We start from the raw sequence: 72,089 nt of genomic DNA on the forward strand, positions 1-72,089 counted from the left end.
TAGAATTACGTAAGAGAAAGAGAACAAATGTGAAAAGCTAGCAAAAGTGGGTGGGAAGTTTTAGACCATAGCACTTAAAGTGTTGCAAAAATTAGTTTATAAAAGACTTGTATTAAGAGTTAAAAAAATGAACTTATATTCTTCATTCATCAACTTACAATTTATAGTGTTTACGTAAAATAAACTAACATAATTTTTAACTAGCAAATCTCCATAAAAACCTCAACAAAAATACTTGCTAACAAATTAACATAATGTTCCATTTATAAAATCTTAGCAAAAATATTTGTTAACAATTTAATATGATCTTTTATTAACAAATATCCTAACTATATTTATTCACTAATTAGCTAAATTATTTGCATACCAAAAGAAATCTAGAAAAGAACTACAAAAAAGTTGCATAATCCAAGACTCCTCCTTGCTACTTTTGGTGCAAAATTTGAATTATCTTCTCAAATCTTTAGACCATGTTTTGGACGAGCTTTTGTAAGAAGCTCTACAACTGAAGATTGGTCTTACGATGAACTTCTTCTTTTGGTTTTCGAGTTGAAGATCGGCCTTGCAACATACTGCTTCTTTTGGTTTCTTGCACCAAACTCCATTTCTTTGGGTTTCTTGCACCAAACTTCAACTAAAAGATGGGTTCTTTGATGTATTCAATAATCTTCTTGTAAGTTCAAAGTGAAACATCCTTCTACGATATTTGATCCTATACAAAAAAAATGTATATGTAACACATAAAATGCTTGTTATGAGATATATAAAACAAGCTCTAAAACATTTGTATAGTTCTTCACAAATTTTGTCATCACCACCATCCTTGGATTTTTCATGAATCATCATAGTACAGGTTCTTTCAATCTGCTTATCAATGGTCTCTTCTTGAATTTTATCAGTTCCTAGTAGCATAGAGAGTAAGACAAATCTGCAAAAAAGCTGCATATTCCAATAGAGAGTAAGACTGAAAAAGGGCATGATAAGAAATCTGTTGCTAGTAGCACAACTCTTTCCAACTATAAAGCAAACTCCAGTGCTAAGCCACATCTTAGAGAGAAACCATCTAGGAAGAAGAAAGTGGATATTTCTGAACAAGGTAATCAAGTGTATTCTCACGCAGGAGAAAGTTAAAATGAAGGAAGGAAGGAGAAAGAAAGTCTTGTGCTCTTCTGACTCGTTGTTCTAAAACTCTCGGTTTGGTGATGGCAATGGAAAAGGTGATAGGAAATGGAAGAGTTATTGAAAAGGCAAATTTTTAATATAGTTTCGCATACTACAGCAAACCATGATAATTTCATAGTTTTTTGTGTGATGATCTGTGATAACTGAGGTCCATCTCAGAAGTATCAACTGAAAAAAAAAAAAAAAAGGAATCATGATAATTAATGGAAAAATGGTGTTCATTTTTTTAGGGTGTTTTTGGAATTTCAAGAAAAATTATTCTCATAGAAAAATAATTGCAAGAAAATAACCCCACCTCGTCCATCTATGAGATTGTAAAATACCAAGGGCTATCTTTTTTATTTTCATAGACAAAAGTGCTTGCTATACTTTTTCAAGATGAATAATCTAGCTTATACATTTGATTTAGTTTCCCTAATCTTTTTTTCTCATTCAGGTTTTCTAGATTTCCTTCACAATTCTTAGAATTACTTTTTCCATGTTCAACTTTACACTTAATTATCACAACACCCCTTTTGATAATCCAAATGTATCTGATGCTCTTACACTTAATTATCACATAGGTTTTTGTTATATGCCTACCTCATCATTTGAAACAATAATAAGCATGTGTCTACAACACACCAAGTCCTAAATCAGCTCAACAACTTTTGAGCATTACTTATGAACTTAAAATATTCAAAACAAGTTATAAATTATCTATTACCCTAGATATTATCTATCAATCAATACTTTCATATTTTTTTTTGATGTGTGAAATGAGCGTGACAACGCTACTGTTTATTAAATTAAGATTTAACTATTTTTTAGAGGTAATTAAGACAAACTACCTACATTTAATACCTACTGTATATGTGTATGGCGCATCAAATATCCAAATGCTATTGGAGCAAGAAACCAAAATTGGTAAAGAAATTAATTGATTTTGAAGTTTGTAAGGTAAAAGATAAAGTATGGTTTGGTCTAACAATGATGCTTTTAAGGTATAGAATGTGCATAAAATTTTGACATAAACTAGAAAATACATTTATATAGGGGAATTTGGCCCTTCAGGGATTTAGGCTTCCATACCTTCCTCAACTTGCTGCCAATATATATATACATAAAAACATTCTTTACATAAGCGAATTTTGATGTTCGACATAAACACCAATAGTTACTAACAAATAGCACATATAAAATAAGTTTTTAGAACATATTTTTTTAGTCATTCTATTGATCTATTTTGATTAGGATGACACAGTCACCATCAGTAGTGGGCATTTCTACCATTTCTCAAAAAATTTCCTCCAGGCACATTTAGCAGACTAACAGATGAAGCATCAAAAATGTTCTATGTGAAATATCAATTCAATGACCAGATGTTTTGAAATTTAGACAATTGTCACAAAGATCATAATCAGAAAAAGGATATGTTTTTTTTTTTGACAAACGATAACATTTTTATAGATCTTAACACTTGATAATACAAGAGCTAATTGCAAAAAGGGGTAACTACCCCCATATCTTTTCTAACTAAACTTGCTACCCAATTTGGGAATGAACCATCCCATTCAAAATTTCTAGTAGACTTGACTGCAAATTGGGCCAGTGCATGGCTGCAGCTATTAGCAGTTCTAGGAACAAAAGAGAAACTGTAATGTTCAAAGCATTTCTTCAGGACATCAATGTCTTCCAGGATAGTTTGTAGCCTACTTTCCTGAATATTGTCCGTATTGATAAGGCTCACAACATACTTGCAGTCAGATTGGACGTTTATATTTGTCCATCCTGCACATTGAGCCATTTCTAGCGTACCTCTAATTGCTAGAGTTTCCTCTGTGGCTGCTTCCCCTTTCCTTCCCTCGGTGATTCCCCTCGCTTTCACTATCTCCCCACGCCAGTTTCTTGCTATAATCTCCATTCCTGATCTGACCATTTTAGCTGAAATTGCAGCATCCGTGTTGATCAACATTATACTTTCTTTAGGAGGCTCCCATCGCTGCTGGGCCTATCCTTCCATTTCTAGTGATGAATTTGCTCGTGAGTCTAATTCATTCGCTGCCTCATACTTGATCCATTCCTGTTGTGCTTTATCTACTACTAACTTTGCATCCACAATCTCACTCTGAAATGTTAACTTGTTCCTAGCTTTCCAGACTTGCCACATGACATTCACCGTGAGCCTAATTCTGTCTTCTCCTTGTGTCTTCCTTGCTGATTGCATCACAGCTTCCCACCATCTCCACAAGTTACCTTGCAATGCAACTAAACCTTCCCACCTCACAGGAGCTAACTTCCATACTACCTTAGCTTTTGGGCAACAGACGAAAATATGTTCAATGGTTTCAGTTTCCTCCCCACAGCAGTGGCATAGCTTGTTGCCTTTCCCAAATCTTTTGTAGATGGCTTCGTTAGTGGCCAGACCATTCTGCAGACACCTCCATAGAAAATGTTTCAGTTTCATCTTCATGTTTAGGCTCCACAATTTTTTCCAAACTATATGCTTTCTAATTTCCCAGTTGGTTTCTGGATCAGGTTCTAGGCTTCGGTTCATGCTTTCACAATGTCCCTTTGCAAAAACATAACCTGTCTTCACAGTGTAAATCCCAGACTTACTATAATTCCAGAACAATCTGTCTTTCCTTTCATATAAACTAAAAGGGATATTAGTTATATGATCCACATCATCTTCATGAAACCAGAGCTGTAACAGATCTTTCTTCCACCTTCCACCCTCTATTAGTTCATTAACAAATTCGAGCTTGCAACCTGATGGTTTTACAGTTGATACTCTTCCATTAACCGTGCCAGGTATCCACCTATCATGCCAAATATTCACAGACCTTCCATCTCCTACTCTCTTCCATAGCCCCTGTTGAAGTAGTTCTCCCCTTTGTGAATACTTTTCCAGCACCAAGAAAAAGGATATGTTTTGAAAATAGGAAAAATGGAACAAAGAAAATAGAGTTGCTCCTTCCAATCACCAAGCGGATAGGCTAAATTCTTCTGTGAATTTTGTGTACTTGGAGCTGGATTATATCTCAATTGGTCTCAGTGCTATCTATTACTCCTATAAATTGACGAAACTACACCAAAACATATCGAGAACATAGAAATAAGCAGCATTTATGAAATTCATTTATTTATTCTTCACATAACAAAGAATGGAGCAGGAAAATGTGTATCGCTCATATACAAACCAGCAATATTACGAAGTTGGAAGAATTTTCTATGACTACAAAGAATCCAAAAAATCAATACAATAAAGAACAAGATAAAGTGTACAAATTGTTACGACAACTAAGGAAGGAATTATTTCATTGGTAAGTGGGGAAAGGACATCTAGAATCGGGACTGTATCTGATCAAAATTATATTCCCATCAACTTGGACGACCTTTGCAAGAGGATCGGTTGGGATAGCTGGTTTAGAATCAAAAACAGCATTTGCAATTGTGATAACAACTAGATTTTGGTTGCCCAGACCTACTATGGCAACAGAATTACTGTTAGCATATTAAATCAAGACTCAAAAATAGAAATTTTTCATATTATTATTTAGCTGCATTTTTGTAAGTTAAAATTTTAGTAATACTATTGAATTCATTGTTAGGAAATTGGCTTAATTTCTTTTTAGGTAGGATTCCTATTTAGTGTGGGAAGTAACTAGTTTCTTAATTGGATTTAGTTACTTGAAATAGTAGTCAAGTAAAGTCCTATTTAGTTAGATACTATTTTCTACTCTATATGAGTTTAGGAAATAGTATTGGTTTCCAATTGTTATTTGGTTTTTTTGGCAGTAATGCTCTCTATAAATAGGTGGGTTGGCATACTACACACAGGACGCACAAGGGACACAAGAGGCATCATGTAGCCTTATACATGGGGTGTGAGAGAGGGTTCTTGGGAGATGAGAGATGGTATACAAGGGTTGGGCTTGGGTTCAAGTTGTATTCTTGTATAGGGTTTTCCTCTCATAATAAAGAACAGGTTTCTCTCCGTGGATGTAGGCTCAATGGTGGAGCCGAACCACGTTAAATATTGTGTGTCGTTTATCTTTCATGCTCGTGACTTGTTTCCTCAATAAATTGTTGTGCACTTGATATCTCAATAGTTGTTTATTCCGCGCCTGGATCCCAACAAGTGGTATCAGAGCTTGGTTGTGAGACTGGGCTGCTCAAGGTTCATAGTTGGATCCTAATTAACTATTGAGATCAAGTGGATTGGTAGTTGTCACCAATTGAACAATTTAATGGGTGGTATCCTTGTTTCAATGGCTTGGGAAAAATCATTGATGGTGAAGGATGGGAAGTCGAAAAGCATGGAAATGCTTGACAGTGAATCTAAGCAAGTGATTCAAGGGTCAAGGAAAAGGTGGAGTCCAATGTTGATTTTGGACGTGAATCGGTGGAGACTTTCTCACACCTCCAACGGTTGATTCTTCATCCCGGTAGATTTTAGATTTTGGTTATGTTTTTTGGGTGGTGTGGCACGTGTCCCAAAGAAATAAGGAAATCTAATTTCTATGCGCCAGAAGACTCTGACAGGTACGAGTTTTTCATTTTAGGTGGAGTCTTGGAAACCACATGTTGCGAGGCAGTCCTGAGGATGGGAAGAAGTATGGTGACTTTACCACTTGATTGCCTCAATGGTTAGGGTTAGAGCTCACAGAAGGGAATCCCAGATTGCAAGTGGTGGTGAGAAGAAATCCTGCAAAGGGAGATGGTGAATTGAGGCACCTTCTCACGAGTTAACTGGAGGTTGGACTCGGGGTAACTACACATGTTCATTTGCCGATTGAATCAATTTGGTGTCAGGACTGTATTGATTCGGGTGTGTATTTTGGTACCATATTATTTGGTAGTTGAAGGCAAATGGTTGCTAAAAGAAATTTTCGCCAAAGTGGAGATTTGTTAGGAAATTGGCTTAATTTCTTTTTAGGTAGGATTCCTATTTAGTGTGGGAAGTAACTAGTTTCCTAATTGGATTTAGTTACTTGAAGTAGTAGTCAAGTAAAGTCCTATTTAGTTAGATACTATTTTCTACTCTATATAAGTTTAGGAAATAGTATTGGTTTCCAATTGTTATTTGATTTTTTTGGCAGTAATACTCTCTATAAATAGGTGGGTTGGCATACTACACACAGGACGCACAAGGGACACAAGGGGCATCATGTAACCTTATACATGGGGTGTGAGAGAGGGTTCTTGGGAGATGAGAGATGGTATACAAGGGTTGAGCTTGGGTTCAAGTTGTATTCTGTATAGGGTTTTCCTCTCATAATAAAGAACAGGTTTCTCTCCGTGGATGTAGGCTCAATGGTGGAGCCGAACCACGTTAAATATTGTGTGTCGTTTATCTTTCATGCTCGTGACTTGTTTCCTCAATAAATTGTTGTGCACTTGATGTCTCAATAGTTGTTTATTCCGCGCCTGGATCCCAACATTCATGTTATGGTATTTTTATTATTTAGGAATTAGTATTTTGTTAGAAATTTTCTTATGGTTGTAAGATTTATTTACCAAGTGATCTAGTTTATAAATAGAGAGTCTTATTGTTATTGTCAGTCGAGAAGAGTGAAATTTGATAGCTTGTTATTGTAATGTGTGATTAATATATGGTTTTATGAAATTTATCTCTTATAGTTTTTTGTTAGAAGTTTTTGGATTCTACATATGATATCAGAACCCTAGGTTCAATAAATTGATCCTAGGGTGCCTATGAATATTGAGAATTCTCCCGATTACAAAATTAGTCATGGACGTTGCAGCTGTCAGAGAGTTGGAGCACAAAGTTTGCCCAAAAGAAATCAGTCGATTCAGTTATTAGACCACAAGGTTGATCATGTATTATTCAATTGATGAAGATTGGACCATAAATTTAGTTTAGAGATTGTAAGATTGATTGCGGGGTTGAGACAGAGATTAAAGAAAAATCCTACTAGTTAAATTATGATTATCCTGTTAGTTGAAAAATCCTGTTAGTTGAATTATGATTAAAAATTACAAAGTGAATTATTAATCAATTGATATTGAATTGTGCAACAATAACATTCTATGCAGGTGCGTCGATTATTGCAATGAAAAAAGTGTTTGAAGATGAAGAACTAGTACAAAGTAATGTTGATGTAATTTGCAAGGAAGATTATTGATCATGATAGTGATGAACCTGATCCAAGATAAAGCTTCATTTAAGGGAGGCAATATTCGCATATTAAATCAAGACTCAAAAATAGAAACTTTTCATATTATTATTTAGATGTGTTTTAGTCAATTTAAGATTTTCATATTTCTATTGCAGTCAAATTATGGTATTTTTATTATTTAGAAATTAGTGGCTCCGTTTGGATTACCTGTTTTTGGGGTTGTTTTTCAAAAACAGCACTGTAGCATTTCGTTTTTGAAATACAAGTCCGTTTGGGTTAGTTGTTTTTGAGATTGTTTTTCAAAAACTATATGAAAAACTTTTACTGTAGATGTTTTTTGGATTATTTTTAGAGATATTTTTAAAACATATTTTGGGTATTTTTATAATTTATAATTTATATAATTTTATTTTTATATACATTTATGCATTTATAATACATTTATAAATATTTATAAATAAATATATTTATATATTCGCTAAAAAATATATAAATGTATTATAAATGTATTATATTATATATAATACATAATATAAATATATTTATAAATGTATAAGTGTATATTATTATAAATGTATAAATTATAAATGAATATTGTATAAATGTATAAATTATAAGTTATAATTTTTATATTTTTATATAAATATACATTTATGCATTTATAAATAAATATATTTATATATTTATATAAAAATATATTATAAATTTATTGTATTATATATAATACATAATATAAATATATTTATAAATGTATAAGTGTATATTATTGTAAATTTATAAATTATAAATGAATATTATATAAATGTATAAATGTATAATTTATAATTTATAATTTTTATATTTTTATATAAATATACATTTATGCATTTATAATAGATTTATAAATACTTATAAATAAATATATTTATTTATTTCTATAAAAGTATATAAATGTATTATATTACATATAATACATAATATAAATATATTTATAAATGTATAAGTGTATATTCTTGTAAATTTATAAATTATAAAGGAATATTACATAAATGTATAAATGTATAAATTATAAATTATATATTTTTATATAAATATACATTTATAAATATTTATAAATAAATATATTTATGTATTTATATAAAAATATATAAATGTATTATATTACATATAATACATATTATAAATATATTTATAAATGTAAAATTACATATTATTATAAATGTATAAATTACAAATGAATATTATATAAATGTATAAATTATAATTTTATTAATATATATTAATATTATGTATAAATGTATTAATATAATTAATATAAATGTACAAATGTATTAATATTATGTATAAATGTAAAATTAATATTATGTATATTAATATAAATGTATTATATTTTGTATAATACATAATATAAATGTATATTATAAATATACATTAATATATATATATTATGTATAAATGTACATTTATATAAATGTAAAATATATATTATATTATATATAATTTATATAATATATAATATTCATATAAATATGTAAAAATATGTAAAAATATTTTTTAAGTAAAATAAAATATTTATAATATGTAAAAATAAATATATAAATATATAAATATTTAATATATATATATAATATACATTAATATTAATTATAAATATTATAATATTATAAATATGGTGTTTATATAATATTTCAATTTTTAATATTTATTTTATATTTCATTATATAAATATTCATATAATATATAATATATAATTTTCAATTTGTATAATATACATAATATTATATATATATATAATATAATATATTATACATAATATACATTGTTACATTATTACATATTATGTATATTATATATTATACCTAACATTATTAGACATTATTATACACAATAATGTACATAATAATATTATACATTAATAATGTATATATTATAATATAATGTACATAATATATTATGTATAAATATTTACACATTTATGTATACAATATTACATATTATGTATATTATATTATGTATATTATAATATTAATGTATAATATTAATGTATATAAATATTTATATAATATATAATATATATAATTTTCAATTTGTATATTTCAATTTATATTAATATAATATATATATATAATATACATAATTGAAATATACATATGTAGTTGTTTTTGATATAATGTTTGGATATGGTGTTTTTGGAGTTGTTTTAGAAATACACATTTACTGTAGCATTTGGGATGTGAAAAACAGTTTTTCAAAAACAGCTCCAAAAACAAGGATCCAAACACACCTAGTATTTTATTAGAAAATTTCTTCTGATTGTAAAACTTATTTATAAGTCATCTAGTCTATAAATAGAATGTCTTATATTACTATTCTTATCGGTCGAGAAAAGTGAAATTTGATAGCCTTGTTATTGTAACGTGTGATTAATCTATTATTGTTGATATTATTCCTTTTGTGCCACACATATAAATTGCCTCTCCATCATATTGGTCTTATGAAATTTGTCTCATATACTTTTTTATTAGAATTTTTTTGGATTCGCTAAAGATGGGTGAGACCTTTTGGAAATACAAACACATCCCCCTACTACAAGAAATTTGGCCTTTTGTGACAACATTCTCTGCGACAAGATAGAAAGTTGTCACAATTGAAAACTTTAGTGACGACTTTTAATGTCGTCATACTTGATCGTGGGTTCACCCATCAACAGTGACAACACGGGATAAGTTGTCACAATATGGATGGCGTGCAACTATCCAGTGTGGCGGGAGATCACCATTGTAACGACTGGAAAACATGTTGTCATTGAAACTTGTCCTACAGTGACAACTTAAAATATCGTCACAATATGGTTACCAGTTCTAAATTAGTGACAACAACTAGTCATCACTGTCCAAAGCATTTATTCTCATCTCACTTTCACTAATTCTACTATGTCACCCTAATATTTTCAATATGGCCCATATGTTGTAAATAAGTTTTATTAATTCTACTATGACACCCTAACTTTTACATTTTGACCCCATATACTATCTTAATTTTTTCAATATGACCTATTTGTTGTAAATAAATTTTATTAGTTTTGCTATGACACCCTAACTTTTACATTTTAACCCCATATACCACCTTAATTTTTTCAATATGGCCCGTGTGTTGTAAATAAATTTTATTAATTCTACTATGACACCCTAACTTATATATTTTAACCCCATATACCACCCTAATTTTTTCTATATGGCCCATACGCTACAAGTAAATTTAATTAATTATGTTATGACACCCGAACTTTTACACTTTAGCCCCGTATTTGGTAAACTAATCTCATTAACTCTACCATGACACCTTATCTTTTGCAATTTAGCCTCGTATGTGATAAAGAAAAGTTAATTCTATTATGGCACCCTATGCTTTTACACTTTAGGTTGTGTTTATCATTAGCAAAATGAGGAATGTATTGTAAAAAACAATGTTTACCTATTTTTTAATTATTCCAAACATAGCTAATACCTTGTTATAAAGTTAAAAAATATCATGAATTCTTTATTTAGTTCTCTTGACAACATATGAAAAATTACTGATTAACATAGTGTGAAAATAATGGAAGAGAATAATAAAATTTAATATGAAATTAAGTAAAAATCTTGACAATTCCATGACTGGAGTTTGTTATGTATTACAATTTACAATAATCAAATTGTTTATGGTTTATGAATTAGTACATATATCAAATAGATTTAGTGTTTCATGCATGTATTAGTAAACTATTTTGGTTATTTGATCAACTAAACAAATTGTTTGGTCTTGTCAGACGACAATTCGCGCATAATTGATAAAATTATTAAATTGATACAAAAAATATTTGCATTAAAATATCTTTTTTTGAATCATAAACATTTTTAAAGTGCTTGTTCCTAACTCACTTTCATTATTTCTACTATGCCACCCTAATTTTTTCAATGTGGCTTATATGTGATAAATAAATTTTATTAATCTTATTATGACACCCTAAATTTTACATTTTAGCCCCATATGTAATAAACTAATTCCATTAACTCAATCATGACATCTTATCTTTTACAATTTAGCCTCGTATGTGAAACCGATTTCATTAATTCTATTATGACACCCTATCCTTTACACTTTAGTTGATGTTTTTCATTAGCAAAATGAGAAGGATATTTTAATAAAATATATATACATATTTTTATAATTGTTCCAAACTTAGCTAATAACTTGTTCCGAACTTAGCTAAGGTTAAAAAATATCATGGATTCCCTATCTAATTATCTTGACAACACATGGAAAATTATTGACTAGCATAGTGTGAAAATAATGGCAAAGAACAATAAAATTCAACATGAAATTAAGTAAAATCTTGACAATCGCATGGCTGGAGTTTATTATTAATTACAATAGTCACATTATTTATGGTTTATAAATCGATATTTGTACTAAATACATTTAGTGTTTTATGCATGTATTAGCAAACTATTTTGGTTAATTGATCAACTAAACAGCTTGTTTGGTCTTGTCAGACCACAATTTCGTACATAATTAATACCAAAGATATTTGCATTAAAAGATTTTTTTTTATCATAAACATATTATTAATAAGACACTAAATATTCCAAAAACACTAATTTTCAAAAACACTAAATTAATCCCAAAAACACTAAATTTTCCAAAAATTATCCAAAAACACTAAATTTTCAAAGTTTTAATGTAACAAATAAAGTTCCAAATACAACTTGTGAAGTAAATAAGCTCAAAATAATAACTTTATTGTTGCTATTTTTTTTCGAACAATAATTTGATCAATTAGCCGTACAAAAGAGTATGAAAGTGTTATTTTTTGGTCTTAGCTAAAATGGAAGCGGGAAGCTGAAAATTGAAGAAGTGTATGTGGGTGAACAAAAGAAGCAGAAACGACATCGTTTTTGGTCTTTTCTCATATTTTCCCTCCACTCTGCCTGCCTTCTTCACTCACCGACTCCCAGTCCCCTCACTCTCTCACTCCACTCTCTTTCTTCTCTCTCTAGGGTTTTTCCGATTACCGAAGCGAGAGAAATCGAGCAACCGCTATGGCGTCGACCGCTGGGGTTTTCGGAAACCACTGCAGAGCACTCATGGCAGCCGCTAAGACCTCCGTCGCCTTCACCACTTCTGGATCCGCCGCTGCCAAAACTTCTGGCCGCAGAAATGGCATCCTGAAGAAGCAGCCTGTCTCCCCTGCTCTCCGCTAGTTCGATAAAGGGCCAATCTTTGCCGCAGTTTTGTTGGGATGGCTTGGGTCGAAGCCGAAGCATCTGAGGAGGTATGGTGCCATTCTTGACAATTTACAAAGTAGGCCAGATTTATTTGAGAAAATCAAGGGAATTATTGTTGATTCAGGAGGTGACGCTAATATAGATCCCAAGGTCTGGGCTGCTGGATTTACTGTAGCCCTGCTAAAGAAATACAGTTCATCATCTTATCCATCAGTTGAAACCGTAGGAAGAAATCAATTGGAAAGTGGAGTTGATACCTCAAAGTTGCGAGAAAAGGAGCCCCTGTTCGTTGAGATAATTTTGGCCTAATGTTACTCAAAAACTGCAAACTCTTGTTTCTGAATATTTCCATTGAGATATGGTATTTCATTTTTGTCCAATGGTAGCTGTTGGTACTCTTGGTTCTATAATTTAGCAATGAGGCACGTATCATTCTCAATAAGCTTTCCCATCATCTTTGTTATATATATATAAAAAAAAACCTACCCAAACTGATAGGGCAGCTTTGGTAGAGTAGCAGATAGCAAATATCCCTAAATTGAGCCAGTACCATGAATTTTGGGAAAAAGCCAGAATTTGAAAACTGAATCAGAAGGAAAACAAGACCTAAGGTTGTCACGGCATAATTTGAGGTAAATAATCTCAATATTTTCCATTTATTTTCAAACATTTCTGTCTAATTGCTGTTTGTTAATGTCTTATGCCCATTATGTGTTGGCTTATTACAATCTTTGCTTGGATTTGAGTTTAGTGTTGGGTGCTGTAAATATCTGTTGTTTGTGTAATGAAGGGATTTTCCGAAGAGTTTTTATTCTGTAATTTTAGATTTGATATTGGTTGGTTCCTGTTTAAAAGGAAAATGAAGAACCCGTTTCTTGACTCGATATTTCTATTCCTATAATGAGTTGGACAACAGTGGGTTGAGGCTGATTTTTCTGTTGAACATTTGAACCGACTGATTTAATTCAAGGACTTCTTCCCCATTGCCCCAACTATAATGGTGGGTAGTGATAAGAGAAAGAGTTTTTCATAAGAGGACATATGCAATAGACATTTCTGATGATCATTACAGTTTATGTCTTCGGAAATAGGCAAAAAATGCAATATAGTTATCCAAAATAGTGAATTTATCCAAAAACAGAATGAATTTGTTTGATCAGGCACATGTGTACTATGAAGCTTCAAACGACTGTGCAGCCTTTCTTGCTAACTATGACAGGAAAGTAGATGCCAACGTCGTCACATTCAAGGGGAATTCATATTTCCTTCCTGCTTGGTCTGTGAGCATTCTTGCAGACTGCAAAAATGTTGTTTTCAACACAGCAAAGGTAACTTAGAGAACACTTGCATTAAGTTAGTTATATGCAGGATAGACACAGCGAAGGGCCAAGTTTTAAATCACAGCCTCGCTTAAGTTTAGAAAGTTTTGCAACTCTTTCAAGATTTACTTATTTTGAATAGAGATTGTCCTAGTGTTGTATCTTCTTCTCATCCACTCTGCCAAAGAGAGAAAATCTGTTTAGCTACGATGACAGCCTGCTTGTGAATGAATGGAGCTTCTTTTTCAGTTTTAGAATTTCTTGTCAACAACTACTACTGACTATTCTGCCAAGCAAACAGAGTTCTCTAATTGGTTTTGATGTGCTTTATATAGGATTGCACTTAACCTGTAAAGTGTCCATATATGGTTCTACTGATTTAGATAAAAGCATTTAATGCCAAAGATAAAGTAAAAACATGGTACTGACAGAAGTTTTATGGTACTGAATCATCAATGAGGTTATCGTTCTTTCACAAGTCAACCACAGGAATGTAGTTAAACTACTGGGTTGTTGCTTAGAGACAGAAGTTCCACTATTGGTCTATGAATTTATCCCTAATGGCACCCTCTCCAGCCTCATTCATAATCAGATAGATGATTCATTCTCCTTTACTTGGAACTTCAGACTAAGAATAGCAAGTGAAGTAGCAGGAGCATTGACATATTTACACTCGGCAGCCGCAATTCCCATCTATCATGGAGACATCAAGTCCAACAATATACTTTTGGATGGGAAGCACATAGCCAAAGTGTTAGATTTTGGAACTTCAAGGTCCATTGAAGTTGATAAAACTCATACAACTACACTTGTTATAGGAACTTTTGGCTACTTGGTGATAGCACTAGGTTGGCTCCAGCTGCCTTTCCACTAGTATGGGATACAATTTAACTTCGAAACTAAAAAATATAATGGAGTTTTTGTTTTGACATCTGTTATATTAGTCTTGTTACCCTCATTCTCTCTCCTCTTTCTTTTTCTTTTTCTTTTTCTTATAATTTATATTGTAAAAGCAAAATGGATTAACAGTCCACTTATAAGCTTAGTTGAACACAGTATATACGACAATGTCTCATCAAGAAGAAAGAATCTTATAAAAATGAAATAACATTTTGGAAATGGACAAGATTCTTAAATTTGTTAGTCATAGCACATTTTTTATTTTTCCTTTTTAAGAGCCATGAATGCTATTACTGCTCTATTCAATCTATAAATATAATTAATACTTTCATGTTCATACTTCATATGCCATTCAAGAATTGAATAGGATTCTCAAACTAAATAATAGACTTGTATATTTCCTTGTTGAATCTTTCTGCTTCTTTTTTGCTTGTCATGTCTTCAGAACAGCACTTAACTGGAAAAGCAGAGAGGCTAGCTAATGCCTAAAAGGCCAGCAATGGGAGAAATTTTCATTCAGATAAGAGTTTTGCTCAAACTCAATATTCCATTAAGGACAATATGGAACTCTATTGATCGAAACAACTATCACAGTTCACTAATTCGATGAGTTTCTGTCATTATGAAACTGAAGTATACATAAAGGTGGAGAAAATGAAGACGATGGCACGAAAATCTTTGTGACAGAACTTATCATGACATAAACTTGACCTGTCTAAACCTCAAGTAAAAATTTTCTCTTTACCCATTTTTTCCTCACTCAATCCATTTTCCACTCCTAGTTAAAAATCTGTCAGTACCATGTCTTTCAGTCCATTTTCCTCACTGAATCTTAGAAGCTTTATGCATGTAGTTCATTCTTTTTCTTAACTTTCTGTGCAACTGATTTTGTTCCTGATGGTAACATATCTACTCCCATTAAACTGGTTGTTACACTTGGTGCATTATGTTTGGTGTTCTGTTTTCTGTATATTTCTTCACTAATCAGCTTTTTCATTGGAGCCTCAATTGAAAAATGGTTCTCAGCTTTTTCATCGCCTTTTTTGCAGCTGCTTTACGCTGGACTCAAGAGACAATTAGGCCTGTTTTTACCTTTGTTCTTCTAATTTTTCATTACTTTCAGGTAACTTCTTTAAACTATGTTTTAATAGATTGTTTTTGATTTGTTAGTCTCTCTTTTAAAGGATGCAACTGCAACAACACTAACAGATTTGCAGTTGCTGCCACTTAACAGTTCCATTCCTTGTTCCTTCAAAATGAAATTCATGGATGATCGTCTAAGCTAGCAAAAGTGTATGTTTAATATATAATCTGGAAAAAACATAGAGAAGTAGAGATTTTCCTGTTTTACCTATGCCTACTTATGCACATTAGGAATTGCACTTATATCTTTATAGATTCACCTCAAAAAATCTATTGTTTCATAACTAGCTTATCTATGCTTATTTTTGGTTGTAATGTGTAGATAAAAATTTGTGACTTATGTTCTGGATTTGTAACTCTAGGACATGGACAAAAATTGGATGAAACTTGATAATAGAAAGGACGAGTCCTATAAACTTGGGGTGGCTGCTTTCTTAAAATTCGCATATTCTTTTATTTTGGCTGAAACTCTTTTTTTGACTGATTTTTTTACTTATTAAGTTCACAATAGTTGGATATACTGAAACTCTAATAAAAAGTTTATTTTCAATGCAGTCTAGCTTCATATTGATTGTGAGAAGACTGTTGGATATGCTGCTAGAGATGATTGAAATATAACATTGGTGCTATAGTCTATGCTTTAGTTTAGAAATCTAGTACTCTTATCTTTTGGGAAGGATATGTATTGGCCATTACTACTTGAATTGATTATGTGGGATTTAGGGCCCAATATTTGTGGTTCACTTTTGTTTTGATTAATTTATAGATGTGTTATGGCCAAATATATGAATTTGCGGCATATATTCTATGCTGATTTTGCCTTTTGTCAAATTGAATGTTCTACTATAATTGTTGAAAATGTCATGGCAATACTATATTTGTAATGGCCAATTTCAACTCTTTAAGACAAAACTCAGTGATAACCTTCAAAGTTGTCACTATCATGCATATTTAATTTTTTGCTATAATTGTCGGAAATGCCGTGACGATGCTATATTTGTAATGAACAATTGCAGATCTTCCAAACAAAGTTGTAAGTTCATTAAGTGACGACTATTCTTGTCACTGAATACTTAGAATGATAGTGACAAGTTCAAGTCGTCACTGTAGAGTTCAAATTTGTGACGACTTTTGATACGTTTTATGACAAAAAAATATGTGAAATAGTGACAAGAAAATTCGTCACAGAATGACAACCGTTAGTGACGATTTAGTCCTCGTCATTAAATAACAAGATTTAGTGACGACTTTAAAAGAGTTGTCACACGTACCCATTTGTGACATAGAATTAGTGACAATCATGTGACAATGAAAAAAGTCGTCACTATAGTCATATAATGACGACTTTTTTATTTTTAGTGATGATTTTTTATTATCACAAAAGGCCAAATTTCTTGTAGTGCGCCCTTATGCAACAGTTTCATGAGCAATTGGTTTCCAGGGTTGGATGCGACAAAACCAACCTGGAGAGTACCGTCGATCACTGTCAAAATTTCTGTATCTCGTGGATGATACGGGGAGGATTAATGCCCCAAGGTGCATGGTCCAAACGAGCCAAAGATATTCCAAGAGTGTTAAGCCCCGGTATTTGACCAACAGTCACGGGTTTCACTTTTGATCCAACTAGGACTTTTTGTATCTGCAACACAAAAGTCTAGAAGAGTGCTTGGGTCCGATCCTAAAGCGATAGAACAACAGAGGAAGAAGATGCAAAGCAGATGAATATATGATGATGCCATAATATCTGATGATTGCTCGTTCATCAAGTGAATGATGAATTCGGAAAGCAGATTTTTGAGTTGCAAACTGGCTGCTTGCAGAGCTGGTTTTATAGATTGAAGGGGTTGATAAAGTCATTCCTATGCTGTCCCAGCACTTAGACTGTCTCATCAGTCTAGTCTTCATATTTTGAAGATAAACGTGTGGATTTAGAGAAGGGCCTTCGTTCCCCACATGTTAATTCCCGACCCATGAGCCGTCATTTTGAGGTGTTCAAGCAAATTATCCACTTTACGAAGCTTTGGTGCCTTGTAAGATTTCCAAGACACCAACGAATAGCATGTTCTATTCGTTGGATTATATGATCAGGAAGTTTTGTCAAGCTAACGATACAATGAACATAACAATCGCCAGAAAGATGAAAAAATAAAAAGCAAACTTAATCATGGTTTCAAAAAACTTGCTTAACAAAAAATGTTGTCTGAGCTGCTCAACAGAACTAGTTGTACGTGTTGATTACAGATTCCTCCTTTCGTGGCTGCAGCAAGTTAAGATTTCTTATGCGTTCTTAGAAGCAAATAAATATGCAGATGGTTTAGCAAAGTTTGGAGGCAAGATAGAATCACCTTTCATCATTTTGGATTCCTGTCCTCGTGAAGTATCTTTAGCTCTAGAGGAGGATATGAGGGGAACCTGTTTCTCCCATACTCAATTCGGCATGTACTTAAGTTGTTGCTTTTTATTTAATATATTTCACCAAAAAAATAAACTATTTATATATCCCAAAAACAACAGTTCATGTGGACATGAGCTAAAAACATATGAAGAAAAAAATCCTCAAGGAATTTAGTTCAAAATTACTAAATTGAGCTACTTTACAACAAACAAGGATGGGTCCAAAGTCCTGTACGCCTAACTGTCTTGTCCAGCTTTTTGTCTTTAATTTACTTTTGAAATTTTATCAGAGTAAACCTTATGTACACTGACAGTGTACACACTATCATGATTGGATGTACGACATATATGCAAAATTTAGGTTTCAAATTCAAATTTAAATTATGTGTCATGCATCTAATAGTGAAATATATACACTGTCGGTATAGAATATTAATCCATTTTATTAACTCATTTTTATTGAGCAATGACAAATGTGAGCTCATGATGAAGTCCAAAATCCATATTCATGAGGTTTGTTGGTCTTTGTGGAGCACAATTTGTCTATAATTGTAACGTGGGGGCTGCATTAAAACATTGGTCTATTTGACTGTTTACTAGGTCAAACTGGATATGGCTTATCCATCTGGAGCTTGTTTCTATAATACCTGTCTTCCTTTTAGGGACAGATAATATTGCCACTATCAAAGGTTCCATAATATCCATACATAATACCACTACCCTACATAGATTGCAAGTCAAAACAGCTCTGGAGCTTGTTTTGCACTAGCCACATGCATCCAAGTCTGACTTCTCCACAAAGCTCCACTTTCTAATGTTACCTAAATTCATCTTCATCTTCGTCTTCATCTTCGTCCCTTTTCTTTTTGTTACCTAATTAAATTAATTTCATCTTCATCTTCTTTCCTTTTCTTTTTGTTACATAAGTTAGTTTTCGTTCTTTGTTTCTAACTTTTTTGTTGAGCAGACAATGTCTTTTATTAATATAGAAAGTATAAGGTTTACAAAGAATGTAACCTGCGAAATACATTAAAAGACCAACAGTGTGCAATCCACACTATACATCAGTACTAGAAGTGGCAAAATGGATTCATATCCACTAATCCATCCATATAAACCAACCTTAAATGGATTTGGATGATCCATATAAATTCAATGGTTTTAAATGGATAACCATTTAAATCCAATTATGTTAGTGGATTTAAATGGATTATCCATCTTATCCATATACATCCATTTAACTTAAAAAATAGAAAACACATTTATAAAAATGTGAGATAAAATCTTGTGGGACCATCTATTCTTTTCTTCATAACTTCCTCATATGTCAAATTAATTTTGTGGGACCACCTATTCTTTCCTTCATAACTTCTTCACATGCCAAGTTGCCAATAACATTAATTGCATTTTATTTGCTTCTAGTTCCTAGACTTCTTCCATCCTTTTCAAAATTATATTTTAGTCTCTACTTTTGTTTTTTTAAAATTAAACTCTCATGTAGTAATGATTGCAAACATTTATATTCTTAAGTAAAAGAAAAAGCGAGAATGCATCATGCAGTGTCAAAATAATTTTTATTTTTTTAATTCTTTTATTTATAAAAAAAAATTTTCTAACGAGTGTCCCCACAACATTGGTTAAGGTATGTAAATGACACCTCTTTTTTTTTTTTTTTTTCCAAATCCTCATACTTGCAATCCCTCTCCCCTTATTACCCAACTAAACTATCCAAAAAACAAAAGACACCTAATTTACTAAGTAATATAAGGTAGCTGGTATATCAATGGTATAATAAGGACTTTCATACATTTTTAGGTACTACGTGCACATGTGATGCAAATATTTTACTTGTCAAATAACATAAGATTTCTTATTAGAACTCCACTTTTATTCAAGACATCACTCTTGAACAGGAGTGCAAAAAATTGGAAACGTAAACTTTTTTTCACTGTAAAGCCGTATTCAATTCATTCAAAAGTTATAAAAATATAGCCAAGTTCTTAATCGTTCATTACTTTACAAAATGATACTTAAAGTAATGACGAAAGGTTAAATTGACCACAACAGTTAAATTTTCTTGGAATTAAACTAATTTTATGAAGAACTGAAATAGAGTAGTAGTACAAGCATTTGTTATTACCAAAAGGTTTTAGGTGATTTAAGGATAGAACTTTGGGGATATGTATTTTTTGAAAAAAAACATTTTGATCTTAAATTTAAGATTTGGGAGATTAAATGGATAAATGGATGGATCATGGTTTACACTATCCATTTAAATAACATCCATTTAGATCCATTTATTAAATGGTTTTAATTGGATTGGATCAATTTGATCCACAATCCATTTAACTAAAACCATTTATCAACCATATATCCATTTTGCCACTTCTAATCAGTACCACTCAAAACACAATGATCTAAAGTTGTAGACAGTTTCGATCAATCCCCATCCCAAGCACCAGCTCCCAGTTTTCCTTAGTCCGGGGAGCTTTAGGCCAAGAACAGCAAATCATTCGAATTCTTTGTTCCTAATGTTATTTGAAGTAAGGAACTTCTACTTTCTTGATCTCTTGAAATTACAATTACTTTTTCTTTTCTTTTCTCTAGATCTTATCCTTTTCTTATGACGGGGTTCAAATATGCAGTCAAATTTAATTCTAAATACACCGATTTTCTATAAATATACAGATCATGATTATAGTTTAGGGCGTATAAAGATCGATCCCACGAGGAACTTACATTCTAATTGCTAGATCCTTAGTTACTCTATTACTTAGATAATAATCAATTAAAGCAACAAAAAAACAATTATATCAACTAACTAGAATTATGAAGCTAACTTGTGGAAGGAAACCATTTTAGAGGAAAAATTTATCAAATACAAAGTTCTAGAACATAGATTCCACCAATGGTCAAAAATACAAGTAAAATAGTCTTTTTCTTGCTATTACTTCTGTCTTGTTAGGGATTTCATTTTCAAACTGAACCAAAACTCATTATCGCAATGAATCGATTCTTACTAGCATTTGGCTCCCCCTACTCTCATAGTGAAGTTTAAAGTCCTAGTTCATTTATTTTCATGTACATGAAAATCCACTCAATCAAGAACCGTCCATGGTGCCTTTCTAGTTAAATGTTATATCGACAAAATGAATCATAACCGATCAAACTTGTGGAACCGATTAGAAGCGATCGAACTGGAAAAGGTTGAGGTTTTTTTTCCCTCTTTTCACAAAATGGTCCAAATATGGGCTTTGGTCACCTTTGCGCCACTTCTAAACATTAACCTACGAACTCAATGCAACTCTGGGCGTTCGTTGACCATGGCATGATGGGTCACAACTTATATATAATGATGAAAACATGCTCATCCTTTACATTAACAGTCGTAAACAACCATTTTTGAAAAAAAAAAAAAAAAAAAAACCGTGTTTTCTGTTACGGTATCCTCTTCATTCCTTTCCTTTTTGTTACCTAAATCAGTTTTCATTCTTTGTTTCTAATGTTGTTTGATGAAAGGCACTTTTACATTCTTGATCAGTTGATCTCTTCAAATTACAATAATTTTATTTTCTTCTCTCTTGTTTACGTAGCTTATGCTTTTCTTTCATTGAGGTCTATTTCTTTCTTTCTTTCTTTCTTTCTTTCTTTCTTTCTTTTTCCTAAAACAATCTTTTTCTTATGTTTATTAAACACGAAAATGGTAATGTGTTTATAATTGTAGATGTTGATTTGAAATTATGTGAACGGGAAGAAAATGAAGATGGTCTTAGTTAATTCATCTAAATGGAAATGAAGATGATGTTAGTTCTTTTCCTTTCACAGTGCTCTCGTTCTTTTTCTTGTCAAGCTAGATTTGGAGTAATAATTTGTTACCTTAATTTGAGACATGAGATTTTTTTTTTTTTTTGCCCTTGATTTTTTTTATGATATTTGAGGAATTTCTTACTTTTTGCATTAGATGATTTAGTGTTTCCTAAGATTATTTTTAAAAAAAAAATAAAAGAGAAGGAGAAAGAGAGAGAATCATTGAATCAGTGAACTGGTAGAATTGAGAATTGGTAGGCTGATCGATTGACTTGCTATTTCGAGTTTAAAAACATTGCTTTAATATTTAGCACAAACAGACACCATGTAATAATAAGACAACCAAATTGTCTTAATGCTAATGAATGGACAAAACTGCACGACATATCCAGAACATAGAGACAAGGATCAGACTTAAAAAGTTATTTCTGAAATAATAACGAATGAGTTGGAAGAATTTTCAGGCAATACAAAGAATCCAAAGAATCAATACAATAAACAACTTAATGAAGTAGGCGAATTAATACAACAAAAGAATTGTATTTGGGGTGTTAAAGGTGGGAAAATTTGTTTAGAATTTGGACTGTATCTGGTCAATTATCTTCCCATCAACTTGGAAGGCCTTTGCAAGAAGATCACTAGGGATAGCTGGTTCAGAGCCAAAAACAGCATTTGCAATCGTGATAACACCGGGATTTTGGCTGCTCAGAGCAGCTATGGCAACAGCATTACCATATCCCACGTTGCGCTGAAAATGGATGAGACCTTCTGGAAATACAAACACATCCCCCTTCTGCAACACTTTCATGAACAATCGATTCTCAGGGTTTGATGTGACAAAACCAACCTGCAGTGTACCTTCAATGACAGTCAAGATTTCAGTGGCTCGAGGATGGGTATGTGGAGGATTAATGCCCCAAGGTGCATAGTCCACTCGAGCCAAAGATATTCCTAGAGTGTTAAGCCCTGGGATTTGGGCGACAGCTACAGGAGTCACTCTTGATCCAACTGCATTTGATGTGTTCCCAGCCAAGTGAAGCCCGCTAAAGAAGAAATCATTTTTTTGTACAAGTTTTGGATCCTTGCAAACAAAGCCATTCACCATAACTGCAAACGACAGAACTAAAAAGGTTCAGAGATAAAACATGAAACAGAAAAAAGTAACCAAAAAAAAAAACACAAAAGAAAAAAAGTGACAGTTAATAGTGTGTTTGGACAGCCAATTATTTGGCCAAATATATTTGCTGACATCACCATTACAATTTTCAATACACCTTTTTATCTTCCCAATTACCTTTTTATCTCACATACATCACATCATAAAAAGTGCTACAGTAAAAATATTTCAAATAACTTACAATCCAAACACACAAATTATTTTCTAGTACCTAATTAGAGCTAGTTTTCAGGAAATAATCATACCTGGACTTTTTATATCTGCAACACAGAAGTCTTGAAGAGGGCTGGGGTCAGATCCGAATGCAATTGAACAACATAATAACAAGATGCACAGTATACGAAAAGATGATGATGCCATTTTATGGGATGATTGCTGATTTATCAAGGTGAATGTTGAAAGATAAGAAGTTTAGCTGTCAATAATCACTTTGGCGAGCAGATTTTTGAGTTGCAAAATGAATGCAAGCACAGCTGGTTTTATAGATTGAAGGGGTTGAGAAAGTCATTCCCGTGCCGTCTCGGCTCCTGTTGTCTCAGTCTGGTCATCATATGTTGAAGCAAAACGCGTTGAATTAGAGAAGGAGATGCGCCGGCATGTGGAGGTGTTGAAGCAAATTACGTGCTTGCCGAGAAAGTAAAAGTGCTACTGTGCCTTGTAAGTTTCTTTCCTCACCACAATTAATTGGTAAGTTTTGTTTTACAATCGAGAGAAAAAAAAAAAGACTATAGATTGGTTTACAAGCAATAAGATCTTTTTTTTTTTTTTTTAAATGATTACAACTAACCAATAGAAAATGGGATGATGAGTAACAAAAAGCCTAATATTTTCACAATTTTAAAAAATTTATTTCTATTTAACAATACAATTCTGGCACCAAGGCATGATAGTATTGCTATTCAAAGGAAAATGTTTAGATAGTTAAGTTATCTGAAATAATATTTCGCTTATATCATAAACACATTTTTCAATTCATTTTTTTATATTATTAATTATCTTTTTATCGTGCATACATCAAATCACAAAAAATATTACAGTAATTATTCCAAATAATATCTCAAATAATGTTTAGAGCTGAAAGATCTTAATATGAAATTTAAAGGGTGATCTAGTACTACAGGCATTCTAAAATGCAGCCGCTTTAACATTTTGTTTACTTGTTTACGTTATTGACCGATAATAAATCCAAGTACACGAGTCCAAAACCCATATTTATCAGATCTTGGTCGATATGGAGCACATATTTGTCCGAAAATTGAAAGTTTTGGCTGCATTAATTAGGACATTGATTTGTTTGACTTAGTGAGAGAATTGTTTTATTTCGACTACTGTTCTTACCATGTCAAACTACACAAGAGACTTCTTTTACTTAGTCAAAATGGATAATCAGCTGGCTTATGCATTTGATTTGGTTTTAATAATCATTTTCTTCTTGTTGTCAACTTCACCATTAATTGACCTTATTTTTGCCTATTCACCTGTCCTTGATCATCGCCTTCCCTTTAATTCATTAAATGCATCAATTGTCTTGTCCAATTCAACACAATTAATTAGCAATCGAAAGCTGCTAACAAAAACTGGCTAAGCCACACGTCAGGTTTAATGACTATTTTGCCCACCTTTGATTGTTAGAAAACAGGTTCCTGATATATGCCCTTTTTTTTTAAATTTTTTTTCCAACTGAGAAGGGATGAGACTCTTTCTAAATTTTGGAAGCTTTTGCAAATTTCGTTAAGCTATGGTTTTTTAGAATAAAATCAGTTTTATAGTGCTTTAAAAGATGTTAAAGGAAGTTTTTACATGCCAAATGACGTTGAAGGCCAAATCGTCCATCTTGATCATATTCAAAAGTTTGATTCAAAGTAGAGTATTTTCTGTTCTTCTTCTTTTTAAAAGTTTCACGTATTGGGAAAAACTTCTTGGCCAAGTCTTATACAGTTGTCACTGTATCAGTGTATCCGCAGCTTTGATACCAAAATGGAATATCAATACAATGAACGTGAAAATAGTCCTTATAGAATGGTGCATCTAGAAAATGTAAGGTTAAAGTTTAGAGAAAGGAAAATTCTACTCTGCACAACATGTGAATTATACAACAAATACAAACTAAATGATGATCTGTCTTCTTGATTTTAGAAATTTTTATATTTGAATCCGTCGCTTAAATATGGCGTGCCTACCATTTAGGGGGAAATGAATGACAAGAATTTTGTGTTTGAGAGATTAAGGTTGTGTTTGGATTGCATTTTCCGTCATTTTTCATGGAAAAATTACTGTAGCGATTTGATATATGTGAGGAAAAAAGGTGATAGGGAAATGTGATCACAAAAAACGACAATATTTTCTGACGGAAACAAGCAATCCAAACATGACCTAAGCAAGTAGTCCAATTAAGGTTAAGTACACTGTGGTCCTGTAAACTATTTAGAATTCCCATCAAAACTAATAAACATTTTTATGCGTCAATCAGCTCACTAAGGCCTAGTTTGGGAGTAGACGAAGGAAGAAAAGAGAAGAGAAAAGATAAAATTAAATCGATCTCACAAGTGTAGGCGAATCAAAGCCTCCATTGTCCCTTGACTAAAGTGGAGAAATTAGTTCATGTTTAATGAGAATAAAACATACGAAACTGAAGCAAAAGCTGCGGCCATTGTCCTAATTGTTCCAGGCATATGCGGCAAGAGAACCACAAAGGACGAAAGGCTAAAGTCCAAAAAGAAAAATTACTACAGAAAATGATTTCTTTGCCTTCTTATGGCCTCTGACATACGAGAATTGAGGCTAAGCAAAAGCCTACCTAAGAAAAGTCAACAAAAGCCACTTAAAGTAGTCCTCTCTAATTCCTATCTAAGTCTCCTCCAATGCCTATCTCCTGTGCGGCGGCTCCTACCAGCAAGAAGAAACCCTTCAGCCGTCCCTCCTTCGCAGAATTTACCAAAATGGGCGTAACATCTTTTTTTTTCAAAAAATGCCCCTAGTTCAAGCTCTGTTATTTGGACTCTTTTCTTATTAAATTGGCACTTGTTATCATATTTTTGTTCTATTTCCTGAAATAAATGTAAAATACTAAAAGTGAGTAGAATCCAACAATTAATCCACATCGGATCAGATAATAAGGGGAATTAATAATAAAATAACTGATAAAATTACACCCTATCATTTTCTCTCTATCCAAATGAAGCCTAATAGCCAAAACTGTAAGAATATTTGTTTAAGTTGGAGTGAGAATATATCACAAAGTGTACATATTAGGGTATTAGATTAGGGTACGAGATTTGCCAAAAAAAAAACACTAAATTACAATAAAATCATTTAATTAGGGTATGCTGTCTGGATCAACCTTTGCCTTTTTCTCCCAAATCACCCAACATATTTTCCAGAATTTGGTGGAACGCGATCTTAGTTTTTGAGGGGAAGAAATGCGATAATCTGACCAGAGTGAGGGTTTTTTGTCGGTTCGGGAAATTGGTGAGGCAAGATGTCATTTTTGTCCCTCCCAAATGCAATATCCGTCCAAATTAACCTTAAGTTTTGTGGGAATGAGCTGATTCAATTACTTCAAAGAACTTGAGAAGGTTGTTTAGTGCAAAAGAAAAGTTTAATGATTTGGATAAGAACTCGAAGTAGTTGAACTGGCTACACTGCACTTTCCCCTTCAATTGAATAGTAACACAATCAATCAAGTATTGAAAATTACTATTTGTAACGTTCGTATTTTTCACTATTGGTAATAAGCAAAAGAAGAGAGTATGCAGGCAGCAAAGATCTTCACTCCGTGGCAGTGTGGAAGAAGAAGAAAGCAGAAAAGGACACAAGGAGGCCCAGGCAGGGTGATTTTCCAGAATTACATTCTTATCCACTTGGAAAGCTTTAAGGAGAGCATCAATGGTGATAGGAGGATTTGATCCAAGGACCGTGTCTGCAATGCTGATAAAATCAGGGTTTTGGCGGTAAAAAGCAGAAATGGCAGCTGCACTAGAGTTTCCTACATTGCGGTGGAAATGGATGAGACCTTTCGGGAACACAAAGACATCTCCCTTCTGCAAGGCTTTCTTGATGAGACGATTTTCAGGGCTGGAAGTGACAAAAGCTGCTTCAAGAGTTCCTTCAAGAACTGTCATAATCTCTGAAGCGTCAGGATGAATATGAGGAGGCATAATTCCCCAAAATGCATAGTCAACTCGGATCAGTGATACTACACCGGCTGATCCCAGAGCATTGGAGATGTTCCCTTTCAGTAGCAGACCGCTTAAGAAAAAATCATTTGCTTCTACAAGGTTTGGATCTTTGCAGACGTCGCCATTCGCTTGCACTACCTTAATTCAACAATATTCAACTATTTTAAACAAAAGTTAAAGATAAACAAACTATTGCAGCACTGAAATATCGATTGACGATGTTATAAGGCCCTTAAGGGTACCAAACCTGGACTTGTTTTGTCAGCAACAAAAATCCTGAAGAGGACTGGGGTCGGCTGAAGCAATAATTAATTGCTAAAGAGATCAAAATCAATGCAGCTAAAACGGTAAAACGAAATGCCATTGGACTGCTGAGTAATTTGTCAAGGAACAGGGAAAGATACTTAGAGAAGAGAATTTGAGCTTTTTTCAAGTTAGTAGCACAAGTTATAGAAAGGTATAAAACTAAAATCGATGATGAGAAAGCTATAAAACTATTCATATTTCACTACAATCACTTCTTATTAATTTTCATGACATAGATTATTCAACTTGCCCGAGATTGCCAATTCGTATGTCCTTACAACTGCTTTTTGACAATATAATGAATTGGCATATAATCAAACTTTGCCAAATGCTAGTCAACAGCTCAAATAGGGATGTAAGTTGTATAGGACTTCAATCTTGAACATTTGGAAACGGATATCGCATTGACTTCATGAAGTAACCAGCATAAACTACTCAACTGATCAAAATGGATAGTAGATTCGTTTAATTTATAGATTAATTTTACATATAGACAGTATATACACTATTACTATTGAATGCATGATAATTAATCTAAATTTAAATTTAAAATTCAAATTTAGCAAATATGTCATTTGTTCAGCTATGATAATATGTACAATTACAGTGTATATAAGATTTACTCTTAATCTATATTTTTAAACTTTTCGCAAGTACTATAGGTGCAATCTCCTTAGCTATTCTCCCTGTGTAATATGCAGTATGTCATGTAGTCTTAGGATTAACTGTTTCTGTCTTAGTGCAAAATTTTTCTAAACTAGATAGTCTTGGTCTTATGATACATAATGTACATCAAAAATTGGATTTTCTTCTTTCTTTTTTTTTTTTTGTACGTATTCAAATCCACTAGTGTAAAAATTAAAACAAAAAGAGTAAAACAACAATTTAGTCCCTAAACTATTTTGCTAAATTCAAAATAGTTCCTAAACTTTATTATGAGCCAGTTTAGCCCTTCAGCTATTTTAACAAAGTCGAGATAGTCACTAAACTTTATTCTTATAAGTCAATTTAGTTCCTCTTATTACATGCACCATAGATTTTTTGAGACCATCCTAAGTTTTAGCTTCTGCTTATTGTTTGCACGTCTACGGTCCCTCGTCAAGTTCGCTTTACCCTTTTTGTAACTCTCGTCTAATTGAGATCATCACAAGAGAAATTAGGTGAAGGAAACCAAGGTACATTTTTAAAGCGTAGTTAATGATTTCATTAGCGAGTTGATCATTTCAGAAAATTTAAATAAATCAATATCTTTACCCAAAATCACTGACCTGTCTACGATGTACACAAACGCATTGCACCACAGCGACTGATACAATTTTATTGCCCTCATAACATATATTGCCTCTTATCATAAATATTTTCTCCATAGAGTAGGAACAGTTACAAAGATAAACATAATATATAAAATCAGGCTACGTCTGGATTAAGAAATTTAATAAAGAATTTGAAGATATAAGAGAAATTTGAATTCATAAATCACCAATTATTCTAATATTTAAGTCATGCTTAGATAATTGATGAATTACAAAATTAAATGCCTCTTAAGCAAGTCAAATAATTAAGTGATTTAAATGAATTTTAAATCCTTCGTCAAATTTTTCAATCCAAACAAAAGTTGAAATTATTATGAATAGGGGCAATGAAGATGTAGTTACGCATTCATGCGTACAAAATAGTACCCAACCCCTATTCAGATTGCTACTTATCAAGTGTAGATTAAATCTTTTTCTCCTTGTTATTGTGAATAGAATTGTTCCATTACTTGCCGGACTCGGAAGTATTTCTTAGCTCTTGGCCTTTCGCACCATACAATACAACTTCTATAATAAACAACAAGATAATTGCCCAGAAAAAAAGTAAAGAAAGAACAGATGATTGGACCCATAAGTAGCCAGAGTGCCAATGACCAAGACAGTTCTCTCTTTTCTAATTTTTTGTTCTTTTTTTTTTCGGTTAAACATGACCAATTGGAGAGGTAACATTGCACTTCTTTTGGTTATTTTTGGGATGTTTAATAGAAATATTCATCAGACTAAGGAACAATCAACGATAATAGAGATTTGCGAAAACCAAAATATTGATGCATCCAATCGCCATGAAATATTAATCATTCCTTAGTAACCTTAGTTGGTAGCAGCAATCGAATCAACAAGAACTAACACCATTTACGCTTAAAGAACAAAAGCCAAAGTTTCGAAACTTACATGCCTCACAAATTTTATTCACATTTGTTGTTAGAGTATGCACTGACACGTACTCAAGGAGTAGATAAATAATTAGATAAATGGTACAAAAGCAAACAATTCTTTATTCCTTTAATCGGATTGTTTTACTAATATTCTTGATTAACGTGTCAAGATGTCAGTTTGTCTATGCTTAATAAATAACTTGTTCTCATTATTCGTGTGATTTTTTTAATCTTCCTTGTTTTGTATCATCAATGAGTTTCGTCTACCAAATTGTGTCTCAATTTCAGTCTTGACCTCTTTGAGTGTCTTTTCTCTTGGTTCTGCTTCTCAGTCTTGACCATGCCAAGGCCATAAGTCTTTGGTCTGATTCTCTATGGAGTCCATGAAGTTTTACTTTGTGGGGTTTGTTCTGATTTACATACTCTTTGCTTTGATCAAAGTTCTTCACATAATATGGTGGAAACCAATGCGGATTCAACATATATTGGAATCACAAGGCATCAAAGGCCCTCCTCGTAGCATCCTTCATGGCAGCCCCAGAGAATTGCCAAAGAAGAAAGAGAACACCACCAACTTATCACATGACATATTTCCAGTAATTCAGCCTCACATATACTCTTGGATGAACATTTATGGTAAGCTACACCATTTTCACTTGTATTATTTGCCCCCCCCCCCCCGGGTGGCTAATCAGATCTTCAAGGTAAAATTTGATGTTGATTAGTGTTTTTTTTTTTTTGGGGGGCTTGATGTTGATTAGTTGATAGTTAGATAATCAAAGCCGAACTTGAGACCTCAAATGCCTTTTCCAAATTGGGTTTAGGCCATTGTTGCTGGTTACATGATAAGGATAGTCGACTATAGGATTTTCAAGTTTAAAGTTTTGAAGTTCCCATCTAGCTAAAACATTTTGCTTAATTATGTTACAACTTCTTTTACCTAGTTAATCAAGATCTTTTTTTTGGAGAAGGGAAGATTTTTCTCCGGTGGAGGCGTGGTGCTGGAGCAGAATTGGTTATCACAGATCTGGATCTCATAAAAGAAATACTGAATGATAAGGAACAATTTTTTACCATAGCAAAATTGAGTAAATATTTGAAGAAGATTGTAGGAGGCGGTCTTGGGCAATCAGAAGGAGAAAAATGGGTCAAATTGCGAATACTGGCCAACCAAACCTTTCATGGTGAGAGTTTAAGGGTAAGATCCACAAATTAGTCATACTTACTTTAGCTAGTTACACTTTTTCATTTAATTTATTAATTTATTTGGAATGGGTTGTTAATACATAAATTACGGCATTCATAATTTCATAGTACTTTGTGTATTGTGACCAATAACGAACAATTATTTTGCCCTCTTGTCTAAGAAAAAAGTTGTTCTATGAGACTTTTGTGTAATTTTTTTTTTTTGGGCCATGGTACTTTTATTTTTTTATAAAAGTTGGTCTTTATTAAGTCATCAGCCTAGTACGTAAACAAGCAGATTTTATATTGCTCATACTTCTGCTGATATGTGCCTCCCGCGTGTAGTCGCGACGGGAGTAGTCCGACTAGTTTCATAATTTGGTAATTACCAACAGGTCTCATGATCGATCCTGTGTGCTATTTCGTTGTATATCCTTAGAGCAAAACTCTATACTTTTAGGGGACTAATCTGGCCAAAAGATTGGGATACTCTTAAGTGAAAAAATATATATATACTTCTGCTGGCATGTGAACTTATGTAGAACAATCAGATCTAGAAGTTTAATGTGGGTTGGTATTGATTGTTTAATGTTTTGGGGTATTCACTTATATTTTTCTTAATTATTTCTTTGTCAATTGCACATTGGACCTTTTCAACTGTAAATGAAGAGTAGTACCCCAAAAAAAAAAAAACTGTAAATCAAGAGTCTAATAAAGAAGACAGGTTGATTACACATTGGAGCTTTCTACTTTGCACCCCAAATTTGAAACCAATTGTCACTTTGCAATTTGAACTTCAGTTTTGGATACTTTCCACTCTGTCCTCTCCTATATGTGCGACTTAAGTCAACCAACAACAACTTTATCAAAAACTTATTGAATAGAGGATCATACACATATCTTATACCTTAGTCACTCTAACAGGTGATAGTATATTTACCATCATCTAACAGTCGTGCAAAAAATGCAGTGACGCATGGTTCTCCAATTCTTAATGTTTTTATCGACTGGACTTAAGCGGAAAATAATTGAGATGTTACGATGTGAAGTGTCTAAAATTAAAATTTAGAATACAAGATGAAATGGAGTATAAGTTTAATGGCAATATATCCTCAGAATGCATACAGCTTGATGGGAAATTTAGGTGTCTCAAATTGATTACCCACAGCAAAAAATCCTAATATACAGAAAAACAAAATTACACATTTTTGTCAAACATGAAGACAATTCTCATGGCAATTGAAAAGGCATATTTATTCGTGCATTAAAAGGCTAATTGCAAAGGACTAAATCAACAAAGTTTTAACACCCCAAGTGTTTTGTTGTTGTGGCATTCATCTACATCTTTTTATTAATTCTTATACGACTAAGTAATATTTTTGCTTTTCTAGGATATGACTCCAGCAATGGTTGAAAGTGTTGAGATGTTGATGAGAAGGTGGAGTGATTATGATGGCAAGGAAATTGATGTCAGTGAAGAGTTCATGTTGTTAACTGCAGAAGTCATCTCTAGGACTGCATTTGGAAGTAGTTATGTGGAGGGTGAACAAATATTTAACATGATGAAAAGGCTGGGGATTTTAACTGGCAAGATTGCATACAAACTTAAGCCTCCATTCATCAGGTAAACATCTCCATGATGCCCACTTGTATGTTGCACAGCTTATAGTCAATTTGGACATGTATCTGTGTTCATTTCAAATGCTGATCGTGGAACACCATTTCAACCTGCCATCTTCAATCATGAGAAAGAATTAGACCCTGCTTTATGATTTTTGAATCATGAAAAGGAATTCTACCCTTGACAGCAGTCCAATAAAAGTTGATGGTGATGATTTCATGCTACAGCTTTTTCTTGATGCTTGCCAGATTACATCGATCATTTGACTTTGGTTGGTTAACAGCCCATGATTGCCAATTGATATATTGCTATTTGTGGTCAACGTGTCTAATCAAGAAATTTCATCTCGATAGGACTAACTACTTGAGAAGTTTAATAGTTGGTTTTTAACTAATGAAGAAGCTTCAAATAATAGTGTGGAACCCACTAATGTCAGATTTTAAAGAACAATTCGGGGAATTTCTCCTGTCTAAGTGTGTTGAAGGTGTATATTGGTTTTGTTAGTTGCCTTTAGTTATTGGACTCAGAGCAGTTGGGGTTATGTGGATTTGACAAGTAAAATAAAGTGAAACTATAAACTCTAGAGTGGGATGAAAAGTCAGTCCTTATTTCAGCAAGCTGTTTATCTACCTAACATAGCTACTATCTTTTCTTTTCCTTGATACTTTTTACTGATCAATTTTTCAGGAAGTTTTTCAAAGACGGAGATGATATAGAATCGGATAAACTTGAGAAAGGAATTCAAGATTCCATTGTAGAAATTGTGAAGAAAAGAGAGAAAGGGAAAAAGGGGGATAATAAGCAAAGCTTTGGAGAAGATTTTCTTGGATTACTTCTAAAAGCTCATTATGACTGTAGTGACAATGATAACATATCTATTGAAGAAATAATCGATGAGTGCAAGACATTTTATGGTGCTGGACATGGAACAACATCAATTTTGCTCTCATGGACAATTCTTCTCCTAGCAATCAACGCTGATTGGCAAGAGAAAGCCAGGGAAGAGGTGACCAAATTATTTGGACAAGACCCCCCAAATTCAGAAGGGATTTCAAGACTGAAAACGGTATGTAAAATTTCTTTCTTTCTTTTTTTTCTTAATTTTAGGCTATTTCTACAACATTAGATTAAGATAATGGAGAGGGAGGGGCAATCCATTGTTTATACCGTTTTATTTTAATCCATACCTACGGCTATGATCATCAATATTATACTATAACATGTGGATTGAAGATGAAAGAAAACAAGAACTTCTTGGAGTTCGCCTTCAAATGATCAGAAGGAACTTTATTCCTCTCTTATGATTCTGATTTCCATCTGTTTGTGCAGATTAGCATGATCATTAATGAGACTCTAAGACTCTATCCCCCAGCAATCTACGCAAGAAGAACAACAAAGGAAGGAGCAAAATTAGGGAACTACAAGCTTCCTGCTGATCTAAACATATCTATTGCAATCCTAGCAGTTCACCATGACCCTCAGATATGGGGAGATGATGCCCATCTTTTTAATCCAGAAAGATTTTCACAAGGGGTTTCTGGAGCAACCAAGATCAACAATCCAGCAGCATTTTTGCCTTTCAGCCTTGGACCTCGAACATGTGTTGGCTCGAATTTTGCAATCACTGAAGTAAAGATCGCACTGTCAATGATTTTGCAGAGATATGCTTTCACACTCTCCCCAAGTTATGTGCACTCTCCCGTACAGATGTTTGCCCTTATGCCTCAACATGGGGTACAAGTGGTACTCCATGTCCTCTAATGTGTACATTGGGTTTCTTTTGTAGTCTGACTTGAATCAAAGCATTATAGTCCTTTTAGTTAAAAAATTGCTATGAGTCACGATTTGTTTCTTTTTAACATCTTATTAAGCTTATATTAGTCTTAAATTTTAAAAAAAAAATGTAGAAGAAAGACAGTATAATTCGTTTCATGCAGTGAATTGAACAAACTGGTAGTGTCCGCAAGAGTTTAAATTTCTTGGTTCGTAAATTACGAAAGGTTCAGGTCAGTGGAGATCCTCTCGGGCATAGGCTCTGTAATTGAAGGCAGGCGTTTTGCCTTGGACAAACACGATGTGGATGTAATTTAGATCCCAAGAGAAGTAAATAGAGTTGTACATAATTTAGCACATTTTGTCAAGTTGGCCAACATTTTTTGGAACTACACTCTATAGTCTTTGTAACGCAAATGGTGTTGGACAGGTTCTAGTAATCTCTTTAATAAAATTGTCTACTTTTTTTCTTCAAAAAAAAAAAAAAGGTTTAAATAGATTGAAATTTCTCATGTCTCAAAGTAATCAAATATTGTTAATTCAACCTCTGGAGCATAGTTATTAAATTCAGCTCGTAGCTTAGTCAAAAGAGGTGACCGACTCACCGGTTCAATCGCGAGTTACACAATAGCTTTATTATATATTATAATAATATGTTTTAAATTATAAAAATAATAAAATTTTTAAGTTGACAGTTCAATCGGTAATTTTTTTTTTCTGATTCATTGATTGAATCTTCAGATCGTTGATTGGTCAACGAATTTAATGCTTAACCGATCTATTAGTGATCCAACCCGACATTTTGACCGATTCATCAAGTTGACCGATTGGACCATCGAGCCGGACCATGTTTTATAACTATGCTCTCGAGACATCCCCCTACATTGCCAAAGACATTTTTTATGTTTGTACACATGAAGGCATCTGGGCATATTTCCCCTATTATTTTGAGGGACATGAAGGTTTCTGCTTAATTTCCCATGCCGTTGTATATATAATGCAAATTTCATTTGTTAGCACCCCAACCATCATCCCTATTCTACATTCTTTTATATGATCGAAAGCTTGCATACATTATAATCTTTTAGTGTGATCATGTTCTGTCCAATTGAAGGAAAAATTGATCAAAAATCAACTACCACCAAAACTTAACAACTTAGAATGACACCTTAGATGTGCTACGCTACCCCTTGACAACTTGATTGCTTAATTTATCAATAAACCGAAGATTTGACAAGATTAGGAATATTTTAATCAATAATTTCATACTTTGCAATCTGTTAATTAAAACTTACCAGATGAGATGCTATTGAACACAATCCCTGAATTTGCAATGACAAATAATCATGCAGTAGCTGCAAGATCCTTCTAACATATCATTTAGAACAGAACATTTTTCCCTAATGACTTGTTAATGAATCAAACAAACAGTAATACTTTAGGCCACTTGGCATGAAACTTCGTTATTATGAAAATAAATTTCTCATTGAAATTATTCCAAAACAAACTCCATTTCACATTCATGAGCCCCCAAAATTGATCTCAATATTTCGGTATTTTCGACCGACAGTAATATGTGTGTGTTGCATTAAGTATTAACTAAGCAAGTCATTTGGTATTTGATTAGTTAAGGATTCCAAGACTAATTCCAAGGGATAGCGGCCGCTGTTGGGCTCCTCAAATCTCAATCAGATAGTAATTTACAACCGAGATAGTTGTTAGGGCATTGCATCAGTTAAGGACAATAACCAATAATTAATATCTCCAAAATAGTGGGACCAAATTTGTTGGTTGGAAAACAAGAAATAATTTTCGTCACAATCATTTGTAGCTAAGCAGTGTGAAGTGTCTTTCATTCATGTCTGAACCAGAAGGAAGACTTGCTTTTTAATACCAAATGCCACCAACATTTTTGGGATATAATCAAGAATCAATGGATGAGGATGGATCAAATGGCCCCTCACATGCCTTGCTGCTAAAGACAGGACAAAAACAACCAAGAGATCGAGGATGTCTGGCTAGCTGGCTAATTGATCACCTACTGCAGTCTTGTTCTATCTTGGATTAAATATGTTTAATACCCTTGAAAGTTTTGGTTTTGTCGGCCAGGTATCATTCAATAATTGAAACTCCTAAAATTATCTGAGAACTGATGACTCCTTTTACACATCGAACGATGAATCGATGATACTCAGAAGGTACTATAAAACTACCCTTGAGATTAAGCCCTTCTAGACGAAGTTTATTGATGTGCAAATTAAATTACCCATGACATGCAGCTAAAATACATGCAGGCAACGATGCCAATGGCTTCAAAGACAATTAATTAAAAATAAAAATAAAAACAAAAAGAATGACTGAAAATGAAATGTATTAATTAAAAAAACATCGAAGCTGTTATTCCCCTCTTAGCTACCATCTAATGGTTTTTTAATGGAGTTAGGTGCCAGATGTGAGATGTGTGGAGGAATGAAAATGGTGTTATTGTTCTCAATCTGAAAAAGTGGTCCTTGAAACATTTATTTAATTAAAAGCTGATATATATATGGTACTTGTTCTTAATTGTATCAACCACATTGACCAAACAACTGGATTAAGCTAATTGCACTTATTAGGTCTATGATTGGAACTTTAATTAACCTTCCATTAAAAGTAATCATTCCACAATTATGCAACAAGCAGTTATAGTTGATCCATCCCTTGATCCTCACATCACCTAATTAATTGTGACTTAAGTTCTAACCCAGTCCTAATAATAATATGTTGAACTGCCTGTTTAATGATTTTTTTTAAAATAAAAAAAAAGTTAAAACAAAACAAATGGGGCTTTCAGCGGATTAACTTAGCCCTGGTACTTGTCTGTGTCAAAATACTATCAGCAGATTTTGAAGGGCTTGAGTGTAATTTTATACTATTACTTTTTAATTCAAAGGTGATATACTTCTTTTGGTTCAAAGGGAGACTTCAACCCAAAAAGGAGAAAAGAGAGGATTTAAAAGATGAACTAGGGAATCTGCCCAATGCTCCTATCATCCAAGTTGAGGTTTGGGAACACAGGCGATTGTATTAAACCTTAGTACTAAAGTTGCAAGAAATCTTTCAAATAATTGACATATTAGTCAAAAGTGAACCAAAATGTGGTTTTCAAAAGTTTTAGAAAAATCATAGTACAACACTCTTTTGATGAATATTTGTGTGTATGATAAAAAAAAAAAATGTAGAAAGGGGTGGGAACACAAAAAGAAGATAGAAAAAACTGTCATGAGGACCATATCACCGACACACACTAACTATCGAAGGCAACAGCTATCATCCAATGTCCAATGCAACTTGTGACAGACCACTCCAGTATTTCCGGTTAGCCAAGACTTAAGTAGATTCAGTTTTCAAAAATACAATGATCCAAATTATGTCACACCAAATAAATTCAATTAACTAAAACTTGAGTCGATTCAGTTTTAAAAAATACAATGATTCAAATTGTGTCACACGGTTTGGTGAAATAATGTGATTCAATTTGAACCATTGATTCAGTTTTAAAAAATACAATGATTCAAATTAGTTTATAGGTACTTAAATTGTTGAAATACTAGATTAATACACTTTACAATATAAGCTACATATATTTTGTAATAACAAAGAGTTTATGACAAATTATTAAGAATGAATTTAACAAATAAACAAATTAAAAAAACAATTTAAAAAATATTAAAATTTTTTATGTAAGTCTTTTCACATCGAAGAGAGACGTTGGCTAGTTTCACGAGAGAAGGAGAAAAAAAAAAGAAAATAAAAGGAAAAAATGAAAAAAGCTAATAGAGGAAAAAAAAAAAGAAAGGATTTAAGATAGTAAGGGTAGTGTTGTCCAAACATATCATTCAATGAGACAAAATGCCTATTATTATAGTTTAGGGAATAAACTGAATATATAGTTTGTGGGAGGTTTTTTTGCATTCAACCCTAATTCAAATTGTGTCACACAATTTGGTAAAATAATGTCATACAATTTCAACCATTGAATCTTTTAAGACTTTGTCTACCCAAATGTGAGCCTTTTCCATTGCCCCATTTTCAAAGACATTGAAGGCAACCATCATCCTTTTGTTTTTGTTGGCCAGGTTAAAATTTTCCATTTTAGTGAAACCATGCATCCAATCAATCACGTGATAACATCGGCTACAGCCAAAAACAAAACAAAATATTTCCTCTGATGTCAAACCATCTTTGTGTTTTTCTGTTTTCATTCTAGCTCAGGTAAACTACCATTAAAAGCCAAAAGCTATAACACAAACAACGAATATACAAGTTCAAATTACACATGATTCACATTTAATACCAGAGTAATAAACCCAACTCAAATACAACACAAATCATAGCATACACCATACTACTTAGTACATCAATCTAATTGATCCCTTGATGACAAACACCATCACCCACTTAAAGAAACCAAACAGACCATAACCCTCCAGCAAACTGATGAAATGAGAAAGATGCCTCATGCTGTTGCTCCTACTTCTTCCTCCTCCTCTTCATATTCCTCATCATCAGCAGTGGCATCCTGGTATTGCTGGTATTCAGCTACCAGATCATTCATGTTGCTCTCAGCCTCGGTAAACTCCATTTCATCCATTCCTTCACCAGTATACCAGTGCAAGAAAGCCTTGCGCCTAAACATAGCTGTGAATTGCTCACTTACACGCCTGAACATTTCCTGGATGGAAGTTGAATTGCCAATGAAAGTAGATGCCATTTTCAGACCCTTGGGTGGGATATCGCATACGCTAGACTTGACATTGTTGGGAATCCATTCAACGAAGTAAGATGAATTCTTGTTCTGGACGTTGATCATCTGTTCGTCAACCTCTTTGGTACTCATCTTGCCACGGAACATGGCTGAAGCAGTTAAGTACCGACCATGACGTGGGTCAGCAGCACACATCATGTTCTTTGCATCCCACATCTGTTGTGTCAGCTCAGGGACAGTGAGAGCACGGTATTGCTGGGAACCCCTGGATGTTAAAGGTGCAAAGCCCACCATGAAGAAATGGAGTCGTGGGAATGGGATAAGGTTAACGGCAAGCTTACGCAGGTCAGAGTTCAACTGTCCAGGGAAGCGAAGACAACATGTGACACCACTCATGGTAGCAGAAATGAGGTGGTTGAGATCACCAACTGAAGTACAGCCAAACAAAAAGTACAATTTAGCAAGTGTTCCCAGTTCAAATTTTGATCCATGTCAAAAGCTTTCATATAAACTAGTCTCACGCAAATACAAGAAGCAAACTAACAACCAAAACATCCCAAATTTCTAGAACATCAGTTAAACCTATGTCCTTGATGTTTTTGTTTTTTGTGTGCGTGCGTGAGAGAGAGAGAGAGAGGGGGGGAGACAGAGACAACATGTGTATGCATTGAAAAACTGAAGTTAATCAACCAAATGTAGAGAGGCACGTTAAGAATGTAAACTGTGGCCGAAAAGAAAATGCCAAAGACCAACCACCACCAACCAAGCACATGGAGCGGCTAATAAGTAACCAATACTACAGTAAAACTTATTACCACACTTAAGTCCCCTCTACCCATTAACTATTGGAAAAAAAAAAAGGGAAAAACCAAAAACCATAAATGTTTAGGAATTTCAAGCCCAAGCTGTTTTACCATAAATATGGGTATTTTTTCTGGCCCCTTCTACCCCCCCCCCCTTTCCTTCCCTCCCACCCTGACTGATCAGGGGATCGGAGAAGGGCATTAACCCCCATCCCCTAGCCACCGGACCATAAATATGGGTTAAAAATGCATACCACATAGTTAATCTTAAAGTCAAATATCAAACGTTAGTAGTCAGCATAAGGACTTACAAGTAGGAGTAGCCAGCTTGAGAGTACGGAAACAGATGTCATATAGAGCCTCGTTATCCAAAACCATGCATTCATCTGCATTCTCAACAAGTTGATGGACAGACAGTGTAGCATTGTATGGCTCAACCACAGTATCAGATACTTTAGGAGAAGGAAAGACAGAAAACGTCAACATCATGCGGTCTGGATACTCCTCCCTGATCTTTGAAATGAGAAGTGTGCCCATACCAGATCCAGTACCTCCACCCAATGAATGACACACTTGAAATCCTATTAACCAACATAAAACAGTAAGCAATACGTCAATCAAGATACAGCAAACCAAAATCTAAGCACCAATATCTAAAATTTCATGTTAATTACATCAACCTCAGGTTAACAAATAAACAACATACTGCCTCGTGAGACCACCACAAAACCATTCCACACATTAGCATAACAGGTAAGCAAGTTAGAAAAAAAAAAAAAAAAAGCTATTAAATGTCACTTAAATGAAATCACCCCAGATTTTAAATTGGCAATGATAACATCAATATAAAAAATTCGTATATACCTACATCCTCAACAAAAGTGACATCTACCATCTCCAAAAAGCTTCCTTCAGAAGCGTAGATGGCAAAATTACAAAACCCAAATGCATTCGAGTTACGAAACCAAAAGCCAATGAGATAGAGACGTCTGGAAGCATAATTAGTACAAATAGCACGAATTTAGGCCATTTACTGTAAAGGGCATTTCCATATTGTACCTATTGTACAACTAAAAAAGAGAAAAAGGAATAGCCCAAAATCAAGAATCCAAGCGCGCCATTTTCACAGACTTTAAATTAGGATATCACGTGCGTGCACTACAATTCTCAGGTGAAGAACGATGCAAAATCAAATATACACCATAAATCCGTTAATTTTCACAAAACCCAAAAGCTAGATCCAGCAAATTTTCATAACTATCCGCAAATTGAATATAGCAAAAAATGCAGATCTATACCCAAAAACAACATTCCAACAATAAAGAAAAACAAAACCCAGATCTAATTAATATTAACCGAAGTTCCATAAAATTGAAAGAGGAAAACGAAATTCGACCTTGCAAACAATCACAATTCTCAGCTTCTTTCCTAACAACGTCAAGAACAGCATCAATCAGCTCAGCACCCTCAGTATAATGCCCTTTAGCCCAATTATTCCCAGCACCGGATTGTCCAAAAACAAAGTTATCCGGGCGGAAGATCTGACCATAAGGGCCGGACCTGACAGAATCCATGGTACCGGGCTCAAGGTCCATGAGAACAGCCCGGGGAACATATCTTCCGCCGCTGGCTTCGTTGTAGTAGACATTGATGCGCTCCAATTGAAGATCTGAGTCGCCGGAGTACTTTCCAGTGTGGTCAATGCCGTGCTCGTCGCAAATGACCTCCCAGAACTTGGCTCCGATCTGGTTGCCGCATTGGCCGCCCTGAATGTGAAGGATTTCTCTCATTTTCGCTTCTGTTTTTGGTGGTTTTTTTTTTCCTTTTGGGTTGGATTTTCGGTTGGGTGGATGAATTGAGTGTGTGTGAAAGCGTGGGTGTTTTTGGGGAGTGGAGCTGTGGAGGAGAGGAAATGGAGGGGAATAGGAAAGGGTTTGGGGGTTGAGGACTTTTATAGTGGGAATGGGCCAATCACAAGGTTAATGGATGTTTGCTGATGAATCGTGACCTGGATTTGTGGTTTGTTTTTGGTTTTTTTTTTTTTTCATGCAATTCGTGTAAGAAAAATCTTATACCGAAACATTTGACATTGAAATAAACTAAAATGATTCGCTACTTCGATTTTAATTTGAAGTTTTTGCCTTTTCTTGTTTTCTTCCTTTTTATTTTTTGGTTTAGAATCAAAATTTTCTTGTCTTTGAGAAAAGTTCGAAGTACAAGATGGGAAATGACAATTAACTTCATTTGATTTAAGCCCCATTTGGAGTTGTGATTTTTTTATTTTAAAAAAAATTTAGATATTAAAAATACTTTCAAAGTATTTGATGAAATCATCCCATAAATTTAGGAGTTGAGATTTTGGTGTTAAAAGCGCATTTAGTAAAAGCTCAAATTTAGTACTTTTAGAGTAGTTTTTGTTATTTAAAAAATAAACCATCAAATTTAATCATTTTATGTTATATTATGAACCAAATAAAGAGATAAACACTTTTTAAATTTTACAAATAACACATTATCCAATACAGTAAGTATTTATTAAACTATATTTACAAACAATATATTTAAAAGTACTTAAGCAAATAATAAATACTTTTATTAAATGTTCTAGTAGATAAATACTTTTAAATAATTTACCGCAATTCCAAACGAGTCCTTGGACGTGTTAATGTTAGTCCTATTTATAATTTGGGATAAAGGTTTTTAACGTATCAAATATAAGTTTTTTAGGTTAATTTTCAAGCATACGAGTAACAAGAATATTTCAAATTCAAGTAAGTTATGCATCAAATTTACCAATATTACATGATCAGTAAGGAAACAGCAATCCAAAGTTTTATTATGACGTACTCATAAGCATTTCTTGAGAATTACTGGTTGGCATCCAAATGAACAATTTAAGTGATTTTGTTTTGCCATCTAAATTAGTAATACAAAGATGGAAAGGATTACTTTACTTTTGGCTCGAGTCCCAAGAAGGCAAGAATAGCATGAATAAATTTGCATTCAGATTCTTCCCAAATCTGTGTTGTGTCGGTGTCCATAACCCCATGCAGAAACCTTGAGGCTGACTTCAAAGTTTGCATTAAATAGACCTTCACTTGGCTTGTATCAAAACTTTCTTTTTTTTGGTAGGGAAAAAAAATTTTGCACGGATTCAATTTGGATTAAACTACCATATATCAAGGGCATTGCTCTTGAAATCATAGGTTTTGATAAAGGTAAAATAGTATTCAAATACATGACCTTTTTTTTAAGATATGGCAATTTTTACCAATTGAATCAACTTGTGCTAGCATAAACTACTCAGATATATTTGTAGGGTAAAAAACAAAAAAAAACCTCCCATGGCAAACCTAATATACAGAAAAGCCCTCCGTGATTTCAAAACGTACAACACGACACCCCATATTTTGAACTAAATTGTAAAAGTGACGGAATCCGTTATACTTAACGGAAATGGACGAAATTATCAAAATGCCCTGATATAATTAAGCAAAAGACAACCCAAAAAAATCATTTGTTTTATTCTCTAGATAGAGAAAATTGAGGATTAAGGGGTAGAATAGGTATATTTGTTAAAAATTTGGTATAAAATTTTTTTTTCAGGTTCCAATAATTCATTTCCGTTAAGTTTAACAGATTCCATCACATTTACAATTTTAGTTTAAAGCATGAGGTGTCATGTTATATGTTTTGAAACCATGATAGGCTTTTCTGTGTATTAGGTTTACCACAGAGGACCTTTTTATTTTTTACCCATATTTGTATGATTTCTGTAACTATACCCCTTACTCTACATGGTTGAAGTTAAAATCTTTTTTGTTGAAGTTTAACTGTTTAAGCATAAGATTTTAAAGAATGAATTGAGTTTCTGCCATATATTTGTGCTAATTCACTTCATATTGCAATAACGTGGACTGAGTTTTCATATGTGGAGCCTACCTTTTCAAGTAATTCCTTTCTTATGTACATTGTGCTTTTAATTCAGCTCTCCCATTGCATATACACTATCAAAATAGTTATTTAAAAATGAAATTTGTTTACAAAAGTAAAAAAAAATTTAATTTATTTGTAAATAGTTATTTGTTGGTGTTTGCTTAGGATGGCGACCCGTCTTCATTTGGACAAATTTCATTAGTACGGTGATCAATGCAAGAAATTGATTGCATAGAATTGACGCAGCATTATGGACCTTGATTAAGACTGTTAACTGCGGCTGGGGATTGAACCCTCAATTGGAGCCCATGAACTGTTGGACACCAATGGAAAAATTGCTCAAATTTTGTATCAAGGTCTGGCTCACGGTAACAGGCTTTTGTTGCCTAACAGGCTTTTGTGGCCTTACTGCAAATATCTTGAAAATTTTCTCTTTTTTTTTTTTTCCCGTAACGGTATATCTAGTCTAACCTATCCTACTCCTAAGGGAGGAGGGGGAACCTATTCTATGAGAATCGACTCTAAAGAGTGGCCCAATTGAGTCAAAGGAACCTGACGGAGACTGAACCACCAATCAGACCAGACGGGTGCACCACTCATCGGTATGAATTTAGAACATTCCTCATATAGAAGCACATTGATGGGAGACAAGATTTGAACCTTGACCTCCCACCCTACTATTAATGTGGTGGCTAACTCCTCTATTGGGAGTTGGTTTTGAAAGATCTCGAGAAATGAAATTTTTTTGAAACTTTCAAGTTAAGTTCACATTTACTTTAATTTGAAGAGATTATATGTTATTTATGTTTATTTCATCAACAGAAGACAAAGAAATCCTTAGGATGAGTAAATTTATTAAAAAAAAAAAATTTGAGTTGCCACAGTATTAAAATGAAAATGTGTCATCTCACACGAGTTTTTAACTATTAATGGACTTAAACAAATGATTTGAGGTAGTTCTTGCAATTATTTTCGTAATCGGGTTTCTGAAAAGTCCAAGCTCTGCTCAAAAGTCAAAAGATGCAGTAGGCTTTCAAGTTTTTGGGCATGGGCTCGAGTTTTGGGATTGAAGCGTAAGGTTCATGGTTGACTCACAAAGATATTAAAGTTTTGGGCCTAATTTTTGCTTGACCCAACCTCACGTAATTATATATAATATGTGTATAATATTTTATTTTGCCACTATATATAAATTACATATTATGCACGTTGTAATGGATGTAATTATTAATAAGGATACATCATTATAATAAAAAATATATATATATATAGTTAAATATACTTAATTGGTTCAGCTGGGCTCTAATCTGGCTAAGCCTTTTTCAGCCCAAGTTTGCTCACAATTATTTGGGCCTCATTTTGAGGTTTAAGTTCATTCTTACCCAATGATATTAAAGGCTCAGCCTTAATGTTTTTAGGCTGATCTGACCCTATCGACAAAGTGTTTCCGAGTACAAAAGGTATGCAGTCTCATCAAATTTCTTAGACGTATTTGTAATCAATATGAATTGTTATCAGATGATCTATAAGTAGAGCTGTTAAGCCAATCAAGTAGCTCGAAAGCTCGTTAGAGCTCGGCTCGTTAAGGCTCGAGCTCGGCTCGTTAATTTTGGTTAACGAGTCGAGCTCGAGCTCGAAACATGCTCGTTTAGTTAACGAGCCGAGTAAGCTCGGCTCGTTTGATACTCGAGTAGCTCGTTAGAGCTCGTTAATGAAGAGTATATTTGTCATTTTAGAAATCAAAATTATATGAATTAAAAATTATAGGTTTTTATTAATGTTAATTTGCACGAGCTCGAGCTCGTGAAGCTCGACTCGTTTGTGATAAACGAGTCGAGCTCGAGCTCGAGCTCGAGCCACATGTACATTTAACGAGCCGAGTTCGAACACATTTTAAAGCTCGTTTTCTTAACGAGCTCGAGTCGAGCTCGGCTCGAATTAAACTCGAGTCGAGCTCGGCAGCCAAATACTCGGCTCGACTCGGCTCGATTAACAGCTCTATCTATAAGTAAATAAACATTTCATATTGCAAAAGTATTACAAGACGACCTGATATGAATAAGACTATATACAGTTAATGTGGTGTGAAAGGTAATTATAACTATTTGTTGAAAACAACTTTCACACATTGCTCTGTTTGGATTGTGATTTTTCGCAGAAATTTTTTACGTTTTTCCTGAACATATTTTCCAATTACCTTTTTCCAATCATCTTTTTACTTCACATTTTCCAATCATTTTTTTTTTCAATTAACAAAAATTCCTTCTTAATTGATGAATCGTGAGCATGGTCGATATTGGGACGTAGTAGAGGGTCATATATGACTTAAAAAGTACCTCTTCCAAAAAGTTTTGGTTCTAAAAGTTTTCATTTCCTTCTTTTGTTGTTTTCTTTTTTTCTTGTAGGGGAGGGATTGTCAATCCTAAACTTTATTAAAAGAAACTTATGAAGTACAATGAGAAAGACATATAGCTTTTACCATAGTGCTTAATCCATGTATGAAGAAAGTGCATTCTATCTTGGCCTTGCTTTGCCTTATATCATGCGATGGTAAGTTAGTGAAAACTTTCACCGCGAAGAGGTGGCTAATTTAGATAGCTTTTCCTTTAGTTATATCAATTGATTAGCTTACGTCCAAAAAATTAAAAAAAAAATTTAACTTTAATAATTGTATTATAAATTTTAAATTAAATGAATGGATAAATATGCTTTAGAATTTCCAAATTATACATTATCAACTAGAAAATTATGCAAATATGCACCCAAACAATATGATTAAGCACTTTGATAAAAACTTGTATTAATTAAAATACTTCTTGAAAGCTATCGCAACTCTAAACGAGCTCTGATTTAAAATCGAAATACAAACCATGGACCACACCGTGCATACTTCCATGTAGCTTGCATATGTGTCAAGCGTACTTTAAAATCTTTAACCCTTTTGAGTTATGCTATGAAATTCCCCTCCCCCCCCCCCCCCCCCCCTCCTACCGAAAAAAAAAAAAACACAATGTGATGTAATTGCTAAATATAACTAGGGCTAATCCAACAGGGGATAGCAAATTTTTCTAAAATTTTTTTTTACTTGCATCATAAACACATTTTTTAATCCACTTTTTTATATTTCTAACAATCTTTTTATCTCACATACATCACATCACAAAAAGTATTACAATAATTATTCCAAATAATTATTTGGAATAATATTCTATCCAAACAAGATGTTAATTCTGAAAAGAAAGCAATGCATGCTAATCTTTATACTTGCATAGTGCCCTAACCAGTGCATAACCACTGCCCATCTGGCAGCACTTCGATTACTTTTTGATTTAATTGTAGAATAACTCTACAAAAGATGCTTTGGACAAAGCTTCAGTCACATGTCAGATTAATTCCATATTTTATTCAATTGAGGTGAAACGCATCAATTTATCTTGAACAAAAAAGAGAAAAAAAAAAGATTGATTTGTAATTCATAATATAATTTTTTTATTTGTAATTTACAGTATAATTTTTTATATTTTATAACTCTATTGAATCTAATGATTTTTCAAATCAAATATATTCATGATATTTTCTATATAGTTTTTGTATCATTAATACAATTTTCTTATCAAACAAATCATAGTAAATAATTTTTATTTAGTTTATTAATAATATTGACTTTGTTTTATCCCAAAAAAAAAAAGAGAAAGAAAAAGATTGATACCCATCATAATTCATAGCCAAGCCTACTTTAAACACGGACTTATGGTGAATGGAGTTAAAGCAAGACTGACCAAAAGTCAAAATCACGTGTTTTTGCACGTTACACCGCTTCATATCCTTATCTAGTGTTTCAAATTTTAGTCCAATCCGTCGCCTGTTCACACCCCGCGCTGGCCCAGTCAAAAATCCAAATGAGTCATTTGTTCCCATGACGACCGATTTGACAGAAGTGTCAAAATCTCCACTGGTTACCTTATCAGCGTTAAGTAGCTCTCTATGGTTCGAAGTGATTACTAGACATTCGTTAATATTTTAAGTTATAAAAAAAAACACTTATTAATATACTTAAATTATATCTAATTCGCAATAGAGATACATTTATTTATGTTTACTACACAATAGGCTCCGTTTGACAAATGAGTTTTTTTTTTATTTTTTTTCTAAAATTTTACTGTAATTTATTGTAAAAATTGTAGAAAATATTTTTGAAGTGTGTAATTTTTTAAATATTTTGAAATACATAGTTTAAAATTTTTGAGAAATTTTTTGAGATTACTTTAGTTAAAGTTGTTAAAAAACTTATAACAGACAAATTTGACCAAAAACTTATTTGCCAAACAGGAGATATATTTAAATTTTTTTTTGAATTAACTTTGCTGTTGTAAAAAAATTAACACTCTTAACAAGAATAAGCACTCGTTTGACAAATCCTTTTTTTAAATTGGCATCTAGAAGCGAATGCTGTGGGAATTATAGATGATTCTTGTTTTGGAAAAGTAAAGTAGGATGCAAGTCATGCAGGAGGAGATGCCCTAACTGAGGTTTGCCATTTCCTTTTCTTTCCTCTGTTCATTTCAAAACTTAATTACTAACACTAGTGTTTCAATGTCCCTCCACAAAACCTTATCAAACCCTAGTTATATCACATCTGACGAATTCTTTTAAGGTGTTGAGTAGCATTTCGGTTTCGAATCTTGAGTACGGCAGTTGAAGGTGAGACGGGCGTGGAGAAGAGTGGAACGGTATCTTTTTTTGAAAAAACTAGGGTATGAACCATTGCTGATACCTCAATGTGATTGTCTTTATTTGTCAAAATTTATTTATTTGTACCATCAATATATTTTCTAATCACTTTTTTTTCTCATATATATCACATGTTACAATTGTTTTTAAAAAAATTATCCCAAATAATCTACTATCCAGACACACTTGTAGACATACTTAATCTACATCTCTTGACTAGGGCAGTCTAAAGCAATTTCTTTTCTTTTACTTTCCCACTATAACATTTTGCATACGCTAATTATAATGTAGAAAATTCATACCAACCAACTCAATGATTAAAACTATCATAAAAATATGAAAACTTCCAAGTATGAAGAGTGCTGAGGGATTTCTTTAGGTTTCAGATTTAAAAGTGCTTCCAGAATCATTCAAACAAAAGTAGATCGTATATTTGTTTAACCTGTGCAAAAGTGCCACCCAAAAAAAAAAAAAAAAGGAAAAGGTGAAATGGGCTTCATTTTTTGATATTCCATATAAGTGGATTTAGATTAGATGAGTCAACATTCAACATTCCCCACAATTGTTGTTCTCCCATGCTAGTGGATTGATGGAGGAGTTGTTGGAATGACAGATTTGATAATTATGACCCCTAATACATGATTTCAAGTCCAAGCTGTCCAAGCATATACTAAATTGACCTCAGGTAATAAAATATATCTTAGATGTGAATAAAGAATAACATAAAATGCAAAGTGCTTTGCATAGTGTTTGTTTGCCAAGAAAGAGGGAAGGAAAAGAACTTTTCTGCAAGTCTTGAATGTTCGTATTTTCAAGAAACTTATGGGATTCATTATATACAATTTTCTCATAAGCGCTCAGTTTCTTGTAAAATTTTTCCTGCTAAAATTGATAGGAAAGTGAGTTACAAGATAGTTTTTGCTAATCAGAATTTTTTCACTAATTCTTTTTTTCTAAATTATTTCCTCCATTCTAAACTTCTGCATAAATCAGAATATCTTAAAATTTACAATTCAAAAAACCGGCTTGTAGTCAGACATTTTATCCTTATTTTAACAATTAATGAATCAGTAATTTGTTGAATTATATTACATTAGCATTTTTTTTCTTTTATATTTTATTCTCGTCTTTTATGTCTATATATTTGTGAAATAACTTATACACATAATATATATATATATATATATATATATATATAGGCACACACCCACACACATATATACACACATACATACATATTATGGTTAAAGAATATGATTAATTTTGAGGTAAACAACTCTTCCAATATGCAAAATGTTATATTTATTGCATATTAGTTTATATATATTAAATGCCAGAAATGAAAAAGTTCAATGTCGAATATTTTCTATTAATCAACATACTAGCCAATTTTTTGTGACTTTTCGGCTAAAAAAAACACAAGAATTTATATTTTCTTGCATCATTTTCATGTTAATCAAACACAACTGAGAAAATTAATTTCCATTTCCTTACCGCACTTCACTTTACTTTCTCCATGTCTGCTTTTCTCATCAAACAAACAGGGCCTTTGTGTTTACTCGTTCAGTCGTTTAGTGCCGACAAAGTACTTAGCGGGTCAAATTTAAAAGGGATAAGTCAAAAGTTTGTTCTAATTGGTGGAATGCAAGGAAACTACTCTTGCACTTGCAAGGAAACAACTCCAAGCGGCGCGTGCGTTGATGCGAGTTTTCCTCGCCCCTTCGCTTCTCTTGCAATTGCAAAATAGGGCTCAACTAATTATGGTTTGATACTTCAACCCAATTGAGTATGTATCTTTTTTTTTCTGGTTGCAGGGAAGGATTGGATTTTAAAATGAGGGATTTGAACCCAAGGCGCATTTTTCCAAAGATTAAACTTTAGCCATTAAATCAAGATTTCCTCGCAAGTACGTATCTATCAAAAGAGGAGAAAAGTAAAATATTTGAGTTTATATTTCGCAATAATTCTTTATATAACTCTGCCTTTGTGGATGAAATTCCCGAATTTTCACATGTACAGGGAGAAAAGGTTAGGAAATGATTTAAATCGTGATCACTAGAATAAATACAATTTCGTGGTTTTAAGCTTTTGGTTAGTTGATTTAAACACAATCTCCTCTAACTTATTGGTGGTTGGATTAAGCCATTAGTTGAATTAAATACAATGGTTGATGTATTTTACTCCTTTTTTTTTTTATTACTAGCATAATCGCATGTTTATTTAGGCATGCAATACAACGAATGATTGTATTACAGAAAAAATAATCAACAATCTTGATCATGCCAAGAGAGCAATCTTGAAAATGTTTTATTCCATCTTTTTTAGTTCTCAATGTAAGATGGTGATTAGTGATGAAATAATGATGAAATGATGGCATGTTTGACTGCACAAGCACCAAATCATTTAGCTGACCACTGGATCAAACTTTAATGTTTTTAATATTCGGATCGCACATTGTATTTTTAGGAAAGTTATAGGACCAAAGTGAAAGTAGAATTTTAGTATCTTAAAATCCTAATAAAAAAGCAAATGTATAGTTTTGTTATCATTTTAAAACTAATAGTTTATGAATATACTTGCAAATTAATAAGACAATTCTTTTAGATTTCTGTTTCTTATTTTGTGATAATTTTAGAAATCTCCCTCGAGATTTCTGATTATTTCACTAGCCTCCCTCCAAATTTTAAAAATTATACTAACCTCCTTTGAGATTTATTATCTTGTAACATTTAGGTTAGCCAACAATTAAAAAGAGATATTAGCAAAGAGAAGATAATATGATTCCACCATTACCCCTCATCTACTAAATTGTTTAATTAATGTAATATTAGTTCAAATATTAAAGAAAATACTAAAATTTGCTGCTTATCATTAGGAATTAAATCACATATGACACTAAAAATAGTATATCATTCTATATATTTCACTTAATGTAAGATTCAAATTGCTATTTTCAGTTACAAACTCAATGTCAAACATGATTAACAACAAATAATCAAAAAATTATGTAACTAAAATGTTACAAAGAGCGAACTTTAATTCCATAAAAATCTCAACAACTAACCTTAATATGTTGACAAGAATATTTATGATGTTAAAGTTTGTTCTATGTAATATTTTGGTTACAAATTTTTTGATGATTTGTTGTTGATCATGTTTGATAATTGATATGTACTTAAAAAGAGTAATTTGAATCTTGTATTAAATGAAAGATATAAAATGTTATACTATTTGATGCTATACATGATTTGATCACCAACGATAAGTATCAAATTTTAGTATTTTTCTTTAATATGTGAATTGGTATTAAATTAATTAAATAATGTAGTAGATGGGGGGATAATGATGAAATTATATTATTTTCTCTCTCATAATGTAACTTTTTAATTATTGATTGGACCTAAATGTTACAAGATAATTAATCTCAAGGGAGATTAATATATTTTTAAAATTTGGAGGGAAGTTAGTGAAATATTCAGAAACCTCAAGGGAGGTTTTTGATATTATCCCTTTTTTTATCCAATTAAATTGACTTTTTGTAAGCTGACATAGTAATGGAAACCTTTATGGTAGGAACCTGCCTATGGTAAGAATGCCGGCAGAGAGCGACACGTGTTGGGGGCAAAATGGTCCAAACGGAGACGTTAAATTGTTGGAGAGCGCGTGCATAGGGAATCAAGTAGAAGCGTGTACGGATGGAAACAAACAGCAGACTGACTTTCGTATTATGTTATTGCAAGTCTTTCCTTTGTACCAAATATTTGGTGACCCCACTTCTTCCCCATAGCGTCTGAAGTAAGCTTCAACTTTGGCTTTCCATTATTGAAGTTCGGCTTTCACTATGGACCCGAATACCGGATGACACAATCTAACTACATTCATTTTATATTCATTTTTACATTACATATGCATGTCATTCTTTTTAGTGGTTGCACCTTATATTCGTGAACTATTTGCAGAAAAAAAATAAAATTTTAGACTATACTAAATTTGTTATACCAAATATGTTATTCTTATTATTGTATTATTTGTTACGCCACTTTTCTCATTTTGTTAGATCTACATTAATGCAAGTTTAATTCTTATTATGTCTCGTGTATCAAAAAATACATATTATCTTATTGACGTTGATACGTCCAATAGGTAATCAAATTGATGCTAAAATTTTAGAATGAATAAGTTGCTTTTGCATAACGGTTGTAAAGGTTTCTTGAGTCTTTATGAATTATTCTTCTTGCGTTTGCAAAAACAATTGCAGAAGATTTTTTGTAGTGGAAACGGAGTTAAAACTTGCTATAAGTTACTTTCCTGTATTTCAATTTTATCCTAAAGGGTAATTTGCTGTTCAACCTAATTTTATTCCAATTTTATCCAACTAGTAAATTAACTTATGAAAAATAGTGAAGTGGATAATTTATGGAGGCAAGCCGTAAATAGTAGGTGGTTAACTGTAAAACGCCTTTATGTTTATTTTATTTCGATAAATAAATTTGTTTTTGAGAAAATGGGTACTCTTTCCTTATAATGCAGGAAAGCCATAAACAGCGACTGTTTTATTAGAAAACGGGCTTATTTTCTTTTTTTTTTCAAAAAGAAAATTTGTTTTTGGAAAAATGAGTGTTAAAATAAATTTTCTTTTAGTCCGATCAATAAATTTTATCTAGACATCCATACAAAAATTTATTTATCGGATAAAATAAAAATAAACCTGTTTTTGAATACAACACTAGCTCTTTATGGCTTTCCGCCATTATAAGAATAGAGTACACATTTTTCCATAAAAAAAATTTATGGATAAAATAAAATTCTGCATAAACCCATTTTTCAATAAAACACTACCTCTTTATGACTTTTCTCCATTATAAGAACACAGTGCCCGTTTTTCTCATAAAAAATTTTATTTATCGGATCAAATAAAAATAAACCCGTTTTTCAATAAAACACTAGTTCTTTATGACTTTTTTCCATTATAAGAACAGCGTACCCATTTTTCTATAAATAAAACATTTTATTTATTGGCTAAACTAAAAATAAACACATTTTTCTATAAAATACTATCTCTTCCTGACTTTCCTCCATTATAAGAATAGAGTACCCATTTTTGCATACAAAAATTTTATTTATCGGATAAAATAAAAATAGACCCTTTTTGAATAAAACACTAGTTCTTTATGACATTCCTCCATTATAAGAACAGAGTACCCATTTTTCATAAACTAATTTATTTATTTGATAAAATAAAAATAAATCTATTTTTTAAAATAAGCACCAGCTACTTATAGCTTTCCTCCATAAATTATCTATTTTCTTAAGTTAATTTATTAGTTGGATATAATCAGAAAAAAATTAGGTTCAACAGAAAATTACCCTTTACGATAAGATTGAAATACAGGAAAGTAACCTATAGCAAGTTTTAACTTCATTTCCAATACAAAAAATCTTCTGAAATTCTTTTTGCAAACGCAAGACACCTAATTCATAAAGTCTCAAGAAACCTTTTACAACCGTTATGCAAAAGCAACTTATTCATTCTAAATTTTTACCATCAATTTGATTATCTGTTGCACGTATCCACCTGAATAGGATATTATGTATTTTCTGGGACACGAGACATAATAACAATTACACTTGTATTAATGTAGACCCAACAAAATGAGAGAAATAGCGTAACAATTAATAGACTAATAAGAATAACAGAGTTGGTATAACAAAATTAGTATAGTCCAGAATTTTTTTTTTCTGCAGATAGTTCATGAATATGAGATTGAACCACTAAAAAAAAGACATCTATATCTATATTTTTTATATATATATATATATATATATATATATATATATATATATATATATATATATATATATATATTTGAGAAAGAATTTTTAGCAACAAGCCTTCACACGTCTTCCCACTACCAATTCTATTTTTCTAGCATTTCACATTTAATTTAATTTATAAAATATATTTCTCTTAACTTCCACATTTACTCTTCACATTTGAAATTGTTAGTTACTTTTTAAAATCATTTCATTTCAAATTGTTGGTTAATGTGCATGTTATCTTATTTGTACTTCAACCTATCACGTTTTCGATTACCTTGCGTTATTTATGATTCTACTCCAATTAAAACTTCTATAAGACCATAACAAGAGATAACAAATATGACATCCTTTCATGCTTTCTTATTAATTTAAATAAGTAAGATTATTTATACTATATTTTTGTTATTCACACTTCAATAATCATTTTGATCATATAGTTTTCATTAATTAGATTATATGATAAAACAAATGGTGGAATTACAAATAATAAAAAATGGAGTGCAAATAACATTTTTCTAAGTAAGAAGTGCCTTCCATGCCTTTCTAATTTAAATAAGTAAGAAGTGGCTCCACTTATATAGGAATTTGGTTTGAAATTTATTAGTGGGAAGGTAAATAAAGAGAAAACATTACCAAACTTAGTAAAAGTAAAAAAGTAAATAATAATATTTTATCTTTTAACTTAGTAATCCTAAGTAAAATAGCAAAATTATACAGAAAACAAAAGGAAATAATGTCGTGGATTTAAAAAATAAAGAATGGTACCATTCATGAAATCTAAATTATGAAATCACTAAATAAAAAAAAAAAGTACTACTGGCCTTTTAACGTGGAAAATTTTTTTTGATAAATATGATAATAACAACATCAATTCTACCAAAAATTTTAAAAAAAGTAACATTATAGTTTAAGAAAAAAATATAGAACATTCGACCCTAAAATACTACTTAATTTGTATATATCTAACCCAAATTTGACCCTGATTAGATTTGAATAAGAATGTAAAACCCAAACGCTAAGGATAACTTTTGGTATCATTAATTATTTTATGTATTCTTATTACCATCTTCATATGTAAGTATGTATTTGCTATGTTAAATAAAAGTTATCTTTAATTAGTTGGCAATATCTAGGCAGACAATTGAAATTATATGAATACAATAGTCTTTCAAAACAATTGACTATTGTATTCATATAATAGGCAATATTCGAACCTGTGCTTTTACCTTGCAGCCGCGGACAACATGTTAATGTTGCACTCCACGCGCGATTCCACGGCTTAACGTCTCCGTTTGCAATCCATCCACCTGCAACACGTGTCGGCCTCTGAAGGCCTTCCTACCCTAGACACGGTCAACGGGTTCCTACCATAAAGGTATCCCATAGTAATGGAATCTTCCCTTGGTGTACCCTAAATTAGACTGACACTGAAAAACAAATCATTCAACACACATAATACACATTCTTAGACTTGAGAAAAATAGGAGTCCATTTTGACCACCTTTCTCGAAACAATTTTATGGCATAAATTAACCCCACCATTAATATCTTCATAAGCTTATTCAGCAATTTTCTTCCTTTCTTCGTTTCTCCAAAATGGTTGCATTCTCTTGCACCAGCACAAAATGTTGCTAAAAATAAGATCAAACTGAGTTCCACTTGTAACCATCTCCGTTTGTTTGAAAACAAATCAAGGTGTTGTAACCAGCCGTACCAAGCTCCTGAAAGAAGAAGGCTTCGAAGAATGCTACGATAAAAACTAGTACTCCAAAGTTGTCATTTTTTCTTTACATCTCATTCTTATCCTCTCTTCTGCCTCGTTTCTCTGATTAGTTGAATTTCAACATAGTTGGATCCTTAAGGACCATATTTATGCTTCAATTAAAACTGAGCGTGTTAATTTGACTGGAATTAGTTGAAATATATCATATTAACAAATAGAAAATATATGATCACAAGATTTAGATTAATCAAACTTAAAGTGATCGAAGAAAACTGTAAAATCACGGCCATTTTAGTGAATAACATACTAAAAGAAACTTTTTCTAACTAAAAGTATTATTATTTAAAGAAGTAAAAGCTATTTTGAAGATAATTTATGAACGTACGTAATTATGGCATTCACTTTGGCTTTAAGGAAATTCGACGTTTTAAAATGATTTGAGAAACCTTTATTTATTTTTTCTTTTTTCCCCGATTGTCACCTATCATAGGAGTATTATGTATTAGGGAAAATGGCGATTTTGGTCCCTCATCTTTAGAGTTTTGACCAGTTTAGTCCCTTATTCCCTTTTTTTTTTTTTTTTTTTAAAAAAAAATCTAGGATCTCTAACGGGAAAGTAAACAATTCTAATAGGAGTAAGTCATGTGCATGGCATGTGCACTATTAAAATGACCCATTTTAGTCCCCATCTTTATCCAAAAAAAAAAATCTAGTATCTCTAATGGACAAGTGAAAAATTCTAATAGGAATAAGTGATGTATACAGTATGCGCACCATTGAAAATGATCATTTTGATCCATTACCTCCAACCTCATGTCTAATTTTGTCATAGCAACAATTTAAATCCCAATTTCCAAAGTTAATGTAGGATTTTTAAAGAAGAATTAGAATCTCATGTACTATGAGTCTACCTTTGAAATAAAAAATGAAAAAAAAAATACAAGGACAAAAATGAAAGCAAGACACACAGAAACACATATGCCCCAATTAGTATACCGTGGTATATAAGAGATAAAATTGGGTACTACCCTAAGATATACTACTGCAACCAATTGGGATGTGTGTGCATGCTTTTCTTTCAATTCTAGTCTCTCTTTCCCTCTTTTTGTTTTTTTTTTTTTGTTTTGGTTTCAAATGTAATATATAGTGCATGGAACCGACTCTACTAGGGTTTTTTATTTTCTCATTAAAAGTCCTATATTGATTTTATCTTGAGAAAATGAGGTTTAAATTGCTAAAATAATAAAATTGGACATGACCTTGAAAATAATAGACCAAAACAATCATTTTTAATGGTGCATATGTTCTGCATGTGCCAAACTCTGGTTAGATCTTTTATTTTCTTGTTAGAGGTCCTAGATTGGCTTTTTCATGAAGATAAGGGGGTAAAATGGTTGGGGTCATAAATAAAGGATTTAATTGGCCAAAACCCTAAAAGTAAAGGACTAAAATAGCCATTTAACTTTAAGTATTAAGAGAAGCAAAGTCTTATTAGTGGCTTATCTGCTACCAACCCTGATAATAAAGATACTCGGACTACCTTTAGGGCCCAAATCAATAAGACAATTCTTTCGTATTTCTGTTTCTTGTTTTCTATATATATATATATAAGGACTAATCTTTCCTACATTGACAGTGTATGTATTGTCAGTATTGGATGAATAACAACTATACAAAATTTGAATTTGAAATTCAACTTTTATACATATGTTATAAATCAAACGGTGATAGTATATACACAGTTAGTGTATATAAGATTTACTATATATATATATATATATATATCTCAATTAAATTGACTTTTTTGAAGTTGTCATAGTAACGGAGCCTTCCTTTGATGTACTGTAAATTAGACTGACATTGTAACATAAATCATTCAACATCACCTGTTCTTTTGGTTTTCTCTCTACTCTCAACTTTCTCTCCATCGTTCTTCTTTCATGGAAGAGAGATCCTAGTCTCGAACTAAGGTCTCCCTTCCTCTTCCGCTATTTTTGTTTTATGTTAATAAAGTTTCTCCTAGGGCATTATAGTGAGAGTTTTCTCTCTCCTAGTATTTATTAGTGAGGGTTTTTTTTTTCTCTTCTAGACTATCCTGGTGGGAGTTTTATTTCATTTTTTGTTATTTTTCTTAGATCTAAGAGTTTTTTCAAATTTTTATGTTAGATCTGGAATTTTTTGAATTTTCTTATCAGATTTCAGTATTAATTTTGAACTTGAACTAGTTGGACAGTAGATTTGAAGGAATAGACATGTGCAAATATTTATAGAGTAGGTCGTGCAATTGGTTAGATCTGATGGTTTGTGATTCACAATATAATATTTCTTATTTTATAATTTGTTAAATCCAATGATTTCTCAAATTAGATATATTTGTGACATGCTCTATGTATTTTCTGCCATTAGTGCAACTCTTTTTGTTTTATCAAGTAAATCATGTTGGACGATTTTTTACTAATTTATTAATAATATTAGCTTTTGCTTTTCAAAAAAAAATCATCAAGATCATAAGCTAACATTACCAAAATAATTTGTTTATTTTTTTCATAGACTATGCTTTTGGTGATTACATAAACGGAAGGCAGAAAAAACAAATGTGGTGTTGCAAAGAGTTAAGTCATGTTAACGAAAGTAATAAATTCAGAAGAAATTTCAGTTATTTTTATGTAATAAGAAGGCTTCGAAAGTATGAAAAGATCAAGAAAATAATTTATCTATTTTTTCTTGGAATATAACTATTGAAGTCATTGGACAAAGAATCAAACTTAAGGTAATCACAAATTGATTCTAGTTCCTTTAATTGGTAGAGAGAGGAGGACAAACAAGAAAAGCTGAAGGGTATCTAAGCATTTCAGACCCTATAAATTGGGGCAACGAGGGACAAAATGATGAAATATGATGATGATCTATAATCTCGAAACTGCAACGCACAGCAAAAGTAGAAATCTAAGGGAAAATTTTAAGAATAGTAGTATTCCTTCTCCCACCCATTGCTATTAACGTCTTTATGTAGTTTGAAAGAATATGTGTTTCATTCTCAATTCCACTCACTTTTTCCCTTTTCCACCAGTTTGAAAAAGATATAGATACAATGTAGCCATGGAATAGAAACTGCTTTAAATTATCTACAAAATTCTAAATTTCTATATCATTTAAAAAGGAATTAAGTACCTCTTTGAACTATAGGTTGGAGGGTTCGAACTTTACCTGCAGTGAGAAAAAATTCAAAGGATGTGCCAAAAAACCTATTTCGTCTAATCAAATATGTATATCTGCTAACTCCTTAGTCCTTACACAGTCTTTTTAAGCTCTCCTTCCCGTAAAATAGGATAAATTAGATTATAGAAATATTATCACTGCGAAAAAAATATCATTTAAATTTTTGCCTTAGCCCTTAATTCCAAAAAAAAAAATTATTTAACTTAGCAACAACATTACCGTCAGAATAACCCTATCATAAATTGCTATGGTCATGCTTTTGAATTTAATTTAGTGAGTGAATATAGGCAACTAGTGTCAATTCAAAGGGTGGAAAGCCTTCAGCAGTACTAAAATGTCATTACGTTTTGCACCCTGAAATTTTAATTTCAATACTAGAGTACCATCAATTTCTACCTTTTCTGCCACTTTTAACCCACTTCATGATTCAAAATTATGACAAAAAGATCATCATTCATTAAATCTGCACCAGTGGTAGAAATTACATAAATCATATACAGATACAATGCTACTTAAAGTGAACAATATTTGTTCATTGATGTACTATTTGCCCATTTGGTGATCAATTGCTCAAGTTGGCAAATCAAGTACAAGATTTAGGAACAAAAAATATCACACGTTACAATAGTTCATTAATATTGTATTATTAATTAGTATGAGATTGGGGTGAGGCCGACAGGCATCCTAATGGATATTACGTTACCAGTAGTTCTTTCAATCTTACTTTTATGGATCTTTTTTTAAGCAATTTTAAACTTCCAATATGTTTCTTTGGATGCATTTCATTATTTGGAAACTTGAAAGTGATTACTACTGTATGCAGTGTGCTTAACATGTCAACTCCAACCAACCCACAAAACAATTTTGATTAGCACATCTTGAAGAATTTTTATTAAAATATTAATATGGAGCTTCTTTGAATTATTGTGTACATGAGATTAAAAAAAATTGTTAACTAACGTCTCTATATATATATATATATATATTTTTTTTTTGAAAAAAAAATTTTCTCGAAAGCAGACCATCCATAAGGAGGCTTAATATCCGTTAATTAGTTGGTTGTCCTTTGGAGTGTTTTTAGGACTTTTAGTCCTTGCTTGGATTGCTTGTTTCCGTCGAAAAATATTGTTGTTTTCCGTGATCACATTTCTCTGTCACCTTTTTCCCTCACATATATTAAATCACTATAGTAATTTTTCTATGAAAAATGACGGAAAATGCAATCCAAACACAACCTTAGTGTATTGATTTTGTTGGGAAGAATACATGTCAGATTAAAAGTTAGTTGAAAAATAGCATATAAAAAGTTAAAAAGTTAGTTTAAAAGTAGATGTTTTGAGAACAGTTCATCTATATTCAGCAATCAGGTCGAAAAGAGAAATGTTAATAAGTTTTTTGGTTTTCTAAATTTAAGCATTTTAGAGAATTTAGAGGAGCTCAGATAATTCACCCATGTGTCACCATAATACATGCAAGATGGAAATTCTGAGATGCATAAAGATAGATATTATCATCAGATATTGTAAATTTGTTTATAATATATATATATATATATATATATATATATATATATATATATGTTATGTCTTAAACAAAGTCTTTTTATACTAGTAGGTTAAGACAGATCTGGGTCTGTTTGGATGAGCTGTTTTTTTTTAATTTATTTTAAAAAATAAAATTGTATTTAAAATATCATCTACAATAATATATGAAAATATTTATACATTTAAAAAAATAAAAATGAAAGTATATTAAATAACTAATGATGACTGGCGGAGGTTGTCAATAATGGGGGGCAAGAAGTGGTAAGACAGAGGAAAGGTAATTTTATTGGAAAATAAAGGATATTTTTCTGAGTATCTTTTTGTTCACTTGTGGGAAAAAAAGGACACATTTACATTGTGGATTTAACTACTTTCATTTTGCACTTTTCTTTTTGTGGGGCATCAACTGATGACTTCATGGTCTTGAATTTTTTCACTAAATTGTTTTTTTTTTTTCCGTTTTTCTCGTTTCTTTACCTGATTGGGACTTTTTGGTACGCCAACTAGGTGGAATTTCGAAAAACAAAAAATTCCTTGTTAATAATTGACGAACCTCTCCCAGTCAAAAAGAAGCAAAATATGAATTGTTTGAGACCCCACCTTTTAAAACGACAACAATGATGTCTTATACTCGTTTTTCTTGTCATCTCCAAATTTATTATACTCGCTCGTTTTTCTTGGATCTGATTTTCAAAAGTTCAATAATTCAAATTGTGTCACACCACTATCACATCAGTGGTGTGGCACAATTTGAGCGATTGAATTTTTGAAGAACGGATTTGCTCAAATTTTGGCCACTATATCTAGGCGTGCAATATATAATTCATGAGAGTTGTAACGGCTAAAAAAAAAAAAAAGAACATATCATAATTTTAGCCCACAAGCTATATTGTCACCCCTCGCATTAAATTATCTGATTTTTCTTGTCATCTCCTAATTTATTATATTCACTCGTTTTTCTTGGATCTGATTTTCAAAAATTCAATAGTTCAAATTGTGTCACATCACTATCACATCAGTGGTGTGGCACAATTTGAGCGATTGAATCTTTGAAGAACCAATCTACTCAAGTTTTGGCCACTGTATCTAGCTGTGCAATATATAATTCATGAGAGTTGTAACGGTTAAAAAAAATAAAAAAGAACATATCATAATTTTAGCCCACAAGCTATATTGTCACCCCTCGCATTAAATTATCTGATTTTTCTTGCTATCTCCTAATTTATTATTGTTTTTCTTTCTATCTCCTAATTTATTATCGTTTTTCTTGCCATCTCCTAATTTATTATATTCACTTGTTTTTCTTAGATCTGATTTTCAAAAATTCAATAGTTCAAATTGTGTCGCATCACTATCACATCAGTGGTGTGGCACAATTTGAGCGATTGAATCTTTGAAGAATGGATCTACTCAAGTTTTGGCCATTGTATCTAGGCATGCAATATATAATTCATGAGAGTTGTAACGATTAAAAAAATAAAAAAGAACATATCATAATTTTAGCCCACAAGCTATATTGTCACCCCTCGCATTAAATTATCAAAATACTTGACATCATTATTAAGGAGTGTCCATTGAGAATTTAAACAAACCAAAGAGAAAAATATGGGAAAAAAGGGAGAATATATATATATATATATGTTTTTCTCCAAGGAACATGACGCGATAGATTATTTTTACATGAACTTTTTCTAAAAAGAATACTTGAGGGTGATACATGATCAATTCTCAAATAAACAAAATTCAACAAGAACCTTAACATTGAGCACACTCAAGAGATGTTGGTAAGATAAACAAGTCAAAGAGTTAATGTTCAAAATACAACAGAAGCTGATAATAAACTATTATAGTAAGGCTTATAATTTTTATTAAGTATTTTATAAGTATGTTATGAATAAACTAATAAACTATTAAGGTGATAATATATTTTTGTTAAGTGCTTTATAAGTATGTTTTGAATAAAGTCAGTTACAAGGATCACAATTTCCTTATAGTATTATATTATTCTTTATATTCTGACGATCTAAATAAAGTATGTTTTTAGATCACCAATCAAGAAGGGAAAACTTATATGTTTAAAACCACAATTATTGCAATGGATTTGGATAACCTGATACAAACATGCTTTCTTGTATATAATTATATGAGTTTTTTCTAATGGGTGCTTATTGGGCACTCGTTAAAGTATTTAAAATTCACATAACCTATCATGTATACACATACTAACAATTATTATCTTCCCTTGCTTCTATATATTTACCCTATTTAATTTTATCTACAATCTCTTATATTTATTTACTTTTCCTAATTAAGCTCACAATTTAAAAAATATGATACCTAAAATATATTTTAACGAGTGCCTATTAGGCACCAATTAGACAGACCCAATAATTATTTATCAATTAAAGCATCATTCTTACTTTCCTTTCTTGTTCTAAGACTTTTGCTTTTCTAGTGGCATTACAAAAGTAGAAATTTGTATCCTCTTTTCCTTATCCTTTTATTCAATTTCTTTTCATCCACTAATTAAATTTCGTAAAATCTTCTTTAATAAATTGAATTCAAAGTTTCCGGCAATTAATATCCAAATTCTATTGGCTGCCTTTCCAAGTATTCATATTTTGACCTTAGATTTTAGATTAAAAATTTTTAATTTGCATTTACCTCAGTTGTTGGCAGCAGGGGAAGCGGAAGTAGTCAAACGTTGAATTAGCTTAAACGAGTTGTGCAACTATTTGAAAAAATTTTAAACGTGAGCAGACAAGGACCGAAGGCAGTATTTGTAGGGATGGATCAGGGAAAGGGGCAGGAAGGAGCCACCGCCCCCTCAAGTTTTAGAAAACTTGATTTTGGTCCCACTAAGAATTGAAAAACTTTCAAAAATTTTTTTTTTTTTGTAGAAATTACCTTGTTTGGATTGTAGTTTTTGTGATTTTTTAAAAAAGTTTTCATAAGAATATTTATTTGCACGTTTTTAATCATTTTTTTTATTTCACACACATCACATTTTCAAAAAATACTATAATATATTTTTCTACAGAAACTCCTGAAAAGGACAATCCAAACGAGAACCTTTCCTCGTGGAAACATTCTAGAATGTTTTATGTTATATACTTAAATTTGGATATATTAAAATTGACTCATTCAACATAACTTTTTGGTTCCTTCTATAGATATTTGGTCGCGTTCAAGAACCAAAAAAATGAAGATGGAATTCAATTTGCTATTTTTTTTTTAATTTTTCTAGTGTTAATACTGCTTTTCATACGGCAATAATATAAGCCAACATACAGAAAGTTACGTGGGATTTAAGCTACAAACAAAAGTAATATAAAATTTCACATTAGCTCGGGTTCAATTAGAAGTAAAATACTGAAAATGGTATATAATTTGGAACTAGATTTCATAGAATATATGTGTGTGTGTGTGTATATATATATATATATATAAACACTTTCTTTTCTGACAAAATAATACAAGCCTAACTGATCACGACGTTGATATTTATTGAGTTGAAGGGACCTTTGCTTTGACCCAACTCTCCTCATCTTCCTATATTTATAAGTCACAACTTTTTTTCTCACAAAAAGTCAAGAACTCACATATAGTTGGATTAAACACTCGGAAAACATCAAAGAACGGCCCAAACGAGCAATCTAAAGTGAGACTCACGAAGTAACCGGATTCAGCTAATTGATTTATAAGTCACAACTTATTTCGACATTTTTTATTTTTCATAGAATCTTCGGAGCTTTCCTAGCTCCCCCCTCCCCCCCCCCCCCACCCCCAAACACACACACAGAGATATATAAATATATATATAAACAGTTATTAAACCCAGTCCAACTCGATAGTTTTTCTAATTAATCTTGTGAATGGACCACTTAATTGGACTGAGTTGGTAATTAGACTGGATATGAAACAAACCTCTAAACTAGACAAATATCTGTCGGTTCAATAAGAAAAAACTCGGCCCATTCAACCACTAATTCAATAATTATATATTACTCCCTCCGTGTCACTTTGATAGTACTATTTCTTTTTTCACACAGTTTAAAAAAAAATAGTTAATTTTGTTGAAAAAGTAAATTTAAATTGCTATTTTTCTAAAATACCCTCACATTAAATATGGTACAACTTTATGGGAACTTGAATTGATGGTAAAAAAAGAATTAACTCTCATTAAATGGGGTAGGTTTATAGTAACAACTACTTACATTGAATAAGGGTATTTTAGAAAAATTAAAATACAACTATATTCTTCAATTGAAAAGTAGACTATAATTTGGGACAGATGAAAAAGGAATACAGGACTGTCAAAGTGAGACAGAGGGAGTATTTTTCATAACTAAATGTATTAGTATTTATTTATTAGTATAGAACCATAGGTACCTTTATTGCGCTGAGATCCCGCTGAGGCCGGGTTTATTTACTACGCGGCAGACAACCCAAATCACAACTGATACCTCCCAGGGACAGCTTTCCCACGCGCTTCCGTTTTGTCCAACTCCCAAGGACAGGTTTCCCACGCGCTTATTTACTCCGTTTTGTCCAATTCCTGCGCGAATTAGGATTTGTACTACAGTTCCAATTTGTATAACCCAAAAGCAAATAATCATTAGACTGCGTAGTGAACCTTTCCAAAAAGGAAGCCGCTTTACATTCCACCGTTCTTGATCACTCTGTTTTCCAGGAGTCCTTCCTTGAATTTCTGCAGAAAACATACATGTTATCGAAATAAAACAAAGAAACCAAGAAAGATTTGGGGATTTCAAGGTTGAAATCCCATCTTTGTTGATTCGTTTGTTGTCAATCTTGACGGGTTTTTGTCGAGAAATACAACTGGGTTGAATTCGTTGGCTGGCAATTCTTAAAATTAGCGCACGAATTGAATGCTTTTGAGGTGTTTGTGAAAAGGGCTGAGAGAATTCTTCTCAATCCCGATTCCAATCATGCCTTTTCCGTGGAAGAAGGTGAAGAATACCAAGATTTCGCAATTGGTAACTGATCATCTTGACTCGCAGAGGCGTCTCGGCGGACCACCGCTGGTGGTGGAAACCGGTTTCCCAACTTCCCTGGTTGATATAGTTGTCAGGAATCGTCAGAGATTTAAGAAGTCGTCCAAGATGAGAAAGAACGAAACCAATTCTTCGATATTGACATCCCCTCCGCCGTCGCCTTTGTCTTCTCCACCTCCGGAGCTTTCTTCTTCGTCATCGTCTTCATCTTCGCCTCTGCCTTCGACCCTTTTGAGTACTACGGTGGAGGAAACTCGTGGAGAATCCGTCAATGAGCTTAAAAAGGAGGATGAGAATTTCAAAGGGGTTTTACTGGCGGTTTTGAGGATGTCTTTTGTGGTGGTTTTGGCGTTGGGGACTAAGAAATTCGCTTTGGGGCTAACTATGTCGGCATTCTTCTTGTTCTTTGTAGAGTATGTGGGGATTCATGTTTATAGATTGTTTATTCCCTGTTCTGAGGCAAAGAAGAGGCTGAGATTGATGGTTTTGAAATTTCTCAGAATTGGGAAGCAAAAGGGAGAGAATTTAGGGTTTAAGGTGTCCCTGGACCAAGAGGGGCAACAGGAGACATATAAGTCAGGTGGTTCTGATTTCCAGGATCAGAGATCGATTGATCCAGTTGGCAAAGTTGAGATTATTCAGCCGATGAGATTCTTGGAGCCCTTTCTTGAAGATATACAATCTCAGGAGAAGAAATCTGATGAATTCAGTTGTGATGGAAAGTTGGATCTTCAAGGATCAGACTCGGAGGTGGTGGTTTTGGAGAATAAAGAGGAGCACAGCTGTGAAGTTAAGAAAAGAAAATCACGCAGAGCCAAGATGAAAACCAAGATGAAGCACATGTTTTCAAGAAAATCAAGAAGGGCGAAGAAAGAAGAAGGAAAATTGGAAGGTGAAATAAGTCCAATTGGAGAGGAAAATGTGATGATATCTGAAGAACAAGACAGCGAATATGGGAATGGAGGAGAGCAAAAATCTAGCAGCGATTTATCATCCATTTCAATTGGAAGCTGTGAAGGGGAAGAGGCATTGAATATCATCTCCAGTTCTGGTGTACTGCTGGAGGAGGGGGATGTCGATGGAGTTGTTAGCAGGGAAGGGGAGGAAATCCAGAACAAGGGAAATTCTGGGTATTTGATGCTCTGTTTAATTGTTCTCATTGGACTTTTTGGAGGCAAGATATCTGCATTGATGTTCATCTTGTCCTGGTGCTTTCTGAAGAAATCTGGTGGAAAGTTAGTTAGATGCTTAACTTGGCCTGTGATCAGGTTTTTTAACCCAAATGCTTAGTTGGAACATTCGGTGTTCTTGACTGTTAGTGTTGGCGTTTTCATAAATTTTGGCTCATCTTTCATTTGCTCCTAATGGAGTCTTCTTGTGAAGCTCTGTTTTTGTTCTATGATGTTACGTTTGACAGAATCTTCAACCTTTGGTTGGTCCTGAACCTGAAGTGTTGTACATTGAACTGTAAATCTGCAACAATCAAATATAATATATGATACTCATTTCTTGAATTACAATGACAAGTCTGCTTTGAGTGATGCTATAAAAGTCGATTTTTCTTGTAATTGCCCGAACGTTTAAGGGGTCTTATTGATCAGGCTAATGCCCTACATCTTGTGTCTTATCTTTGATAACCAGCACAGAATTGGGTTAGGTAAGATGGCATTTTGTAGGTCCAGAATTTAGTGTGGCGGCTTTCTGCTCTCCACCTGCATTCTAGTGTTTCTGCATAAAAGAATAAAGAATTACAAGCATCTGAAGATGAGATGCTGCAGGGATGTTTCCTCAGTGTTATTATATGTTTTTATCCGAGATCAAGGTTCATTGGTGTATTATAAGGTTGAAAGGCTTCTCCATTGCACTTGTAACTCATTGGTGGATTCTCTTCTTTGTCAAAAAATATTGCTCTTTTCTTCGTTGAGTTGCCATCCTTGTCTGATATGTCATGTTGTTTCAATTATATCATTGTTCTGCCAAGAACGCTAAAGGATAGAAGTTTACAAGTGTCCCTCAACTATTTATGATTTGGAACAATGGTAGCGCTGCTACAGACATTTGTGTGGTAGCGTTGCAGACAAACTTACGGACGCTGTACCTACCGGTTACCTAGTTTTACACTTTTTTCCTTTTTATTTTGCTTCTTTTTGGGCGCTAAAATTCCTTTGCTTTTCCTGGCTTAAACAAGAACAATGCCATGCTCGGAGATTGAGACTAGTTATGGTTATCTGCCATTCGTTGAAAATAATCACAAATTAGTAGACTACAATGAATCTTGAAAAATGAATAACCCAATTGGAAATCTGTTTTAAGCCATTAAATATGGTTCGACAATTAGATTTACAAAAGTTTCATCACAAACCATTGGTGAAAGAACTCTACCTCACACAACTATCGATATCTAATTTAGTCATGCAGAATCTTCTTTTTCTAGAAAAACTTTGAATTCCTTCTGTTGGAAATCAAAGACGAGCAAAATCGGGTTACCTTACACTAAAGCTTTGGTCGCAGCGAATTTTTCAGATTCAATATTCCAGCTGAATCACATGCTCTTGGTCGGGTGTGAATCACAGTGGAAATCACACGCTTTTCACAATCCAAATTCTAGATTATAATTTTTTTTTTAGTTCTTCTATTTTCTAGAGGAGGAGAAAACTGAAAGAAAGACTCGAAAGCTTACTCTTATTCTTGCTTCTTCTATCAATTCTTAGAGAGACATTTGTTGGTCTTTATTCCTTTCCTTTTTTTTTTTTCGGTCGGGTGGTGGAAAAGGTTATCTATTTACTCCTTTTCCTTTCTTTTTGTTTTGTTTCTACTTTCACGTAGAAACCGAGTTGGACAACCCATCATGGGCGTCCACCTATTTTTCCCACACCTTCTAATTGGTCATTGGTTACAAAACAAAACAGAATAACTTAGTTTGAAGTTAGATACAAAGATTGGTTCGATGTACAATTATAAGTCTCAATTTATGGTTTAAAGGAAATTGAGGCAAATGTTGTTAGGTAAAAAGGGTAGGAATTGCGTGATTGGAATAAGGTGCATGAAGAAGTTATAGAAGAATTGAAAACTTTGAAGATAGTGTGGTGGTGAGAGAAGGGGAGGAGAGGGAAGTACAAGGATGGAAGGGAAGGGAGAAAGAGTGACTCAAAAATATAATTGGAGAGTATCAAAATAAGTGAAAAGTTAACCAAATTAACCAACGGTTTTTAGGCTATTGGCCATCACTAAATTCTTAAGGTTTGATGGGATGAGAGGTTAAGAATTTAAACCTTACTTCCCACTAATTGTCATTATACGTGGCTTCTCTAGATAATCTACATAGACGATGACAAAAAAAAAAAAAAAAAAAAGAGTGAAAAGTTGAAAGAGTCTAGAGACTTAGACGAAAAGTAGGAAACCGTGTGAGTTGGGAAAGCAAGAGAGGATAAAATGTAAAGTTTTGGGACAAGATAAGTATCACCGGATGAGAAAGTAGCCCATCCCCTTAAAAATTGATGTGTGGCTAATAATGGTCCGTCATTTTCCTTATGGGCTGATTTGGTATTTGGATATCTTTTGAAAACAAGATAGAGAAATTTTGCCATCATATTTACATAGGCCTCCATCTACATTGCTATTAATGGCTTTCTTTTTATTTTTATGTTTAGGAAAAACTTTCATATCCTTTTTATTTCTTTTTTTTCAGAATCTATACATATTTCAAAGAAACTATAACATCGTAAGATAAAGGTAAAACAATTAGTGTTTCAAATATGAATTTTGATATGTTAATTATATTTCATGACTTAATTGTGTCATAATCACTTCAGAGTATCATATACTAAAAATTTAAGAACTGTATTTATTTTTCTTTTAGCAAATTTGAAAGGTTTCGTTTGGTGCTATAATGATGGATAGTTTTAGCTTTGGTCGAAAAAGGTGAAGAATAATTATGGATTGGATATTGAAGTTAAGCATGAATTGCAAAGATACTATTAGATCATGGGGTGGACAAGTACGTTTCCTCTATGAAACTGTTAAATATTTATATAAGCATGTTTATAAATGCCGAAGAGGCCTTGGTCCAATTGTTAAGGTAGAGACTTTAGGGTTTAGAATTCTTGGGTTCAAAAAAATAATCTAATTTAATATTTCAAATATTCATGTTGTTCTTGACTTCTTAATTTTTAATGAATTAAAAATTTATCTAAAAAAATTTTACATTAGGTAGTTTTTATAGAAGGTTTCAATAAATTACAATATATTTTGCTTTGTATCTTGATTTCAAGAAATTCAATCAAGTGCGTCCTATGTTAAAACACAAGAATGAAGCAATGAAGCAAGTTTGCATATTTTCAAAAATATATATGCAAGGGTCCTGAAAAGAGTCACAGGTACAATTGTTGCAAACACTGTTGAAAATTAAATGTCAAAGAAAAATATGCCTACATCTTTCAAGCATAATTATAAATTTAGATAAGCATTAATATTTATGTAGTTGTACAAAACTTTCATGCACTCTTAGTTTAAATTGCATTCAATATTGTAAGGATTTTAGATAATTTTTAATTAACTATTATATATTTATTTTAAATTTTAATTATTTTTTAAATTTGGTTATAAAGTCAGTTAGGAATTAAACCAAAGCACGATAGACTCCAGAGTTCAAGAAGCAAAGCATCCGAGATTGAAGTTTGGGGAGCTAAATGAAAACTCGCATAAAGTTTCACAGTGCAAATTAAAACTTGCCTGTACATGTCTACAGAGAAAATTTCAATATCATTTGCCTAAATATGAATTTAAAGTGCACTAGACGATCTTAAAATTTCTGTAAAGTCTAATTCTCTTCAAAAGTTGAGGGTAATTTGGCTCTTCAAGAGTTGAGAGCAATTTGAGGTGTTGTAAGGAGTTTCAGCCTCTAGCATGAAGGGAAATTTCGCTAACAGACATCTCCCTTCTATATGCCCTTGTACGTATGGTTCTCCTTATATCCCGTTAGCACAAATTATGTATGGCATCCTCAGTTTTATTGTAGGCATACTAACTCGGTAAAAGGATTTTGCATCACTAGTTCAAATTTCCCCTTTTCCACTCCGCCCCTTACCTCGGAGGCTAAATATACCAAGAACTTCATATCCCCAATTTGGTTTATTTTACTCAAGAGAAAAGAAAGAGGGTTTCAATTCTTAATTGCTTCAAGAGAACCTAGCATTGTCCTGGGTAAGTTATCCTCATATATACATTTATTTACAGGAAAATGTTTCATGTTCTTGAGATGATCGTTCAATACTCTTTCTGTTTCCATTTTTCAAGATATGAAACTTTTCACTCTAAATTTCATGTGTATTCAAAATTCTTCCTCAAGTGATCAGCCCCAGAAAGGATTAATCCGATTTAAATTCATAAAGTTTATTTTCCTAAAATTCCTTGCATGTTATAAATCACTTGATTTTGCATGAACTGCATGAACTGTTTTATGGTTAATTATCATTGTATGAGACATTCTATGCGATCCTCGAGGAGCAAATTCCAATGAAGCTTATAGTTTTCCAACATTAACTGGGGGGAGACAAAGAAAAACAAATGTGTGGATTTTCGATGCATTAGTTGTCTCCCTTCCTGCATGAAATGGTGACATTTTTATCGCATTATGTAATACAAAACTTACCTATTCAAAAGCCAGTGAATGATGTGAAAAATTCATGCATCATCTTATGTACACAGAAACAGATTTAATGACAAAAATGGATATCATACCATGAATTGTTGTCAAGTGGCATCTGCCTTGTGTACATTCCGCATCATAGTAAACTCGTTTCTTTCTCTCTTTTCTTTTTAATCCCTTTAACTTGCTGTTAGATTATACAAACGAAGAATGATGAATTCAACTTCAGATTGTATGATAATATTTACGTCAAATTAGTGGCCTTATTGCACCTCAATGTTCTCACCAGCAAAAGAAAAATAAACGAATAAATAACAGAGAAAAGTATTGCTTTATGAGTCCTCCTTTTTCTTTTGT

The 72,089-nt window shown here is 32.5% G+C and overlaps 6 protein-coding genes and 1 long non-coding RNA gene across 11 annotated transcripts in view; 4 read left to right on the plus strand and 3 right to left on the minus strand.

The window, feature by feature from the left end:
- The first annotated feature begins 12,216 nt into the window (after positions 1-12,216).
- Positions 12,217-16,774, plus strand: LOC113707813 (uncharacterized). 3 transcript variants are annotated; one of them, XR_003452349.2, is made up of 4 exons: positions 12,218-12,600; positions 12,678-13,881; positions 15,218-15,895; positions 16,471-16,774. It is a non-coding gene; the product is annotated as an uncharacterized lncRNA (long non-coding RNA). The 3 variants fall into 3 exon arrangements; XR_011821133.1 differs by having other exon boundaries at positions 12,220-12,600; positions 12,678-13,185; XR_011821132.1 differs by having other exon boundaries at positions 12,217-12,600; positions 12,678-15,895.
- Positions 16,775-22,526: 5,752 nt separating this feature from the next.
- Positions 22,527-23,686, minus strand: LOC113707774 (putative germin-like protein 2-1). Its single transcript, XM_027230097.2, has 2 exons — positions 23,539-23,686; positions 22,527-23,223 (listed from the first exon to the last, which is right to left on the minus strand). The coding sequence occupies exons 1-2, from the start codon at positions 23,651-23,653 to the stop codon at positions 22,688-22,690; spliced, it is 651 nt and encodes a 216-aa protein (XP_027085898.2). The 5' UTR covers positions 23,654-23,686; the 3' UTR covers positions 22,527-22,687.
- Positions 23,687-25,948: 2,262 nt separating this feature from the next.
- LOC113708220 (putative germin-like protein 2-1) lies at positions 25,949-27,835 on the minus strand. The gene is made up of 3 exons (XM_072064615.1): positions 27,719-27,835; positions 27,142-27,609; positions 25,949-25,996 (listed from the first exon to the last, which is right to left on the minus strand). The coding sequence occupies exons 1-3, from the start codon at positions 27,833-27,835 to the stop codon at positions 25,949-25,951; spliced, it is 633 nt and encodes a 210-aa protein (XP_071920716.1).
- Positions 27,836-30,222: 2,387 nt separating this feature from the next.
- LOC113708219 (cytochrome P450 CYP749A22-like) lies at positions 30,223-34,630 on the plus strand. 3 transcript variants are annotated; one of them, XM_072064361.1, is made up of 5 exons: positions 30,223-30,601; positions 30,910-31,163; positions 32,542-32,774; positions 33,459-33,837; positions 34,101-34,630. In XM_072064361.1, exons 1-5 carry the CDS (start codon positions 30,340-30,342, stop codon positions 34,530-34,532), a joined length of 1,560 nt encoding a protein of 519 aa, XP_071920462.1. In that variant the 5' UTR covers positions 30,223-30,339; the 3' UTR covers positions 34,533-34,630. The 3 variants fall into 3 exon arrangements, with proteins under 3 accessions (XP_071920462.1, XP_071920463.1, XP_027086484.2); XM_072064362.1 differs by having other exon boundaries at positions 30,224-30,601; positions 30,934-31,163; XM_027230683.2 differs by having other exon boundaries at positions 30,225-30,601; positions 30,937-31,163.
- A 4,214-nt stretch (positions 34,631-38,844) lies between these two features.
- On the minus strand, positions 38,845-42,029 carry LOC113707819 (tubulin beta-5 chain). The gene is made up of 3 exons (XM_027230143.2): positions 41,491-42,029; positions 40,406-40,675; positions 38,845-39,719 (listed from the first exon to the last, which is right to left on the minus strand). Exons 1-3 carry the CDS (start codon positions 41,882-41,884, stop codon positions 39,043-39,045), a joined length of 1,341 nt encoding a protein of 446 aa, XP_027085944.1. The 5' UTR covers positions 41,885-42,029; the 3' UTR covers positions 38,845-39,042.
- A 23,490-nt stretch (positions 42,030-65,519) lies between these two features.
- On the plus strand, positions 65,520-67,605 carry LOC113708218 (uncharacterized). Its single transcript, XM_072065107.1, has one exon. It carries the CDS (start codon positions 66,020-66,022, stop codon positions 67,373-67,375), a length of 1,356 nt encoding a protein of 451 aa, XP_071921208.1. The 5' UTR covers positions 65,520-66,019; the 3' UTR covers positions 67,376-67,605.
- Positions 67,606-71,172: 3,567 nt separating this feature from the next.
- The window catches only part of LOC113707852 (dihydroceramide fatty acyl 2-hydroxylase FAH1), a 3,645-nt gene continuing 2,728 nt past the window's right edge, over positions 71,173-72,089 (plus strand). The window contains exon 1 of the mRNA XM_027230204.2: positions 71,173-71,287. The gene's annotated coding sequence lies outside the window, so the exon portion shown is untranslated. The remainder of the gene's footprint in view (positions 71,288-72,089) is intronic.

The sequence above is a fragment of the Coffea arabica genome, chromosome 9c, assembly GCF_036785885.1.
Source record: "Coffea arabica cultivar ET-39 chromosome 9c, Coffea Arabica ET-39 HiFi, whole genome shotgun sequence".
Classification (NCBI taxonomy): Eukaryota; Viridiplantae; Streptophyta; class Magnoliopsida; order Gentianales; family Rubiaceae; genus Coffea; species Coffea arabica.

What these genes read in the sequence shown, in the direction of transcription:
- LOC113707774 (XM_027230097.2), bottom strand. Translation starts at nt 23,653, where the DNA reads ATGGCATCATCATCTTTTCGTATACTGTGCATCTTGTTATTATGTTGT. An exon ending in TGCAGATATAAAAAGTCCAG is followed by an intron (nt 23,224 to 23,538) that starts GTATGATTATTT and finishes TGTCGTTTGCAG; the next exon opens with TTATGGTGAATGGCTTTGTT.
- LOC113708220 (XM_072064615.1), bottom strand. Translation starts at nt 27,835, where the DNA reads ATGGCATTTCGTTTTACCGTTTTAGCTGCATTGATTTTGATCTCTTTA. An exon ending in TGCTGACAAAACAAGTCCAG is followed by an intron (nt 27,610 to 27,718) that starts GTTTGGTACCCT and finishes TGTTGAATTAAG; the next exon opens with GTAGTGCAAGCGAATGGCGA. An exon ending in CTTTCCAAGTGGATAAGAAT is followed by an intron (nt 25,997 to 27,141) that starts GTAATTCTGGAA and finishes TTTGGACTTTAG; the next exon opens with CCTTTCGTCCTTTGTGGTTC.
- LOC113708219 (XM_072064361.1), top strand. Translation starts at nt 30,340, where the DNA reads ATGGAGTCCATGAAGTTTTACTTTGTGGGGTTTGTTCTGATTTACATA. An exon ending in CTCTTGGATGAACATTTATG is followed by an intron (nt 30,602 to 30,909) that starts GTAAGCTACACC and finishes TCTTTTACCTAG; the next exon opens with TTAATCAAGATCTTTTTTTT. An exon ending in GGATTTCAAGACTGAAAACG is followed by an intron (nt 33,838 to 34,100) that starts GTATGTAAAATT and finishes CTGTTTGTGCAG; the next exon opens with ATTAGCATGATCATTAATGA.
- LOC113707819 (XM_027230143.2), bottom strand. Translation starts at nt 41,884, where the DNA reads ATGAGAGAAATCCTTCACATTCAGGGCGGCCAATGCGGCAACCAGATC. An exon ending in GAATTGTGATTGTTTGCAAG is followed by an intron (nt 40,676 to 41,490) that starts GTCGAATTTCGT and finishes GTTGGTTAATAG; the next exon opens with GATTTCAAGTGTGTCATTCA. An exon ending in CAAGCTGGCTACTCCTACTT is followed by an intron (nt 39,720 to 40,405) that starts GTAAGTCCTTAT and finishes GCTGTACTTCAG; the next exon opens with TTGGTGATCTCAACCACCTC.
- LOC113708218 (XM_072065107.1), top strand. Translation starts at nt 66,020, where the DNA reads ATGCCTTTTCCGTGGAAGAAGGTGAAGAATACCAAGATTTCGCAATTG.